Below are 72,089 nucleotides of genomic sequence, written 5' to 3' on the forward strand. Positions count from 1 at the left end.
TGGCAAACTGTCCGGCGCCTCAGGAGAGGAAGGCAGCGACTCGCTCACACTGTTTACAGTGGGGATGGGGAGCTGCTGACGTCAACTGAGGCTATAGTCGGACGGTGGAAGGAATACTTTGAGGAGCTCCTCAATCCCACCAATGCGCATTCCGAGGAGGAACCAGAGCTGGGAGGCCTGGGGATGGACTGTCTGATCTCGGGGGCAGAAGTTGCTGAGGTAGTCAAACAACTACACAGCGGCGGAGCCCCGGGGGCGGATGAGGTTCGTCCTGGGTATCTCAAGGCTATGGATGTTGTAGGGCTGTCATGGTTGACACATCTCTACAACATTGCGTGGTCATCGGGGGCAGTTCCTAGGGAGTGGCAGACCGGGGTGGTGGTCCCCATCTTTAAGAAGGGTGACCTGAGGGTGTGTTCCAACTATAGGGGGATCACACTCCTCAGCCTCCCTGGAAAGGTCTACTCCAAGGTACTGGAGAGGAGGGTCCGATCGATAGTTGAATCTCAGATAGAGGAGGAGCAATGTGGTTTTCGTCCTGGCCGTGGAACTGTGGACCAGCTCTATACCCTTGCAAGGGTGATGGAGGGGGCATGGGAGTTTGCCCAACCAATCCACATGTGTTTTGTGGATTTGGAGAAGGCTTATGACCGTGTCCCCAGGGGCACCCTGTGGGGGACGCTCCAGGAGTATGGGGTGGGTGGCTTTCTGTTAAGGGCCATTCAGTCCCTTTACCAGAGGAGCGTGAGTTTGGTCCGCATAGCTGGTAGTAAGTCGGACCTGTTCCCAGTGAGGGTTGGACTCCGCCAGGGCTGCCCTTTGTCACCGGTTCTGTTCATCACTTTTATGGACAGAATTTCTAGACGCAGCTGTGGTGTGGAGTGTGTCGAATTTGGTGGCAGGAGAATCTCGTCTCTGCTTTTTGCGGATGATGTGGTCCTCCTAGCTTCATCCAGCTCTGACCTTCAGCTCTTGCTGGGTAGGTTCGCGGCCGAGTGTGAAGCGGCTGGGATGAGGATTAGCACCTCCAAATCTGAGACCATGGTTCTCGACCGGGAAAGGGTGGCTTGCCAACTCCGGGTCGGGGGAGAGGTCCTACCTCAAGTGGAGGAGTTTAAGTATCTCGGGGTCTTGTTCACGAGTGAGGGTAGGAGGGATCGGGAGATCGACAGGCGGATTGGTTCGGCGTCTGCAGTGATGCGGACGCTGAGCCGATCTGTCGTGGGGAAGAGGGAGCTGAGCCAGAAAGCCAGGCTCTGGATTTACCGGTCGATCTACGTCCCAATCCTCACCTATGGTCATGAGCTTTGGGTAATGACCGAAAGAACGAGATCGCGGATACAAGCGGCCGAAATGAGTTTCCTCCGTAGGGTGGCCGGGCTCAGCCTTAGAGATAGGGTGAGGAGCTCGGACATTTGGGAGGGACTCGGAGTAGAACCGCTGCTCCTCCGGATCGAAAGGAGCCAGTTGAGGTGGTTTGGGCATCTGGTCAGGATGCCTCCTGGACGCCTCCCCGGGGAGGTGTTTCGGGCATGTCCTGCCGGCAGAAGGCCCCCGGGTCGACCCAGGACACGTTGGAGAGGTTACATCTCCAATCTGGTCCGGGAACGCCTTGGGGTCCTGCCGGAGGAGCTGGTGGACAAGGCCGGGGAGAGGACGGCCTGGAGCTCCCTAGTTGGGATGCTGCCCCCGCGACCCGGACCCGGATAAGCGGAGGAAGACGACGACGACATTATAAACACAAACTTACGTCTTAAGAAACATTTTAATAACGAAACTAATAAATTCTTTCCAACAGTATAGATGTGTACTGTATTTTGTCCGAGTGGGTTTGCCGTACTTTGACGTCATCGGCAGTCGAAGGACCCCGAGCCGATCTTGCACCCGAGCAGATCCTGTACCGACACCGGCTACAGCATTGCACACACACACCATAGCATAGCGGTTTCCTGGTTCCATTGAGAGAGGGGCAGGAGTAGTCGTCTCCGCCCACCTCTAAATGTTTGACCCCGCCCACATTTAGCCCCTTCCCGATCTCCGGGAGGCAGTCAGGTAGAGCCCCGCCCCGATCCCCGGCAGTCAGGGGTAGTTGTCTGCTGCCGGTGTCTGCAGCTCCGCTGTCTCGGACAAACTACACTCCTCTCACTCAGCGCCGAGTTTACTCAGCTATTTTCTGAAGTTGAAGCCCAGAAACGGAGATTCTAGCCGCTCAGTAATGTGTTCATGGCTGAAAGAGAAAGTTTTCCAACTAACGTCCAGACAGAGCTGATATAACTCCAGCGAGCAGCGACACGCTCAAACCAGCACGACTCTGTGGCTGCTGTCGTTGTGTTTCCTCCCTAACACACAACAACGTGGTCAAGCTGCTCAGACATGTTCAGCAGCACAAATCTATGTGAGCACCTGTTGTCATCTAATGTTGTCATTATTATGATGAAGATGAACAAAACAACAGGAGTCTCCTCCTCAGCTCAGATCAACCCCATGATGCAGGTATCTGGCTGGAACAGGTGAGCATCACAGTAAACCAGTGGAACAAACTGAGCTTTAAATATGTAGGTTTTATGCTCTTTTTCTGCTCCAAAACATGAAAGTTAACAGGTGAGATGTTGCATTTTCATTTAAGATAAAATGATATTTTTATTTTGTTGTTGGCCCGTGAGAAAAGATTTAACCTACAGTAAACAGGAAGTGGAAAGGCTGCAGATAGATGAATAGAATAGAAAATCCCTTTATTGTTCCTCAGTGGGGAAAGCTAGACGTCACGTCACAGCAGCGATGACACGTATTACAGGAGAAAAAAAGGAGAATAAAAAATAAGAAAAATGAATAAACAAGAAAACATAAATCCTGAATAGATTTTAGAAATGCTGATTCTACCACAAGTAATGAATACCACTGATGCCTTTTATTTAAAACGGACTTGCTTGTGTGTAATTTGGTTATTCCACATTCAGTGTCAATGCAGAAATAAGTTTGTTTCCAAATTTAAAGGTTCAAAATTGCATATATGTTGATAAAGAAAATGTGCAAATTTGCCGTCACTTTTTCAAAAATATTAAGTTTGGCCCTTGACTCCGTCCCAGAGTTTCATTTCGGCCCCGTGTGAGTTTGAGTTTGACACCCTGATGTAGAGCCTTGATAGAAAACATTATAGGGTGCACATTAAACTCACTGCACACAGCTTTTTGCTCCTGCTGACTTGAGCCAACCATTTTCTTCTTCTCTCTGCATCTTTGGGTAAGCCATAATTCTGATTCCTCCCTCAGACTGATTGCTATATGCAGCGCAGCCAACCAGGGTAAGATAATCAACCTATAAAGGGAATATTAAAATACTATCTTTGTACATATAGAAATATTGAACTAAACCAAAAATATAGAGATGTAAAATTACACTTCAAAATTTTATCCAACCCTAAAATTAGTCATTTCAAATTTTAACCCACGGACACATTTTATTTTGATAATAATCAAAATAAAGTTATTCAAAAGAGTTTCATTAGGTCTTGAGTACATTGCTCAAATTTATCGATTCAGCTTATTTGTGCATTTATAATGACTAAACATTGTTGGTCAAATGCTTTATTAAAAATGCTATTATACATGTTGTACAAGTTCGGTGTTCATTTTTTCACAAATAACACACTTTATTGTGATGAACCATACAGTTTTATTGAAATTTTCATTGTAATTAGTTGCTATAGAAGCCAGATAAACTGGGTTATAGATGCATGTACTGTCTACACATGAAAATATAAAGTAATGACTGTAAAATGTATTCTACTGAACATAATAGATCATCATTCAAAGCATAAACAGCTACATATTTTCTTCAAGGTAAGCTGGAGCAGAATTCTAGCTTTCAATAAACACTTTAAAATGGATATTACAACTCGAGTTTAGGGCTTCTTGTAGGACTTAAAGTTATCAAATATGCTTATATTAGAGCAGTGTGTTGCATTACTACATCAAATTTATTGCTATAATATATTATAGTAATGTATGTGGTCTAAATGTGTTCTACAGTGTGTTAGGACTGTTGTGTTCCTGTAATGTAGATGAATGCCACGGGTGTTTGTCTTCCTACAAATGCTCGGAAAAATATAAATAGGCTACTTTGTGAAGGAGTTAGGACATAATCTATAATATAATATATAATATTATTCAATAATTACCACAAATCGCCAGGGGAAATGTGATTATATTAATTTTTTGTGATTAGTCCCACCATACACCGTTCAAACGGCGCTGTGGGATGTTTGGGAGCTCCGTGAACCACGTGACCGCGATTTCAAAGAGTGTCGTAACAGCTCTGACAGAACCCTGCCCTCCTCTCCCAATGATTGGACAGGAATTCGAGAAATGTGATTGGTAGCTAAGACTCGTGCTCTCATTGGTTCCACCCAAGTTCCTCCCACTGACGCTAGAATCGAGACAAAGAGATTCGTAACACTGTAGATTTGGTTTGTACCTGTAGAATGAAATGTGTGTTTTGAGAGTTTTGATTTCAAACTTGTACCTTGATTTTTTCAATTTGGAAGTCTGCCAGTTACAAAATGAAAGTTTCATGTTTCTGAATGAATGTTTGATGTTACAAAATGACTAGCAAATGTACAAAATAAAAGTTTGATTTTACAAAATAAAAAATACATGTACAAAATACAATGTTCCTGTTACAAAACAAGAAATACAAGTACAAATTGAGAATTACAAGTTAGAAAACTAAAGTTACAAGTTACGAATCCAAAGTTACATGTGATGAAACATGTTCGAAGTTACAAAACTTGGTACAAGTTACGCTGAATATTGTCCCAATCCTAGTTCCATAGACTCTTCTCCCTCCAATATGAGCCCCACCACAGTGGTGTCATCTGCGAATTTCACAATGATGTTGCTGTTATGAATGGGTGCACAGTCGTGGGTGTACAACGTAAGGAGCAGGGGAACCGGAACACAGCCCTGGGGGTAGCCAGCGCTAACGGTGATAGCTGAGGAAATGTGGGGGCCCACCCTGACCCCGTGTTTACGATCTGTCAGGAAGTCCTTTATCCAAAGACAGGTGGGGTATGGGAGTCCCAGGTCTGACAGTTTGCACACCTGTCTGTCAGGGTGATAGTGTTGAAGGCACTACTGAAATCAACAAAGAGGAGGCGTGCGTAGTTCCCATGATACCCCAAGTGGGACAGAATAGCATGAAGAGCAACACCTACAGCATCCCCAGTAGACCTGTTAGCTCGGTATGCAAATTGATGAGTATCAAAGATGGGAGGGATGAAGAACATGATTTGACTCTGGACCAGTCTTTCAAAGCACTTCATCAGGACTGGAGTGAGTGCTACAGGCCGATAGTCATTCAAACAGGTAACAGGTGATTTTTTTTTGGTAAGGGGACTATGGTGGAGGATTTCAGACAGTGTGGGACAGAGGCCAGGGACAATGACAAGTTGAAGATCTTTGTGACAACCCCAGCCAGTTGTTCTGCGCAGTCCCTCAGCACACGTTTCGATATGCCGTCAGGACCAGCTGCCTTTTGTGCTAAGGATCCCAAACATTGCTTTTACTAAAAGAAAAGAAGTTGTGCTTTTAAGTGCACTTTTAAGTCAACTGTTAGGTATTTTATATGGTCTTTACCTGAAATAACACACCTTACACAATTAGAAACAGAGGGGAGAGAGAAGGCCCAAACCCCCTCCGGAGTTTTCCATCGTCTCTCTCCCATATTAACCTCACCTCTTTTACCTTAAAAAAAGTCAAAGCACATACAGTCCCTGGGACGAGTGCTAGATAGTGCTCCATCAGGGGACTCCATTGTCCTGCTGGGGGACTTCAATGCTCACGTGGGCAATGACAGCTTGACCTGGAGGGGTGTGATTGGGAGGAACGGCCCACCTAATCTGAACTCGAGCGGTGTTTTGTTATTGGACTTCTGTGCAAGCCGCAGTTTGGCCATAACGAACACCATGTTCGAACATAAGGATGCCCACCGGTACACTTGGTACCAGGGCAGCCTAGGTCACAGGTCGATGATAGATTTTGTAGTCGTATCATCTGACCTGCGGCCGTATGTTTTGGACACCCGAGTGAAGAGAGGGGCGGAGCTGTCAACTGATCACCACCTGGTGGTGAGTTGGATCAGATGGCAAGGGAACATGCCGCGTAGACCTGGCAGACCCAAACGCATAGTGAGGGTCTGCTGGGAACGCCTGGCAGAAGAACCTGTCAAGACGGTCTTCAACTCCCACCTCCGGCAGAGCTTTTGACTACGTCCCGAGAGCAGTGGGGGACATTGAGTCCGAGTGGGCCTTGTTCCACTCTGCGATTGTCGAGGCGGCTGTTGCTAGCTGTGGTCGTAAGGTGGCCGGTGCCAGTCGTGGTGGCAACCCCCGTACCCGCTGGTGGACACCAGAGGTTCGGGGAGCCGTCAGGCTGAAGAAGGAGGCCTACAGGGCGTGGCTGGTCTGTGGGTCTCCGGAGGCAGCAGACAGGTACCGGATAGCCAAGCGGGGTGCAGCAGTGGCAGTTGCCGAGGCAAAATCTCGGGCGTGGGAGGAGTTTGGTGAGGCCATGGAGAAAGACTATCGATCGGCTCCAAAGAGGTTCTGGCAAACTGTCCGGCGCCTCAGGAGAGGAAGGCAGCAACTCGCTCACACTGTTTACAGTGGGGATGGGGAGCTGCTGACGTCAACTAAGGCTATAGTCGGACGGTGGAAGGAATACTTTGAGGAGCTCCTCAATCCCACCAATGCGCATTCCGAGGAGGAACCAGAGCTGGGAGGCCTGGGGATGGACTGTCCGATCTCGGGGGCAGAAGTTGCTGAGGTAGTCAAACAACTACACAGCGGCGGAGCCCCGGGGGCGGATGAGGTTCGTCCTGGGTATCTCAAGGCTATGGATGTTGTAGGGCTGTCATGGTTGACACGTCTCTACAACATTGCGTGGTCATCGGGGGCAGTTCCTAGGGAGTGGCAGACCGGGGTGGTGGTCCCCATCTTTAAGAAGGGTGACCTGAGGGTGTGTTCCAACTATAGGGGGATCACACTCCTCAGCCTCCCTGGAAAGGTCTACTCCAAGGTACTGGAGAGGAGGGTCCGATCGATAGTTGAATCTCAGATAGAGGAGGAGCAATGTGGTTTTCGTCCTGGCCGTGGAACTGTGGACCAGCTCTATACCCTTGCAAGGGTGATGGAGGGGGCATGGGAGTTTGCCCAACCAATCCACATGTGTTTTGTGGATTTGGAGAAGGCTTATGACCGTGTCCCCAGGGGCACCCTGTGGGGGACGCTCCAGGAGTATGGGGTGGGTGGCTTTCTGTTAAGGGCCATTCAGTCCCTTTACCAGAGGAGCGTGAGTTTGGTCCGCATAGCCGGTAGTAAGTCGGACCTGTTCCCAGTGAGGGTTGGACTCCGCCAGGGCTGCCCTTTGTCACCGGTTCTGTTCATCACTTTTATGGACAGAATTTCTAGACGCAGCCGTGGTGTGGAGTGTGTCGAGTTTGGTGGCAGGAGAATCTCGTCTCTGGTTTTTGCGGATGATGTGGTCCTCCTAGCTTCATCCAGCTCTGACCTTCAGCTCTTGCTGGGTAGGTTCGCGGCCGAGTGTGAAGCGGCTGGGATGAGGATCAGCACCTCCAAATCTGAGACCACTGTTCTCGACCGGGAAAGGGTGGCTTGCCAACTCCGGGTCGGGGGAAAGGTCCTACCTCAAGTGGAGGAGTTTAAGTATCTCGGGGTCTTGTTCACGAGTGAGGGTAGGAGGGATCGGGAGATCGACAGGCGGATTGGTTCGGCGTCTGCAGTGATGCGGACGCTGAGCCGATCTGTCGTGGGGAAGAGGGAGCTGAGCCAGAAAGCCAGGCTCTCGTTTTACCGGTCGATCTACGTCCCAATCCTCACCTATGGTCATGAGCTCTGGGTAATGACCGAAAGAACGAGATCGCGGATACAAGCGGCCGAAATGAGTTTCCTCCGTAGGGTGGCCGGGCTCAGCCTTAGAGATAGGGTGAGGAGCTCGGACATTCGGGAGGGACTCGGAGTAGAACCGCTGCTCCTCCGGATCGAAAGGAGCCAGTTGAGGTGGTTTGGGCATCTGGTCAGGATGCCTCCTGGACGCCTCCCCGGGGAGTTGTTTCGGGCATGTCCTGCCGGCAGAAGGCCCCCGGGTCGACCCAGGACACGTTGGAGAGGTTACATCTCCAATCTGGTCCGGGAACGCCTTGGGGTCCTGCCGGAGGAGCTGGTGGACAAGGCCGGGGAGAGGACGGCCTGGAGCTCCCTAGTTGGGATGCTGCCCCCGCGACCCGGACCTGGATAAGCGGAGGAAGACGAAGACGAAGACATACAGATAATTTGGTAAATTGTAACAAACCTTAAAATACAAAGCTTACAAAGCTTCCTTTGCAACGGGTGAGGGAAAGGCACAGAGACACACTGAAGTCAGAAGCCATTTTTCCTCTCACAAAGAGCCAAAGCTTGTGGAGAGCTTTTATTTGAAAACACACACACCCACAAATTCCACAAACCCTTCTTGGCCTCAGAAAACAAATAGCGTGAAACCCCCCGTCTGACCAGTTTGCTTCAACTAATGGAAAAACACCTCGAGCCGAAAGGAGTTTTCTGAAAACACCCAAACGTTAAACAAGTAACTAGGTCAGGGTTTTTCCTAACACATTTAAGCAGCAAGGGTGAGAGAACTCTGCTTGATAAGTAGGTCAGGGTTTTTCCTAACATCAACTAAATGTTGTATTAAACCCCATTTTGTTGCTGGAAGCCTAGTAAGAAGTCACTCTGTCTGTAACCCCCTCAACCCTGACCCTAACCCTACCACCATAATATTTAACTCATTAACTGCAAATTTTTTTACTGTGTGGGCGTCAGAATGAGCCCCCGCACCGTGAGAACAAACATCCCAGCTCTAAAGCCTATCTTCATCTGCGTACGTCACACATCATGTGATCAGGAAGCAGAAAATCCATGTGTTAGGAGATCATTTTGGGCCGTTGCTGTAAAAAAAGTGAGGCTCGAACCGGAAAAGCTTCTGCCGATCCCAATTCAACAATGGATTATGAAAAAACGGATAACGCTTGAAACACGCAGATTCTTCCTGATTTTAGAGGTGAGTCTACTCTTTGTTTTGTTAGTTTTGGTGTTGGCATCATCCTACCACGCAACATTCTGTGACTCTTAAAGACAGTGAAAATGCTGAAAAATGCTGGCAGCGAAGGGATTTTCTGATCAGGAAACGGCTGGCAGTGAATGAGTTAAAAGCAGTGTAAAAACACAGAAGTCTAAAATACTTGACACAACTGAACGTGGGTCAGTCGGGAGCAAAAACAACCAACCCCCACCCCAGCAGCAGAGATCTGATGAAGTACAAGTTTGAAAAGTGCAGATGTTTTGACCCTAATAGCCATACATTAGTGACGTCTTACTCGAACACAAAAATACTGCTTGCAATCATTTAGATATGTACTGCCCCCTATTGCCAGGGAAAGTACACACTGTCACTTTAAATTTGTCCAAATAGCTCACAAACAGAAAGTTTCTATCCTGTGTGGACACTCATATGCTTGAATAAAGTTTTCTTTTGTCCATATCTTTCTCCACAGAACTCACAAGCAAAAGGTTTATCTCCTGTGTGGACTCTCATGTGATCGTTTAAATTTGACCTTTGGGTAAATCTTTGTCCACAGAGCTCACAGACAAAAGGTTTCTGTCCTGTGTGGATTCTCATGTGAGTGTTTAAAGTCGACTTTTGAGTAAATCTTTTTCCACAGAGCTCACAGACAAAAGGTTTCTGTCCTGTGTGGATTCTCATGTGATCATTTAATGTTGACTTGTGGTTAAATCTTTGTCCACAGAGCTCACAGACAAAAGGTTTATGTCCTGTGTGGATTCTCATGTGATCGTTTAAATGTGACTTTTGGGTAAATCTTTGTCCACAGTGCTCACAGACAAAAGGTTTCTGTCCTGTGTGGACTCTCATGTGATTGTTTAAAGTCGACTTATCGGTAAATCTTTTTCCACAGAGCTCACAGACAAAAGGTTTATGTCCTGAGTGGACTCTTGTGTGATTGTCTAAAGGCGGCTTTTGGGTAAATCTTTTTCCACAGAGCTCACAGACAAAAGGTTTCTGTCCTGTATGGATTCTCATGTGATCGTTTAAATTTGATTTTCTCCCAAATATTTTTCCACAGAGCTCACAGACAAAAGGTTTCTGTCCTGTGTGGACTCTCATGTGATCGTTTAAATTTGATTTTCTCCCAAATATTTTTCCACAGAGCTCACAGACAAAAGGTTTCTGTCCTGTGTGGACTGTCATGTGACTGTTTAAACTTGATTTTTTCCCAAATATTTTTCCACAGTCACCACAACTAAATGATTTTAGTTCTTTCTGGACTTTCCTATATGAGTCTACAGGTTGCTTAAGTCTAACAGATTTCTTATTAACCAAAAAGCTGGAAGACCTTATTGCTGAATGACTGGTTACTCTCACATGATTCTGGAGAGACTGCTTGTCATGAAATCGTTCACTGCACTCAAGACAGCTAAAGGATATGTTGACAGTCTTAACATCTGACTCAGAAGACCTTTTCTCATTCCAGTCATAGTCTTCGTCTCCAGTTTCAGACCCAGAGTCTGACATCCCAGAGTCTAGATTCATATCATCATCTCCATTAACTTCAGTCTCTGAAGAATCAGATGTTTGTTCATGAGGGTTAAGATCTGGGTTCCTGCTAGTTCCTGCTCCTCCACCAGTTTCTGCTGTCATCTGGTCAGCTGAGCTGCTGGTTGGAACATCTCTGTCTTCTATTTGCTGCTGATGAAGCTGTGAAAACAGACGTTTCTCTTCATCACCCTCACGCTTTATAGAAACAGCACTGAATTGAAACCTGGCAGAATCAGTCTCCTCCATCAAATGGAGATGCTCTCCCTTAAGACTGGTCCAGAGCTCCTCCTTTTCCTCCTTTATGTGGAGGTGTTCTGGGTCCTGCTGGTCCACACCAGCACTCTGTTCTTCAGGATCTTCTTTAACCTGCACCATCTGTTGAACATCTGTAGGAAACAGAAACACACAACGTGAATTACCGACTGCTGTAACTTTAAATTCACACATATGAGAGTTGTGTTATTGCAGGGTCTCCAACATGTTAGTCGTGAGCTATCGGTAGCTCTTGAAAGTCGCTGGCCTGGAAGCAGCCAGTGAGCCGCCCAGCCTGACTTGTACTTAACAAGGGACGGATTTCTAATTTGATGGCAAGCCTTCCCCGGTTCTCGTAATATCGAATGTAAAATCAGCATTTTGTGGAAGTAAAATAAAATCTGATTATTGCGCAAATCTTTCGGCAAATGTGTTCTACTGGAAATATGTGGAATGGATTAATTGTTCAGGTTGCAGCGCGGATCCCCGTTTCTGATATCAGCGGCTGCAGCTGCTTCTAAAGACGAGGTGACGTCGGTCATGCAGACCTGGTTTCAGAAAAACATCCTCAACAAAATATTGTGGGGGCAACTGTAAAGTTCTATCTGCGTAAATATGTCATTAAAGCAAATTAAATGCCCTTCGCTTATTAACACGATTAACAGGCTTCCAAAGTCTGGACATCTCCTGTGATTTAGTTTAAACAAATTTCCCTCAACAGTTTCAGCTGATTGTCCCGTTTAGGAATAAAACAGGATTTTTAAATCTCTCTCTCTGCTCTGTGTTGCTCATCCGTCAGACCCGCTGATCCAGAGGCAGAGAAAAAGGTTAAACCTCCAACCCTGCTTTAATGGTGTCAACAATAAATGCAGCAAAGCATTTATTGTTGCCAACAGGTTCATCATTCACAGAAAGTAGATTTGTTATTCATTATCTGAAAGTATCTGATTAGCTAATAAACAAAATATTTTGTTTAGGTTGATTTTCAGAATCTCACTATCTTCCTTGTACTTTTTTATAATATTGGATGTTGTTGGGTATTTTATATGCACCATGGTCCTTTACCTGAAATAACACACCTTACACAATTAGAAACAGAGGAGAGAGAGAAGGCCCAAACCCCCTCCAGAGTTTTCCATCGTCTCTCTCCCATATTACCTCTCCTCTATTACCTTAAAGAAAGTCAAAGCACATACAGATAATTTGGTCAATTGTAACAAACCTTAAAATACAAAGCTTACAAAGCTTCCTTTGCAACGGGTGAGGGAAAGGCACAGAGACACACTGAAGTCAGAAGCCATGTTTCCTCTCACACAGAGCCAAAGCTTGTGAAGAGCTTTTATTTGAACATACACACCCACAAATTCCACAAACACCCTCCTTGGCCTCAGAAAACAAATAGCGTGAAACTCCCCGTCTGACTAGTTTGGCTTCAACTAATGGAACAAAACACCTCGAGCAGAAAGGAGGTTCTGAAAACATTCCAACGTATCTGGGTCAGTACTTTTCCTAAAAACATCTAATGGATGAGGGGAACTCTGCTTGATATTCAGCTTTTATCCAACAGATGTATTGAAATACAGAGAAATCAACTAACATACCGTATTTTCACGACCATAGGGCGCATCATGTTATAGGGCGCAGCTTCAGTTACGGGTGTCTTTTTGGTATTTAACACATAGAAAAGGCGAACCAGGTTATAGGGCGCGGGCACTGTAAAACGTACTGGTAAAACATCTGTGCGGGCTCGGGACTCGGAACATATCAGTGCAAACCAGACATTGTGACAATTATAAACAGCCAAAAGCATGTTTCACTTTACTGGTCTAGTCCTGGTTTAGACCTGGTTTAGAGCGCACGTGCACATCCTCAATGCGTGCGCTGACGGCTCGTGCTCTTCTAATGGGCTCAACACACGGGAGGCAACTTCGCCTCTCCTCCATTCATTTTCAATGAGACATGCGCGACAAAGCGATAATCGCGGGTCTCCCTCCTACTAAAGCCGGGCGTACACCGGGAGTGCTGCAGGAGGACATATAGGGATTTATGGGGGTTGGATGAGGAAAACCAAAAAAAGAAAGTAAATCTGTGTTTTGCGATCAGTTTAATTTGACATGAACACGACAAAAACGCTTTCTTGACAATCTTTGAGTAAAAAAAACGTGTAGAAATAAAAACGAACAGCGTGTGTTATTAGGGAAATAGCGGGCGAGCGGTGTTGATGCATGATTGCGCATGCGCCGTGAGCGGTTCTGGTACTTTTGGGTCGCAGCTGCTCGCAGCGCCGCTTCAGGTGCTGATGCGCTGTGTTGAAGTTCAGAATGTGTTTACCGGTAGTTGGTGGATTTAACCACATAAACTTTCCACATGAACAAAATCATATGTGTGTTATTAATAGGCCTAAGAAAATAGTGTGATTTGAATTGTGTTTTATTAACCCTCTGGGGTCCATGGACGCGTATCCACATCTTTTGAACAGGTCTGATTTGGGAGGCTGTAGCAGCAAGACTCCGCCTCCCTGAGTTTCGGTTTCAATTCAGCTTTAAAAAGGAAATTATAAACTACATCCCAGTTTTTAAATTTTGTTAATAGGCAATGTAAAAGCGGAGTTGTACTAAACTAAAAAACGACCTATTTTTAGACAATCTGATAAGTTGTCAAAACAGCAGTTTAGTAATCCGTGAGAGGGAATGTGCTTGCGGACATAAACCCCCCCCCACAAAAACATGAGATCCTTTTGCTGTTGGTGGAAGTTGTTGGGTAATTTCTACTATTGTTCTTAAATTACCTCAAAGAAAGTCAGAACAAACACAGAGGGATTAGATTCATAATTTGGTAAATTGTAAACAACCTTTAAACAGACAAACAGACACATACTTTGCAAAGGGTGAGAATCAAACACACCAGACAAGGGCCACTTTCCTCTCACAATGAGTTAAAAACTGCAGTGAGTATTTATTGGCACAAACACACCCATCCACAAAAACTCCCTTGGTCTTAGAATGCACAGGAAACAAAAGAAATTCTTCAGATACTAGATCAACGAGTCTCTGGGTCTGGAAGGATGGAAAGTGTTCCTGCCTACGCTCCAAGCCAGGGCAGAACCCCCTGGTTTGGCTGGTTTGGCTCTATATAGTAGAACACAAAAACATTCAAATGTAACTGAGCACCTCAAGCAAAAAGGAGTAGACAGAAATTCCTGCAACCATTTGGAGTGCGGTGAACTCTGCTTGATAGTAAGCTTTTATCCAACAGAAGTCTCACTTATTCAATTGATAAAAAGTAACATTATGTAGCTGAGAGAGAGAGGAAGGCTGCACGAGTAACGAGATGTGCGCAAAAAGGAGCCGCTTCGCGGGGAAAGGAGTGGCGCGAACGGAGTAACAACAAACAATTAGACAGATATTGACGGTAAACTTCATATTTTGGAGCGATCCGGACAGATATTGTCTCTGCAGTTTAGTAGGCTTTTATTAGGCTTATATAAAGGATGATGAGAAGGATTAATGTCCACCAGGCAGTTCAGATAGTACGGCTGTTTTCTGAACTGGAAGCAGAGGAAGTGGACGGAGACTCACAGCCGGAGTCTGAGGCAAATAGCGAGGATGTTGATGACGATGTGGCAGATCCACAGGTCTGTCTTCGCTCACGTCCGCACGTTCACGCCACGCCCCTTGTCTTCTATTACGTTCGCGTCTCACAACACAATAGGCGCACCGCACCATAGGGCGCGGCGTACATTTTGGAGAAAACTTAAGACTTTTAGGTGTGCCTTATGGTTGTGAAAATACGGTAAGCATATTCACACATGGACTTGAACACATCGTATGGCGGCAGCTCTTCTGTACTTTCATTAAGTAGCTCACGAGCCCAAATTACAGGAAATCTCTTGAATTGAGAGACTTTTTCTTGGGAGGTGAATAAAAAATGTAGGCTTACTAGTTCCAGACCAACAAAAGCCTGTGTTACTCTGAGGTTCAGGTTATGTTATTGACAAAAATAGACAGACATAGACTTACAAATATATACAAAAATAAAAAAATACAGTTTGAAGATTAAGAGGAATTCTCAGCGTAGCACAAACACAAAGTGTAGATTGGAAATTTAACTCAAAAAAATTAAATGAAAACAAAATTAGACTTTCTGATACCCATCACTGTGCACAACACATTCATGCTGTTATTTTAGCACTTTTATTTGTATTTGTTCCTTTACTTTACTGTTATAAACACTCAATGGTTTACTTTGTGGATCGACCAAGCCCCCATAATACTGGAATGAAATTGAGTCCAATGCGGAAGTGAAATAAATTGCAGTTCCACCCTCATCCACTGGGGGCTGGTGTCAGGAGCGAGCAAATCCTCATTGACTCCCATGTTAAAAATACCAATTTCACAGCAGAAATGTTTTTTGTTTAAATGATCTAGTTTACACTCATGACAACTCTGAGGGGGGTGAATGTTTTGTCATTCTTCTGTTTAAGTGTATTAAAAGCCTAAAATTCTGAATAATTAATGAGCATCAATCAGACCAACTTGACCACAGAGCTAGCTCCGGGGAAAGGCCTCAGCCTGAGCCTCAGCCTCGCCTGAAAACTGTTCCGCCATTTTCAGTCTCTCAACTTAGACCATTAGTTGTAGCGTTTGTGCGTTCTTTTTGGATATTTTTTGTGCAATTGTTGGACAAAATGACTTGCTGTGGCATTAATTGCAATAATAGAGCATCCAAGGAGTCTCCACTTCATTTTTTTCGGTAAGTAAAATTATATTTATGTATTTTAGGTCACTGCCGAGCTGAGCTTAGATTTGAACATGTACTGTTTAACCATGAAATTTAACTGTAATAGGGTAAAACCCAGTGCATTTAACATAGGGCTGCTCAATTAATCGAATTTTAATCACAATTACGATCTGAGTTTTGAACGATTATAAAAACAAAACAAGCCGATTATTTGCTCCTCCCACTTGCGCTGCCCTGAGTTGCAAATGAAGCGCTCCTCCCACAGTGTTGCCAACTTAGCGACTTTGATGCTATTTCTAGCAGCTTTTCAGACCCCCTTCTTGACTTTTTAAATCTTAAAAATACCTAGCGAACACCCCAGAAACATCTCTGGTAACCCTTAGCTACTTTCTGGACAACTGTCGTTGACATTTCCTGCAGGTTAGCTAAACACTCCGCCTGCGCTCCGGACCGTTCTTCAGGACATTAGGAAAGGGAATGATGCAGTCCGGTCGCTAAAGAAACGGCTCTCAGAATCAGCTCTGTTGGATTAACCAGAGTGAGTGACACACACACTGCACCTGCGGACTCCTGAGCCACTAAAAACAGCTAAATGTGCGCGTGCGGCGTGCTAAACACACGTGCAGCTTGCCCCTGTGAGACCGGGTTGGGGGGTGGGGGATGCAGCTGTGGTTGGGACAATTATTACATTAACTGATGGATTTGTAAATAAATAGTTTATAAATAAGGTAGAAATAAGTTCCTCACGCTGATAAATAATAACTAATCTCTCTGACTTCATGGTGCTAGTGCACTCTCCTACAGCACCTTGACACGACTCAATAAATGTTATGCAACATTTTGTGAACATGAATTTATTTGCATTTATTTGTTATAAATGCCACTGTATAATTCTTGTTGTCAGTATTTGCAAGATATTGGTATTTGGGTCTGTACTGGTTAGACTTAAATGAGTTAAACCAAGGTCTATAGCCCTTGGGTCATAGACTATGAGCTATAAGTATATTGGTCTTTTTATACTGGGAATCAGGAGTTATTTTAGTGATCATCTTGTTTCTTATTTTTGTCCTGATTGTGCCCTGAGCAATTTTATGACTGAATAAAAACAAATAAAATCAACATAAATTGAAAAATCGTCCTAAATAATCGAGATCTCAATTTCAGTCACCATAATCGTGATTATTATTTTTGACATAATCGAGCAGCCCTAATTTAACATAATGCTGCACTTTAGAAAATGGGTTGAAATATAACATGTTGGTGGAACTGGGTTCCGACTATCGGTATGGTCCCCTCCCCGCAGCAGTCAGCTCGGCGTATCTCTGACTCAGAAGCTCCGGTGTTGTGCACAGGTAACTCCAGTTGTAGCTAGGTAGCTACCTCTGTTAGCTTAGCTCCCACCTCCACGTTACCTTTGGGTTAGTTTGAAGCTACATTTAGATCTCTGGCTGGCGGCGCGTGCACACACAGCGGCTTCCCTCTCTCTCTCCCAAAATTTTTTTTCCTTTTCCTCTTTTTTTTTCCCGGTATGTCCATGTCACGCCTATCTTTCTGCAAGTGTGTATACGACCGAACATCTTTGCTCGACATCAGCAGGAACAATGTTTTTAAGTTAAACTCTGCGGACGCCGTAGAGCTGAGAAATCTGGGTCTGCTCCGGAGGACTATTCAATCACCGACTGCCACTCCTGCTCCTCACCCACAAAGGAGGTGCCTCAAGCGACGTGAGAGGAAGCAGAAGAGGGAAAAGCGCGGCGGCATCCGAGCTAGGCTAGTAGCTAGCCCACATAAACCTGCTATCCCCTCCATCGTCCTGGCCAACGTACGCTCGCTAGGAAATAAACTGGACAACATTCGATTACTACGTTCATCTCAGAGGAATGTAAAGGACTGTTGTTTTTATATTGACGGAAACATGGCTCAGTGACAGTGTCCCAGACCGTGCCATTCAGCTCGACCAGCTAACCTGCTACCGTGCTGACCGAGATATTGTCGGGGGAGGTAAGGCCCGCGGGGGTGGACTCTGTGTTTACATCAATGACGCCTGGTGTCACGATGCTGTTGCGGTCTGCAAACACTGCTCGCCTGCACTGGAGCTTATGGTTATTAAGTGTCGGCCATTCTATCTACCGAGGGAATATTCAGCCATACTACTGTGTGTGCTGTGTACATCCCTCCCTCCTCCAATGACAACAAGAGTGAGGCACTGAATGAACTGTACCAGCGCATCAGCGAGCAGCAGACAGCCCATCCTGATGCCTTTCTCATCTTGGCTGGGGATTTCAACCATGCAGACCTAAAGTGCATGTTTCCAAAAATACAGCAACACATTGACTTTCCAACAAGAGGAAATAACACACTGGACTGTGTTTACACCACCCAGAGAGGAGCTTACAAAGCTTTCCCCCCTCCCCCACCTTGGTGCCTCAGACCACATTACTGTCATGCTAATGCCTGCTTACAGACCGCTCGTTAAAGTCGCCAAACCGGTTTGTAAGCAAATACAAGTGTGGCCAGAAGGGTCTTCGGAGGCTTTACAGGACTGTTTTAGCGCCACGGACTGGAACATGTTTAAGCAGGCTGCCAGCTACAATAACACCACTGATCTCCAGGAGTATGCAGAGACCGTTACAGCCTACATCAAGAAATGCATTGAGGATGTAACAATAACTAAAACCATAACTGTACGTGCAAATCAAAAACCATGGATGACAGGAAAGGTCCACAGGCTGCTGAAGGAGCGAGATATTGCGTTCAGGAAAAGAGACGAAATGAGCCTGAGGACAGCTAGGGCCAACCTTTCCCGTGGTATCAGAGAGGCTAAGAGACAGTACTCCAGGAAAATATCCCGACACTTCAAAGACAGCAGAGACACACGAAGCTTGTGGCAGGGCATTCAGACCATCATAGATTACAAGCCCCCTCCACGGACCTGTGATAGCACCATCTCCCTGCTGAACGAGCTGAACACCTTTTTTGCTCGCTTTGAAGTGCAAAACGGTACCACAGCACAGAAGATTCCACCTCCTCCTGGTGACCAGTTGATGACTCTGTCCCCAGACAGCGTAAGGAGATCCCTTAGCAGGATCAATGCACGTAAAGCTCCGGGTCCTGATAATATTCCTGGCCGGGCACTGAGAGACTGTGCAGTGGAACTAACTGATGTCTTCACAGACATCTTCAACACATCACTTATCAAGGCTGTCGTCCCCACGTGCTTTAAAGCCACATCAATTATTCCGGTCCCAAAAACATCATCTCCCTCCTGCTTTAATGACTACCGTCCTGTTGTACTTATTCCCATCCTAATGAAGTGCTTCGAACGGTTAGTCATGCAACACATCAAGTCTGTTCTGCCCCCCTGCCTGGACCCCTTCCAGTTTGCATACCGGCCCAACCGCTCGACCGATGACGCCATCTCCACTGCACTCCACTCAGCACTCACACATCTGGACAAAAAAGACTCATATGTCCGAATGCTGTTCATAGACTTTAGTTCAGCATTCAACACCATCATCCCCCAACAGCTTACTCAAAAACTGGTTCAGCTGGGTCTCAACACCTCACTGTGTAACTGGCTGTTGGACTTCCTCACTGGAAGACCACAAGCAGTACGGGTCGGCAGAAACACATCCAGCACCATCATTTCAAACACGGGGGCCCCCCACGGATGTGTGCTGAGCCCCCTCCTCTTCACTCTGCTGACCCACGACTGTACACCATTACACAGCTCTAACCTCTTCATCAAGTTTGCGGATGACACAACAGTGGTGGGTCTCATAAACCACGGGATTTAGACCGACTACAGGAACGAGGTGAGCCGCCTTACCACATGGTGTGCTGACAACAACTTCTCTCTAAATGTGGAGAAAACCAAGGAGATTGCTGTGGACCTCAGGAGAGCACACACTCAGCATGCTACTCTGACCATCAACGGTGTGTCTGTGGAGAGAGTCAGCAGCACCAAGTTCCTTGGTGTGCACATTACAGAGGACCTCTCCTGGACGAACAACACCATAGCATTGGCGAGGAAATCACAGCAGCGTCTCTTCTTCCTCCGCAAACTAAGAAGAGCAAGAGCACCAGCCCCCATCCTGTACACTTTCTACAGAGGCACCATCGAGAACATCCTGTCGTGCGGCATCACTGTGTGGTTCGGAGCCTGCAACGTATCCTGCCTTAAAACCCTCCAACGTAAAGTGAGAGCAGCAGAGAAGATCATCGGGGTCTCTCTCCCCTCCCTACTAGACATTTACAACACCCGCCTCACAAAAAAGGCCCTTCGCATTGCAGCTGATCCCACTCACCCAATGCGAAGCCTCTTCGAGCTGCTGCCGTCAGGGAGGAGACTGCGGAGTCTCAAGGCCAGGACCAACAGACTGAAGGACAGCTTTATCCATCAGGCAGTTAGGAAGCTAAACTCCCTCCCGGCTCTCCCACCTCTCCTCTCTCTTCCCTAGGGATGGGTACCTTTGACATTTGAAACGATCCGGTACTAATTCCCGGTACCTACGAGTCGATACCGGTACTTAACGGTACCAATTTTCGATACTTTTGAGTGTTTATTATTTTAATTCTCTTTTATAATTAAATATATATTTTTCTCAATATATAACCATATTTGATAAATATCACGATAAATAGTGTAATAAAAGTAGCCGTGGGCAGCACGGGCAGAATATCTTGCCCTCCAGTCAGAACCTGAACACACCACCAGTAGGCACTGATTTATAAAAGGATATACTTTATTATACAATCTGCTAAAACACACAAATCAACCCCAATCATAAAACCTATACTAAAATACTGTGGCCAAAGTCTCCCCTCCTAAAATCACAGTCTGGCATGAGTCACACAAGCAGCGGTACTTAGCTGTCTCAGATGTGGTGACCCCCCTTCCCGGGGTCTGAGCTTCCAGCACCGTCCAACGCCCCGGGATGTAGCTTGCGAGGACGGCGGGTAAATCCACAAGTAAATCCACTGCCAGAGTCCGTAGCGGCAGATGTCGGCGTGGTCTTGGCACCACCTAAGCCCAGCCCTATAGCTGCCTAAAGAAGGCGACCAGCCTTCCCTCCTGACGCTGGAACTCTAAACACCTGCTTAGCTATCTTCGTCGCCAGCAGCCCTAACGACTACGAACGACCCCACCCCCCAAAGTCCAATGCCACAATGACAGGTCGACCACGCACACCTCTCAGTAGGTCTGTCACCCTTTTATCCTCCCTGGCCTCGTTATCCATAACGAGGACCAGCTGGTGTCCAATCACCACACCCTCGGAGCTCGGCAGCTTCCGTCTTCTGTCCATCACAATAACATACAAGTTTGTATTTTAACATCGTCCTTGTAGTTTTATAAGCTGATAATTAAACTGAAGCAAACATCTTTACTGTAAACTAAATTTACTGTGTATCTTCATTCCTTTTGCCGTCCTTTTTCATTTGATTTTTCCTACTGGGAAGTTAGAATTTCCGAGGAGAAAGCGAACGCACCATTAGCTGATAACAACGGTGGCAATGGAAGCTAACATATCAAGCTAACGTTATCTTTAACAGTTTATTTAGCTGCTGGAGCAGATTAAAACGATGATGCCTCAAACTTAGATCGTTGTCACTGGTTTTACCTTCATCCAATCACCCTTCGCATTTAGTAAAGTAAAGCCAAACTTTAGAGCGCGTTCATGTTCTTCTAGTCGGACATTCGGAGTTCCGAGGAGAAAGCGAACGCACCATTAGCGAAACGGAAGCTAACAAATCAAGGTAACGTTATCTTAAACATTTTATTTACCTACTGGAGCAGATTAAGGTGAGGATGTCTCACTTAGATCGTTGTCTGCCGCTAGTTTCATCACCCAGTTACCCATCACATTTAGTGAAGTGGACCCAAGCTTTAGCGTGCGTTCTTTCTACCATGCTTGCTCTGTTTACAACGGGCTCGCAGGGACCGGCGACATAACGCTCTTGCGCATGCGCAGCTGTGGTTGGGACAATTATTACATTAACTGATGGATTTGTAAATAAATAGTTTATAAATAAGGTAGAAATAAGTTCCTCACGCTGATAAATAATAACTAATCTCTCTGACTTCATGGTGCTAGTGCACTCTCCTACAGCACCTTGACACGACTCAATAAATGTTATGCAACATTTTGTGAACATGAATTTATTTGCATTTATTTGTTATAAATGCCACTGTATAATTCTTGTTGTCAGTATTTGCAAGATATTGGTATTTGGGTCTGTACTGGTTAGACTTAAATGAGTTAAACCAAGGTCTATAGCCCTTGGGTCATAGACTATGAGCTATAAGTATATTGGTCTTTTTATACTGGGAATCAGGAGTTATTTTAGTGATCATCTTGTTTCTTATTTTTGTCCTGATTGTGCCCTGAGCAATTTTATGACTGAATAAAAACAAATAAAATCAACATAAATTGAAAAATCGTCCTAAATAATCGAGATCTCAATTTCAGTCACCATAATCGTGATTATTATTTTTGACATAATCGAGCAGCCCTAATTTAACATAATGCTGCACTTTAGAAAATGGGTTGAAATATAACATGTTGGTGGAACTGGGTTCCGACTATCGGTATGGTCCCCTCCCCGCAGCAGTCAGCTCGGCGTATCTCTGACTCAGAAGCTCCGGTGTTGTGCACAGGTAACTCCAGTTGTAGCTAGGTAGCTACCTCTGTTAGCTTAGCTCCCACCTCCACGTTACCTTTGGGTTAGTTTGAAGCTACATTTAGATCTCTGGCTGGCGGCGCGTGCACACACAGCGGCTTCCCTCTCTCTCTCCCAAAATTTTTTTTCCTTTTCCTCTTTTTTTTTCCCGGTATGTCCATGTCACGCCTATCTTTCTGCAAGTGTGTATACGACCGAACATCTTTGCTCGACATCAGCAGGAACAATGTTTTTAAGTTAAACTCTGCGGACGCCGTAGAGCTGAGAAATCTGGGTCTGCTCCGGAGGACTATTCAATCACCGACTGCCACTCCTGCTCCTCACCCACAAAGGAGGTGCCTCAAGCGACGTGAGAGGAAGCAGAAGAGGGAAAAGCGCGGCGGCATCCGAGCTAGGCTAGTAGCTAGCCCACATAAACCTGCTATCCCCTCCATCGTCCTGGCCAACGTACGCTCGCTAGGAAATAAACTGGACAACATTCGATTACTACGTTCATCTCAGAGGAATGTAAAGGACTGTTGTTTTTATATTGACGGAAACATGGCTCAGTGACAGTGTCCCAGACCGTGCCATTCAGCTCGACCAGCTAACCTGCTACCGTGCTGACCGAGATATTGTCGGGGGAGGTAAGGCCCGCGGGGGTGGACTCTGTGTTTACATCAATGACGCCTGGTGTCACGATGCTGTTGCGGTCTGCAAACACTGCTCGCCTGCACTGGAGCTTATGGTTATTAAGTGTCGGCCATTCTATCTACCGAGGGAATATTCAGCCATACTACTGTGTGTGCTGTGTACATCCCTCCCTCCTCCAATGACAACAAGAGTGAGGCACTGAATGAACTGTACCAGCGCATCAGCGAGCAGCAGACAGCCCATCCTGATGCCTTTCTCATCTTGGCTGGGGATTTCAACCATGCAGACCTAAAGTGCATGTTTCCAAAAATACAGCAACACATTGACTTTCCAACAAGAGGAAATAACACACTGGACTGTGTTTACACCACCCAGAGAGGAGCTTACAAAGCTTTCCCCCCTCCCCCACCTTGGTGCCTCAGACCACATTACTGTCATGCTAATGCCTGCTTACAGACCGCTCGTTAAAGTCGCCAAACTGGTTTGTAAGCAAATACAAGTGTGGCCAGAAGGGTCTTCGGAGGCTTTACAGGACTGTTTTAGCGCCACGGACTGGAACATGTTTAAGCAGGCTGCCAGCTACAATAACACCACTGATCTCCAGGAGTATGCAGAGACCGTTACAGCCTACATCAAGAAATGCATTGAGGATGTAACAATAACTAAAACCATAACTGTACGTGCAAATCAAAAACCATGGATGACAGGAAAGGTCCACAGGCTGCTGAAGGAGCGAGATATTGCGTTCAGGAAAAGAGACGAAATGAGCCTGAGGACAGCTAGGGCCAACCTTTCCCGTGGTATCAGAGAGGCTAAGAGACAGTACTCCAGGAAAATATCCCGACACTTCAAAGACAGCAGAGACACACGAAGCTTGTGGCAGGGCATTCAGACCATCATAGATTACAAGCCCCCTCCACGGACCTGTGATAGCACCATCTCCCTGCTGAACGAGCTGAACACCTTTTTTGCTCGCTTTGAAGTGCAAAACGGTACCACAGCACAGAAGATTCCACCTCCTCCTGGTGACCAGTTGATGACTCTGTCCCCAGACAGCGTAAGGAGATCCCTTAGCAGGATCAATGCACGTAAAGCTCCGGGTCCTGATAATATTCCTGGCCGGGCACTGAGAGACTGTGCAGTGGAACTAACTGATGTCTTCACAGACATCTTCAACACATCACTTATCAAGGCTGTCGTCCCCACGTGCTTTAAAGCCACATCAATTATTCCGGTCCCAAAAACATCATCTCCCTCCTGCTTTAATGACTACCGTCCTGTTGTACTTATTCCCATCCTAATGAAGTGCTTCGAACGGTTAGTCATGCAACACATCAAGTCTGTTCTGCCCCCCTGCCTGGACCCCTTCCAGTTTGCATACCGGCCCAACCGCTCGACCGATGACGCCATCTCCACTGCACTCCACTCAGCACTCACACATCTGGACAAAAAAGACTCATATGTCCGAATGCTGTTCATAGACTTTAGTTCAGCATTCAACACCATCATCCCCCAACAGCTTACTCAAAAACTGGTTCAGCTGGGTCTCAACACCTCACTGTGTAACTGGCTGTTGGACTTCCTCACTGGAAGACCACAAGCAGTACGGGTCGGCAGAAACACATCCAGCACCATCATTTCAAACACGGGGGCCCCCCACGGATGTGTGCTGAGCCCCCTCCTCTTCACTCTGCTGACCCACGACTGTACACCATTACACAGCTCTAACCTCTTCATCAAGTTTGCGGATGACACAACAGTGGTGGGTCTCATAAACCACGGGATTTAGACCGACTACAGGAACGAGGTGAGCCGCCTTACCACATGGTGTGCTGACAACAACTTCTCTCTAAATGTGGAGAAAACCAAGGAGATTGCTGTGGACCTCAGGAGAGCACACACTCAGCATGCTACTCTGACCATCAACGGTGTGTCTGTGGAGAGAGTCAGCAGCACCAAGTTCCTTGGTGTGCACATTACAGAGGACCTCTCCTGGACGAACAACACCATAGCATTGGCGAGGAAATCACAGCAGCGTCTCTTCTTCCTCCGCAAACTAAGAAGAGCAAGAGCACCAGCCCCCATCCTGTACACTTTCTACAGAGGCACCATCGAGAACATCCTGTCGTGCGGCATCACTGTGTGGTTCGGAGCCTGCAACGTATCCTGCCTTAAAACCCTCCAACGTAAAGTGAGAGCAGCAGAGAAGATCATCGGGGTCTCTCTCCCCTCCCTACTAGACATTTACAACACCCGCCTCACAAAAAAGGCCCTTCGCATTGCAGCTGATCCCACTCACCCAATGCGAAGCCTCTTCGAGCTGCTGCCGTCAGGGAGGAGACTGCGGAGTCTCAAGGCCAGGACCAACAGACTGAAGGACAGCTTTATCCATCAGGCAGTTAGGAAGCTAAACTCCCTCCCGGCTCTCCCACCTCTCCTCTCTCTTCCCTAGGGATGGGTACCTTTGACATTTGAAACGATCCGGTACTAATTCCCGGTACCTACGAGTCGATACCGGTACTTAACGGTACCAATTTTCGATACTTTTGAGTGTTTATTATTTTAATTCTCTTTTATAATTAAATATATATTTTTCTCAATATATAACCATATTTGATAAATATCACGATAAATAGTGTAATAAAAGTAGCCGTGGGCAGCACGGGCAGAATATCTTGCCCTCCAGTCAGAACCTGAACACACCACCAGTAGGCACTGATTTATAAAAGGATATACTTTATTATACAATCTGCTAAAACACACAAATCAACCCCAATCATAAAACCTATACTAAAATACTGTGGCCAAAGTCTCCCCTCCTAAAATCACAGTCTGGCATGAGTCACACAAGCAGCGGTACTTAGCTGTCTCAGATGTGGTGACCCCCCTTCCCGGGGTCTGAGCTTCCAGCACCGTCCAACGCCCCGGGATGTAGCTTGCGAGGACGGCGGGTAAATCCACAAGTAAATCCACTGCCAGAGTCCGTAGCGGCAGATGTCGGCGTGGTCTTGGCACCACCTAAGCCCAGCCCTATAGCTGCCTAAAGAAGGCGACCAGCCTTCCCTCCTGACGCTGGAACTCTAAACACCTGCTTAGCTATCTTCGTCGCCAGCAGCCCTAACGACTACGAACGACCCCACCCCCCAAAGTCCAATGCCACAATGACAGGTCGACCACGCACACCTCTCAGTAGGTCTGTCACCCTTTTATCCTCCCTGGCCTCGTTATCCATAACGAGGACCAGCTGGTGTCCAATCACCACACCCTCGGAGCTCGGCAGCTTCCGTCTTCTGTCCATCACAATAACATACAAGTTTGTATTTTAACATCGTCCTTGTAGTTTTATAAGCTGATAATTAAACTGAAGCAAACATCTTTACTGTAAACTAAATTTACTGTGTATCTTCATTCCTTTTGCCGTCCTTTTTCATTTGATTTTTCCTACTGGGAAGTTAGAATTTCCGAGGAGAAAGCGAACGCACCATTAGCTGATAACAACGGTGGCAATGGAAGCTAACATATCAAGCTAACGTTATCTTTAACAGTTTATTTAGCTGCTGGAGCAGATTAAAACGATGATGCCTCAAACTTAGATCGTTGTCACTGGTTTTACCTTCATCCAATCACCCTTCGCATTTAGTAAAGTAAAGCCAAACTTTAGAGCGCGTTCATGTTCTTCTAGTCGGACATTCGGAGTTCCGAGGAGAAAGCGAACGCACCATTAGCGAAACGGAAGCTAACAAATCAAGGTAACGTTATCTTAAACATTTTATTTACCTACTGGAGCAGATTAAGGTGAGGATGTCTCACTTAGATCGTTGTCTGCCGCTAGTTTCATCACCCAGTTACCCATCACATTTAGTGAAGTGGACCCAAGCTTTAGCGTGCGTTCTTTCTACCATGCTTGCTCTGTTTACAACGGGCTCGCAGGGACCGGCGACATAACGCTCTTGCGCATGCGCAGCTGTGGTTGGGACAATTATTACATTAACTGATGGATTTGTAAATAAATAGTTTATAAATAAGGTAGAAATAAGTTCCTCACGCTGATAAATAATAACTAATCTCTCTGACTTCATGGTGCTAGTGCACTCTCCTACAGCACCTTGACACGACTCAATAAATGTTATGCAACATTTTGTGAACATGAATTTATTTGCATTTATTTGTTATAAATGCCACTGTATAATTCTTGTTGTCAGTATTTGCAAGATATTGGTATTTGGGTCTGTACTGGTTAGACTTAAATGAGTTAAACCAAGGTCTATAGCCCTTGGGTCATAGACTATGAGCTATAAGTATATTGGTCTTTTTATACTGGGAATCAGGAGTTATTTTAGTGATCATCTTGTTTCTTATTTTTGTCCTGATTGTGCCCTGAGCAATTTTATGACTGAATAAAAACAAATAAAATCAACATAAATTGAAAAATCGTCCTAAATAATCGAGATCTCAATTTCAGTCACCATAATCGTGATTATTATTTTTGACATAATCGAGCAGCCCTAATTTAACATAATGCTGCACTTTAGAAAATGGGTTGAAATATAACATGTTGGTGGAACTGGGTTCCGACTATCGGTATGGTCCCCTCCCCGCAGCAGTCAGCTCGGCGTATCTCTGACTCAGAAGCTCCGGTGTTGTGCACAGGTAACTCCAGTTGTAGCTAGGTAGCTACCTCTGTTAGCTTAGCTCCCACCTCCACGTTACCTTTGGGTTAGTTTGAAGCTACATTTAGATCTCTGGCTGGCGGCGCGTGCACACACAGCGGCTTCCCTCTCTCTCTCCCAAAATTTTTTTTCCTTTTCCTCTTTTTTTTTCCCGGTATGTCCATGTCACGCCTATCTTTCTGCAAGTGTGTATACGACCGAACATCTTTGCTCGACATCAGCAGGAACAATGTTTTTAAGTTAAACTCTGCGGACGCCGTAGAGCTGAGAAATCTGGGTCTGCTCCGGAGGACTATTCAATCACCGACTGCCACTCCTGCTCCTCACCCACAAAGGAGGTGCCTCAAGCGACGTGAGAGGAAGCAGAAGAGGGAAAAGCGCGGCGGCATCCGAGCTAGGCTAGTAGCTAGCCCACATAAACCTGCTATCCCCTCCATCGTCCTGGCCAACGTACGCTCGCTAGGAAATAAACTGGACAACATTCGATTACTACGTTCATCTCAGAGGAATGTAAAGGACTGTTGTTTTTATATTGACGGAAACATGGCTCAGTGACAGTGTCCCAGACCGTGCCATTCAGCTCGACCAGCTAACCTGCTACTGTGCTGACCGAGATATTGTCGGGGGAGGTAAGGCCCGCGGGGGTGGACTCTGTGTTTACATCAATGACGCCTGGTGTCACGATGCTGTTGCGGTCTGCAAACACTGCTCGCCTGCACTGGAGCTTATGGTTATTAAGTGTCGGCCATTCTATCTACCGAGGGAATATTCAGCCATACTACTGTGTGTGCTGTGTACATCCCTCCCTCCTCCAATGACAACAAGAGTGAGGCACTGAATGAACTGTACCAGCGCATCAGCGAGCAGCAGACAGCCCATCCTGATGCCTTTCTCATCTTGGCTGGGGATTTCAACCATGCAGACCTAAAGTGCATGTTTCCAAAAATACAGCAACACATTGACTTTCCAACAAGAGGAAATAACACACTGGACTGTGTTTACACCACCCAGAGAGGAGCTTACAAAGCTTTCCCCCCTCCCCCACCTTGGTGCCTCAGACCACATTACTGTCATGCTAATGCCTGCTTACAGACCGCTCGTTAAAGTCGCCAAACTGGTTTGTAAGCAAATACAAGTGTGGCCAGAAGGGTCTTCGGAGGCTTTACAGGACTGTTTTAGCGCCACGGACTGGAACATGTTTAAGCAGGCTGCCAGCTACAATAACACCACTGATCTCCAGGAGTATGCAGAGACCGTTACAGCCTACATCAAGAAATGCATTGAGGATGTAACAATAACTAAAACCATAACTGTACGTGCAAATCAAAAACCATGGATGACAGGAAAGGTCCACAGGCTGCTGAAGGAGCGAGATATTGCGTTCAGGAAAAGAGACGAAATGAGCCTGAGGACAGCTAGGGCCAACCTTTCCCGTGGTATCAGAGAGGCTAAGAGACAGTACTCCAGGAAAATATCCCGACACTTCAAAGACAGCAGAGACACACGAAGCTTGTGGCAGGGCATTCAGACCATCATAGATTACAAGCCCCCTCCACGGACCTGTGATAGCACCATCTCCCTGCTGAACGAGCTGAACACCTTTTTTGCTCGCTTTGAAGTGCAAAACGGTACCACAGCACAGAAGATTCCACCTCCTCCTGGTGACCAGTTGATGACTCTGTCCCCAGACAGCGTAAGGAGATCCCTTAGCAGGATCAATGCACGTAAAGCTCCGGGTCCTGATAATATTCCTGGCCGGGCACTGAGAGACTGTGCAGTGGAACTAACTGATGTCTTCACAGACATCTTCAACACATCACTTATCAAGGCTGTCGTCCCCACGTGCTTTAAAGCCACATCAATTATTCCGGTCCCAAAAACATCATCTCCCTCCTGCTTTAATGACTACCGTCCTGTTGTACTTATTCCCATCCTAATGAAGTGCTTCGAACGGTTAGTCATGCAACACATCAAGTCTGTTCTGCCCCCCTGCCTGGACCCCTTCCAGTTTGCATACCGGCCCAACCGCTCGACCGATGACGCCATCTCCACTGCACTCCACTCAGCACTCACACATCTGGACAAAAAAGACTCATATGTCCGAATGCTGTTCATAGACTTTAGTTCAGCATTCAACACCATCATCCCCCAACAGCTTACTCAAAAACTGGTTCAGCTGGGTCTCAACACCTCACTGTGTAACTGGCTGTTGGACTTCCTCACTGGAAGACCACAAGCAGTACGGGTCGGCAGAAACACATCCAGCACCATCATTTCAAACACGGGGGCCCCCCACGGATGTGTGCTGAGCCCCCTCCTCTTCACTCTGCTGACCCACGACTGTACACCATTACACAGCTCTAACCTCTTCATCAAGTTTGCGGATGACACAACAGTGGTGGGTCTCATAAACCACGGGATTTAGACCGACTACAGGAACGAGGTGAGCCGCCTTACCACATGGTGTGCTGACAACAACTTCTCTCTAAATGTGGAGAAAACCAAGGAGATTGCTGTGGACCTCAGGAGAGCACACACTCAGCATGCTACTCTGACCATCAACGGTGTGTCTGTGGAGAGAGTCAGCAGCACCAAGTTCCTTGGTGTGCACATTACAGAGGACCTCTCCTGGACGAACAACACCATAGCATTGGCGAGGAAATCACAGCAGCGTCTCTTCTTCCTCCGCAAACTAAGAAGAGCAAGAGCACCAGCCCCCATCCTGTACACTTTCTACAGAGGCACCATCGAGAACATCCTGTCGTGCGGCATCACTGTGTGGTTCGGAGCCTGCAACGTATCCTGCCTTAAAACCCTCCAACGTAAAGTGAGAGCAGCAGAGAAGATCATCGGGGTCTCTCTCCCCTCCCTACTAGACATTTACAACACCCGCCTCACAAAAAAGGCCCTTCGCATTGCAGCTGATCCCACTCACCCAATGCGAAGCCTCTTCGAGCTGCTGCCGTCAGGGAGGAGACTGCGGAGTCTCAAGGCCAGGACCAACAGACTGAAGGACAGCTTTATCCATCAGGCAGTTAGGAAGCTAAACTCCCTCCCGGCTCTCCCACCTCTCCTCTCTCTTCCCTAGGGATGGGTACCTTTGACATTTGAAACGATCCGGTACTAATTCCCGGTACCTACGAGTCGATACCGGTACTTAACGGTACCAATTTTCGATACTTTTGAGTGTTTATTATTTTAATTCTCTTTTATAATTAAATATATATTTTTCTCAATATATAACCATATTTGATAAATATCACGATAAATAGTGTAATAAAAGTAGCCGTGGGCAGCACGGGCAGAATATCTTGCCCTCCAGTCAGAACCTGAACACACCACCAGTAGGCACTGATTTATAAAAGGATATACTTTATTATACAATCTGCTAAAACACACAAATCAACCCCAATCATAAAACCTATACTAAAATACTGTGGCCAAAGTCTCCCCTCCTAAAATCACAGTCTGGCATGAGTCACACAAGCAGCGGTACTTAGCTGTCTCAGATGTGGTGACCCCCCTTCCCGGGGTCTGAGCTTCCAGCACCGTCCAACGCCCCGGGATGTAGCTTGCGAGGACGGCGGGTAAATCCACAAGTAAATCCACTGCCAGAGTCCGTAGCGGCAGATGTCGGCGTGGTCTTGGCACCACCTAAGCCCAGCCCTATAGCTGCCTAAAGAAGGCGACCAGCCTTCCCTCCTGACGCTGGAACTCTAAACACCTGCTTAGCTATCTTCGTCGCCAGCAGCCCTAACGACTACGAACGACCCCACCCCCCAAAGTCCAATGCCACAATGACAGGTCGACCACGCACACCTCTCAGTAGGTCTGTCACCCTTTTATCCTCCCTGGCCTCGTTATCCATAACGAGGACCAGCTGGTGTCCAATCACCACACCCTCGGAGCTCGGCAGCTTCCGTCTTCTGTCCATCACAATAACATACAAGTTTGTATTTTAACATCGTCCTTGTAGTTTTATAAGCTGATAATTAAACTGAAGCAAACATCTTTACTGTAAACTAAATTTACTGTGTATCTTCATTCCTTTTGCCGTCCTTTTTCATTTGATTTTTCCTACTGGGAAGTTAGAATTTCCGAGGAGAAAGCGAACGCACCATTAGCTGATAACAACGGTGGCAATGGAAGCTAACATATCAAGCTAACGTTATCTTTAACAGTTTATTTAGCTGCTGGAGCAGATTAAAACGATGATGCCTCAAACTTAGATCGTTGTCACTGGTTTTACCTTCATCCAATCACCCTTCGCATTTAGTAAAGTAAAGCCAAACTTTAGAGCGCGTTCATGTTCTTCTAGTCGGACATTCGGAGTTCCGAGGAGAAAGCGAACGCACCATTAGCGAAACGGAAGCTAACAAATCAAGGTAACGTTATCTTAAACATTTTATTTACCTACTGGAGCAGATTAAGGTGAGGATGTCTCACTTAGATCGTTGTCTGCCGCTAGTTTCATCACCCAGTTACCCATCACATTTAGTGAAGTGGACCCAAGCTTTAGCGTGCGTTCTTTCTACCATGCTTGCTCTGTTTACAACGGGCTCGCAGGGACCGGCGACATAACGCTCTTGCGCATGCGCAGCTGTGGTTGGGACAATTATTACATTAACTGATGGATTTGTAAATAAATAGTTTATAAATAAGGTAGAAATAAGTTCCTCACGCTGATAAATAATAACTAATCTCTCTGACTTCATGGTGCTAGTGCACTCTCCTACAGCACCTTGACACGACTCAATAAATGTTATGCAACATTTTGTGAACATGAATTTATTTGCATTTATTTGTTATAAATGCCACTGTATAATTCTTGTTGTCAGTATTTGCAAGATATTGGTATTTGGGTCTGTACTGGTTAGACTTAAATGAGTTAAACCAAGGTCTATAGCCCTTGGGTCATAGACTATGAGCTATAAGTATATTGGTCTTTTTATACTGGGAATCAGGAGTTATTTTAGTGATCATCTTGTTTCTTATTTTTGTCCTGATTGTGCCCTGAGCAATTTTATGACTGAATAAAAACAAATAAAATCAACATAAATTGAAAAATCGTCCTAAATAATCGAGATCTCAATTTCAGTCACCATAATCGTGATTATTATTTTTGACATAATCGAGCAGCCCTAATTTAACATAATGCTGCACTTTAGAAAATGGGTTGAAATATAACATGTTGGTGGAACTGGGTTCCGACTATCGGTATGGTCCCCTCCCCGCAGCAGTCAGCTCGGCGTATCTCTGACTCAGAAGCTCCGGTGTTGTGCACAGGTAACTCCAGTTGTAGCTAGGTAGCTACCTCTGTTAGCTTAGCTCCCACCTCCACGTTACCTTTGGGTTAGTTTGAAGCTACATTTAGATCTCTGGCTGGCGGCGCGTGCACACACAGCGGCTTCCCTCTCTCTCTCCCAAAATTTTTTTTCCTTTTCCTCTTTTTTTTTCCCGGTATGTCCATGTCACGCCTATCTTTCTGCAAGTGTGTATACGACCGAACATCTTTGCTCGACATCAGCAGGAACAATGTTTTTAAGTTAAACTCTGCGGACGCCGTAGAGCTGAGAAATCTGGGTCTGCTCCGGAGGACTATTCAATCACCGACTGCCACTCCTGCTCCTCACCCACAAAGGAGGTGCCTCAAGCGACGTGAGAGGAAGCAGAAGAGGGAAAAGCGCGGCGGCATCCGAGCTAGGCTAGTAGCTAGCCCACATAAACCTGCTATCCCCTCCATCGTCCTGGCCAACGTACGCTCGCTAGGAAATAAACTGGACAACATTCGATTACTACGTTCATCTCAGAGGAATGTAAAGGACTGTTGTTTTTATATTGACGGAAACATGGCTCAGTGACAGTGTCCCAGACCGTGCCATTCAGCTCGACCAGCTAACCTGCTACCGTGCTGACCGAGATATTGTCGGGGGAGGTAAGGCCCGCGGGGGTGGACTCTGTGTTTACATCAATGACGCCTGGTGTCACGATGCTGTTGCGGTCTGCAAACACTGCTCGCCTGCACTGGAGCTTATGGTTATTAAGTGTCGGCCATTCTATCTACCGAGGGAATATTCAGCCATACTACTGTGTGTGCTGTGTACATCCCTCCCTCCTCCAATGACAACAAGAGTGAGGCACTGAATGAACTGTACCAGCGCATCAGCGAGCAGCAGACAGCCCATCCTGATGCCTTTCTCATCTTGGCTGGGGATTTCAACCATGCAGACCTAAAGTGCATGTTTCCAAAAATACAGCAACACATTGACTTTCCAACAAGAGGAAATAACACACTGGACTGTGTTTACACCACCCAGAGAGGAGCTTACAAAGCTTTCCCCCCTCCCCCACCTTGGTGCCTCAGACCACATTACTGTCATGCTAATGCCTGCTTACAGACCGCTCGTTAAAGTCGCCAAACCGGTTTGTAAGCAAATACAAGTGTGGCCAGAAGGGTCTTCGGAGGCTTTACAGGACTGTTTTAGCGCCACGGACTGGAACATGTTTAAGCAGGCTGCCAGCTACAATAACACCACTGATCTCCAGGAGTATGCAGAGACCGTTACAGCCTACATCAAGAAATGCATTGAGGATGTAACAATAACTAAAACCATAACTGTACGTGCAAATCAAAAACCATGGATGACAGGAAAGGTCCACAGGCTGCTGAAGGAGCGAGATATTGCGTTCAGGAAAAGAGACGAAATGAGCCTGAGGACAGCTAGGGCCAACCTTTCCCGTGGTATCAGAGAGGCTAAGAGACAGTACTCCAGGAAAATATCCCGACACTTCAAAGACAGCAGAGACACACGAAGCTTGTGGCAGGGCATTCAGACCATCATAGATTACAAGCCCCCTCCACGGACCTGTGATAGCACCATCTCCCTGCTGAACGAGCTGAACACCTTTTTTGCTCGCTTTGAAGTGCAAAACGGTACCACAGCACAGAAGATTCCACCTCCTCCTGGTGACCAGTTGATGACTCTGTCCCCAGACAGCGTAAGGAGATCCCTTAGCAGGATCAATGCACGTAAAGCTCCGGGTCCTGATAATATTCCTGGCCGGGCACTGAGAGACTGTGCAGTGGAACTAACTGATGTCTTCACAGACATCTTCAACACATCACTTATCAAGGCTGTCGTCCCCACGTGCTTTAAAGCCACATCAATTATTCCGGTCCCAAAAACATCATCTCCCTCCTGCTTTAATGACTACCGTCCTGTTGTACTTATTCCCATCCTAATGAAGTGCTTCGAACGGTTAGTCATGCAACACATCAAGTCTGTTCTGCCCCCCTGCCTGGACCCCTTCCAGTTTGCATACCGGCCCAACCGCTCGACCGATGACGCCATCTCCACTGCACTCCACTCAGCACTCACACATCTGGACAAAAAAGACTCATATGTCCGAATGCTGTTCATAGACTTTAGTTCAGCATTCAACACCATCATCCCCCAACAGCTTACTCAAAAACTGGTTCAGCTGGGTCTCAACACCTCACTGTGTAACTGGCTGTTGGACTTCCTCACTGGAAGACCACAAGCAGTACGGGTCGGCAGAAACACATCCAGCACCATCATTTCAAACACGGGGGCCCCCCACGGATGTGTGCTGAGCCCCCTCCTCTTCACTCTGCTGACCCACGACTGTACACCATTACACAGCTCTAACCTCTTCATCAAGTTTGCGGATGACACAACAGTGGTGGGTCTCATAAACCACGGGATTTAGACCGACTACAGGAACGAGGTGAGCCGCCTTACCACATGGTGTGCTGACAACAACTTCTCTCTAAATGTGGAGAAAACCAAGGAGATTGCTGTGGACCTCAGGAGAGCACACACTCAGCATGCTACTCTGACCATCAACGGTGTGTCTGTGGAGAGAGTCAGCAGCACCAAGTTCCTTGGTGTGCACATTACAGAGGACCTCTCCTGGACGAACAACACCATAGCATTGGCGAGGAAATCACAGCAGCGTCTCTTCTTCCTCCGCAAACTAAGAAGAGCAAGAGCACCAGCCCCCATCCTGTACACTTTCTACAGAGGCACCATCGAGAACATCCTGTCGTGCGGCATCACTGTGTGGTTCGGAGCCTGCAACGTATCCTGCCTTAAAACCCTCCAACGTAAAGTGAGAGCAGCAGAGAAGATCATCGGGGTCTCTCTCCCCTCCCTACTAGACATTTACAACACCCGCCTCACAAAAAAGGCCCTTCGCATTGCAGCTGATCCCACTCACCCAATGCGAAGCCTCTTCGAGCTGCTGCCGTCAGGGAGGAGACTGCGGAGTCTCAAGGCCAGGACCAACAGACTGAAGGACAGCTTTATCCATCAGGCAGTTAGGAAGCTAAACTCCCTCCCGGCTCTCCCACCTCTCCTCTCTCTTCCCTAGGGATGGGTACCTTTGACATTTGAAACGATCCGGTACTAATTCCCGGTACCTACGAGTCGATACCGGTACTTAACGGTACCAATTTTCGATACTTTTGAGTGTTTATTATTTTAATTCTCTTTTATAATTAAATATATATTTTTCTCAATATATAACCATATTTGATAAATATCACGATAAATAGTGTAATAAAAGTAGCCGTGGGCAGCACGGGCAGAATATCTTGCCCTCCAGTCAGAACCTGAACACACCACCAGTAGGCACTGATTTATAAAAGGATATACTTTATTATACAATCTGCTAAAACACACAAATCAACCCCAATCATAAAACCTATACTAAAATACTGTGGCCAAAGTCTCCCCTCCTAAAATCACAGTCTGGCATGAGTCACACAAGCAGCGGTACTTAGCTGTCTCAGATGTGGTGACCCCCCTTCCCGGGGTCTGAGCTTCCAGCACCGTCCAACGCCCCGGGATGTAGCTTGCGAGGACGGCGGGTAAATCCACAAGTAAATCCACTGCCAGAGTCCGTAGCGGCAGATGTCGGCGTGGTCTTGGCACCACCTAAGCCCAGCCCTATAGCTGCCTAAAGAAGGCGACCAGCCTTCCCTCCTGACGCTGGAACTCTAAACACCTGCTTAGCTATCTTCGTCGCCAGCAGCCCTAACGACTACGAACGACCCCACCCCCCAAAGTCCAATGCCACAATGACAGGTCGACCACGCACACCTCTCAGTAGGTCTGTCACCCTTTTATCCTCCCTGGCCTCGTTATCCATAACGAGGACCAGCTGGTGTCCAATCACCACACCCTCGGAGCTCGGCAGCTTCCGTCTTCTGTCCATCACAATAACATACAAGTTTGTATTTTAACATCGTCCTTGTAGTTTTATAAGCTGATAATTAAACTGAAGCAAACATCTTTACTGTAAACTAAATTTACTGTGTATCTTCATTCCTTTTGCCGTCCTTTTTCATTTGATTTTTCCTACTGGGAAGTTAGAATTTCCGAGGAGAAAGCGAACGCACCATTAGCTGATAACAACGGTGGCAATGGAAGCTAACATATCAAGCTAACGTTATCTTTAACAGTTTATTTAGCTGCTGGAGCAGATTAAAACGATGATGCCTCAAACTTAGATCGTTGTCACTGGTTTTACCTTCATCCAATCACCCTTCGCATTTAGTAAAGTAAAGCCAAACTTTAGAGCGCGTTCATGTTCTTCTAGTCGGACATTCGGAGTTCCGAGGAGAAAGCGAACGCACCATTAGCGAAACGGAAGCTAACAAATCAAGGTAACGTTATCTTAAACATTTTATTTACCTACTGGAGCAGATTAAGGTGAGGATGTCTCACTTAGATCGTTGTCTGCCGCTAGTTTCATCACCCAGTTACCCATCACATTTAGTGAAGTGGACCCAAGCTTTAGCGTGCGTTCTTTCTACCATGCTTGCTCTGTTTACAACGGGCTCGCAGGGACCGGCGACATAACGCTCTTGCGCATGCGCAACTGTCTTGGCAGTACCGAAACGAGGCACCGTTTGAAATGACGTGAATCGGTGTTCGGTCGGTACTATGGAATTCGGTCGGTACCTTAAAAAGTACCGAATTCGGTACTCATCCCTACTCTTCCCCCACAGTCTCTCTGAACTTGGTTACTGTTTTTATACTAAATGTTTATTTTCTATCTAGCGAGAGTTTGAGAGTAACGTAATTTCATTTCTCTGTATGTCCTGTGCATGTGGCAGAAGTGACAATTAAACTGACTTTGACTACATCGCTTAAGTTCAACGGGTGTCGTCATTTGATCCCAGCCTCTTACAGCCCCACCTTCAGCTCCACCTCTTTTCCCTTTTTTGGAATTGTCTGGGCTTGACGGAACCTGTGACACGGTCAAAATGGCGGTGGTGGCCACCTCCCATTTTGGCACAAAAACTTATAATTGGAGCCTACGGACACAAATTGTCCAGTATATATGTTGATGGGATCAACCTGTTCAGGCCCAGGGTTCCTCATTAAAATATGGAATATCAATCCATCTGTCCATTTTCAGCCGCTTATCCGGGTCGGGCCGCGGGGGCAGCAGCCTAAAGCCGGGCGTACACTGTGCGACTTTTTCACTCGCAGCGCTCAGCTTCAGCTCAAACTGTACGACTTCCTCGCAGGGCAGATCTCGAGAGTCATGTGCTCACACTGCACGACCCAGTTCTCGGATGCGACCTGACTGCTCACACTGTACGTCTGGTAGCAACATGTCGGACCTAAAAATATGCTAAAAATAGCAGTTTTTACTCAACACGTCAGACTTTTTTGTCTTGTTTTGCCTGTTGTCCTTCGGGAGTGCTGCAGGAGGACACACAGGGATTTATGGGGGTTGGATGAGGAAAACAAAATAAAGAAAGTAAATCTGTGTTTTGTGATCTGTTTAATTTGACATGAACACGACAAACACACTTTCTTGACAATCTTTGTGTAAAAATACGTGTAGAAACAAAAACGAACAGCGTGTGTTATTAGGGAAATAGCGGGCGAGCGGCGTTGATGCAGGATTGCGCATGCGCCATGAGCGGTTCTGATACTTTTTGGGTCGCAGCTGCTCGCAGCGCCGCTTCAACAGTGCGATACGCTCACGGGGGACGAGTGAAATTTTAAACACGCCAGAAGTCCGTGCGACCTCACGACTGCTGATCGGCAGCTGGTCACGTGGTGTTAATCGCCTCTCGTAACCCCCTGTACACTACACGACCGCTCGGCGCAAAACTCGCCCCGATGTCGTGGATTGTCGCACGAGTGGAAAATCGGCTCAAAAAAGTGAAAAAGTCGCTCAGTGTACGCCCGGCTTAAGCAGGAAGGCCTAGACGTACCCCTCCCCACCTACTTGGGCCAGCTCCAACAGGGGGGTCTCCCAAAGCGTTCCTTGGCCAGCCGAGAGAAAGTCTCTCCAGCGTGTCGAGTCTTCCTTTGGGCATCATATTCAGATGCCTGAGCCACCTCAACGGCTCCTCTCGATGTGGAGGAGCAGCAGATCTACTACAAGCCCCTCCTAGATGATGGATTTTCTCACCCTATCTCTAAGGGAGAGCCCAGACACCCTGCGGAGAAAACTAATTTTGGACATTGTTTCCACGATCTAGTTCTTTCAGACACTACCCAAGCTCGTGACCATAGACGAGGGTGGGAACATCAAACTGGTAAATCAAGAGCTTCGCCTTCCGACTCAGCTCTCTTTTCACCACGTTGTGAGGACAAACCTGCTGACATGTCAGCTACCGAGTCTGGTAGAGACAACCCATTTAGTATAAGGACCCGAAACACAGTTCATCTCATTGTGGACGTCAAACTAGCAGCCAGGGTGATTTCAACCACTCACAAACTAGATCCATCTTTCCAAGAGAAAAACTTAATGACATACTAACCAAGGTGTTTTAATTGTTTTGCACATTTATTTTTTTTAATTCAGGTTTTTAATTCTATTTAGGTTTAATTGAGCTGTCTTTTACCATTTGTATGATCATTTTAGTAAACAAAAGGTAAAATTTAATCACTGCCTCCTCGTCTTGAAGTCCTGCTGTGTTAAAATCAAAGTTAGTTCAATAGTTCAAAAGCTCTGGAGCTTCTCTCCTCTGTGAAGAAAGAACCAGAGAGGTTCGGACGGAGCTGCTGCAGCAGACTGAAAACCACCATGGACATTTTTTTAATGATAACACCTCATGGGAGAGGTACTGTAATGTCCCACCATGCAATGATAATACATTCATGCATCCACCAGTACCTGTGTCCATGCTGTCCGGGTCCAGGTGGTGAAGAACACACGATGAATCAGTCCCAGCTGATGGATGATGCTGAAGTGGTAGCAGGTTTTCTTTAGCCGTGTTTAGTTAACAGCTGCAATAGAAACAAAGCAGGAGAGCTGATTAAGATGCTGCTTCAGAACAACGTAGGAGATTAAAGATCCAACGCTTTGGTTCTGATCAGCTGGGGACAGATCCAGTCTGGAAAAGAGGACCTTTGCTCACCAGAGTTCACGGAGTAGAGCTAACCGCTTTTTCCTCCAGAGTTACATTCAGATTCGGGGCTTTTCCGGAGAGTGTGAGCAGGATGGATCAGAGAGCGAGCAGCGATCCTGCATCATGACCAACTCAGATGAGCGAGTCTGATAGAGGGAACCTCTTCAATCTGATGAAAGCAGCAAAACGAGCGCGTTTCTCAGAGCGGCCAACGGAACAGCAGCAGATCCAGAGGACAGGAAGTCTATAGAGAAAAGCTTTTCACACCCACAGCCTGATTCTGGAGCTCCGATTGTCACGAAGACCGCAGAATATCTTCTCTGGTTCCGGAAAGAACTCCACCAAGTCGTTGAGGAGGAGAAGAAAGTTTCCACAGCCTGGTGAGAAGATTTCTGCAGCACTAGCAGTTAATCGCTTTAGCTGATCAACTCTCCCAGAGACTGAAGTGAAGACATTTTTTACTGCAGAGCCTCAAATATTCTCTCCACACTCCAGAACAACAACTAGCAGCTTCCTGTTTCTGCTTCTTCCGGTGGTCGGTGACTACCGTAAAGGTGTACTGGCACCACCTGGTGGAGGCGCAGAATAAAACACCTGTGTGTTCAGAATGGGACTAATAAACACATAACATGTGATATCTTCCTCAAACAATTAGTTAAAGTAAAGACAAGTTAGTTTTACACCTGTTATAATAATTTTGTTATTTCCTTTAGTTTTATTTTAATCTTGTTCGTTTTAATCTAATCTGTTTTTCTTTGATTTAAAGCTAATTATGTGTCTGTTGCTGCTGCCTCTTCGCCAGATCATTGTTGTAAACGAGAATGAGTTCTCTATCGACTCATCTGGTTAAATAAATAACATTTTAAGTTGTTTCTTCAAATGCACTGACAAACAAGTAAAATGAATTTCCTTTTTGACGTTTCATTATCCAAATACATTTTATTTACTTATTTTCATATTCTTTATTTAACCAGGAAGGTTCCATTGAGATTAAAGTTCTCATTTTTGAGGGAGCCCTGGCCAAGAGGCAGTAAAAGATACAATCACAACATTTCTGTTACAGTTATGTACAAAATTATAGAAGGCAGGTACAACCAGGGCGTGGGACAAGAAGTAAGCCACAAGTTGCCTTATGTTGCAATCATCACACTTTATTTTCCACATGCATTAGGAGAGATTCTGCCACCCCAGCCCCTGTGACAAATCTGAAGATTTTACAAGATGTACTCCTTTTGATTCTTCGTCTCATGCTGCAAAGTTTCATGCTGACCCCTCCCTAACTTTATTGAAGGCCATCACCTGTTGCCTTGGTAACAGACATCCCTCTCTGCTTTCACTCCCTCCTCCAGATAAGATGGGAGACACATTGCCCCATCTGCTTCCTACCCTATCTTCCTTTGCTAAGGCTGTGATGACCTACGCCCTGGCTTTTTCCCTTTGAACAGCTTTTAGATGGTCTAGTCTGCACCTGGCCTTCGCCTGTTGAGAATCTCCTTCAGCACAAGCTGAAACTTCTAGCAGTATCAGCCTGCATAAATCAGATATAGGTCTAACTCAGTGCTAGGCTGCACCAGTCACAGGTGAGTCATCCATTTGGTATATGCATCATTCAGTTCAAAGGGACGTGAGTAACACCCGAACATTGAAATGATAAATATGGGGAATAACATACAGGTGATTAATTCTAAGCATATAAATACATGTGTGATCAAACCTTATTTTCACAAAGCATACTGATGATTAACCATAAAAATGAATATATGATTGTCACATAGGTGATTAAACATTATTTTCCTTACACAGGCCATCATACAATGAAATGAAACAGAAGTAAATTTAAAATTTAAATTAACAGTATTTCTGATACACACACACATATATAAATATATGCATATATATATATAAAAGCTAGAGCTTCATCATCGTTCTGATCGCAGGGTTAAGAACACGTCATGATAAGCTTCTTTCCATTACTTTTTTTTTTTAAATAATAATAATTAACATTCAACACCATTACATTTCTGTTTTAATTTAACTGTCATGGATATTTAAAGTGCTCCGGTAAACAATGCAATGTAATGCTTCCACTTGAGACCAGAACGCTCTCTCACCATCCTTCTGATCCAGGAAAACCTGAACTGGTCATCTGCTTGTGCGTAATCATATGTCTCCAGAAAAACTGAAACATCTACAGCCGTGAGGTTCACTTTGCCTCAGACAGACATTTTGCTGTTTTATGTTCTGGCTGAATCCGCAATCCGCTGCCACAGGGACTGGAATAACAAATGCTTCTGCATTAACATGAGTTGTGGTGAGCTGATGAAGAGGCTGCTGCAGAGCAGACTTTCATACGTTAACCCAAAATAGAAGCTAATGTTTCAATTTGATGTTGAAGGATGTCAGTCATCCAGGTCATGTTACTCCAAAGGGGTTCAAATGAAGGCAACTAGACTTCTTTGGTTCCTTGAAGAAGTTTGGCTTTTAATCTGAAGAGCTTTGTCAGCTCTAACTGGAATATGGGAGAGTCAAGTTTATAAGCTGTAGCTGTCTGTTGTTGTTTAACGAGCAGAAACTGTGGTGAAAGAAGTAGGTTAACTTTTAGAGAGGTTATTAATCTCCTGTCATGTTCACGAGCCGATGTGAGTGCTCCTCTCCCACTAACCACCTTCGAGTCAATTTCCCAGAGGTGAGGAGCATAGAGGGCAGCAGCTGCACTGAATCTCCAATCAGGAAGTCGGGAATAAAGGGAGGATGGAGACACCACTCTACGCCGGATGATTGCTCCAGTTTAGGTAGCCCCAGCCACTCGTGTTTGTTTGCTCGTTTGCTCGCTTGACTTGTTTTTGGATTAATTGGATTTAGAACTTCGGACTGTCTTGGATTACATTTTTGGATTATCCTTTGAACCCCTGTTATTTACTCTGTTCAGGACAACTCCACTTCATTTATTATCCTCATCGCGCAAACCCCGGATCACCTGAACCACGTCCCATCCTCCTCCACTGTCCCTGCCTGGATTCTCTCCATTGCTTCACCCACCTCAGCCAGCCCATCCTCCACCGGTGCTCACCTTGGTTCCCCACCTTCCTCACACATCACGGATTGCTATATGGATAAACACCATACGGCACACCCTCCACTGGACTTCCCAGTGCAACTTTTGTTCTCGTTTTAAAATAAAGAACTTTTCTTTAATTTAACCAGAGGTGTCGAGTCGATTCTGCATGTCTTGGGTTAAACACCTTCTTCGAGTCATGACAGAATCATCCGGCTATCACTATAACCCCGCGAAATCAGTACTCGCCGATCTGGCTACCAGGATGTCCCAGCAGGAGCAGACTCTTCCCGTGCTCATGGAGCAGCTTGCCGTCGCTAACCAGCGCTACTAGCATTTGGAAGCTATGATCCAACAGCTTCACGAACAAATTCCAGCTCCATCTTCAGCTCCAGCCCCAGCTCCAGCTTCAACCGCAACTTCCGCTTCAGGTCCAGAACCAACGCTACGAGCCCCAGGAGCAGTGGGATTTCGGCTGAGCTTCTTCCCGAGCCAGTATCTGTTTCCTCACTGGATGGAAGAGTCGTGTCAACCATCACACACAGGACCCTGCCACTCCAGCTCCAGGTCTCAGGTAACCACACAGAGACGCTCTCACTATTTTTGTTCCCATCCCCGTAGAATCCATTGGTGCTAGGTCATTCTTGACTGAAGTTACACAATCCGCTTTTGGACTGGCGAGCCAGCAGAATTGAGACCTGGAGTCCAGAGTGTCACCTGACTTGCCTCAACTCTGCACCTTCCGGGTATAAGGACTCCGGCGTGACGCAAACTGAGCCTCCCGATCTCTCCCAGGTACCCCCTGCATATCATGACCTCCAACATGTGTTCAGCAGGGATCGAGCTGCCACGCTGCCTCCTCATCGCCCCTTTGATTGTGGCATCAACCTGCTACTGGGTGCCCTTCTTCCGTCCAGCCGCCTTTGCAGCCTCTCAAAACCTGAGCAAGATAGCATGTGGACCTACATTACGGAGGCTTTGGCGAACTGCACCATCAGACCATCGACCTCGCCCCTGGGGGCTGGGTTTTTCTTCATCGCCAAGAAAGATGGGTCTCTTCGCCCTTACATTGACTATCGGGGTCTCAATCAGATTAATGTCAAGGACAAGTACCCCCTACCACTACTCTCTTCCACTTTCGAGCCCGTCCAAGATGCCACCATCTTCACCCGGTTGGATCTGTCGCGATATAGGTGGTGTGGACCCAAAATACAGTACCCAGGATGACACGGAGGCAGGGATGAAGATTTTAAATAAAAAGTCTTTATTTTGTGGGTGAGCCAAAAACCAAGGTAATCCAAACTGGGAGTCAAAATCATAAAAGCCAAAAATCCAAAAGGTCAAAAAGCAGATTATTATCTGGGGATCAAGAAACTCTGGTTAAACACAGAGGGACTAAACTGACAGAATCAACAAACATTAATGGACCGACACAAGACAGAGACAATACCGGGCTTAAATAGACTGGGAGACAAATTAAGGAAACAGGAAGCAGGTGTGTGGAGTGAGGGCTGGAGGGAAGGCAGGTGACACTAATCAACTCAATGGGGAAAACAGAAACAGAGGAGGGCAAATACCTAAACACAAAACTAAACAACAATTACCTAAAGACAGAGGGAAGGACTCACACAAACTAGCTGGAGGAGGACATAGCACATACACCCACACACACTGAGCTGGGGACAACGAGGCTGGAGCTGACCTGGGAGGAAAGAGTAGAAAATATAACATAAGACACTAAACTGACACGCAGAAAAAGGACACACGAGGGCGCCAAAGAGCTACAACATAAGACACATAACAGGGATGCAGACAAGGACACATGAGGGCGCTAAGAGAGCACAAGGGGGGAACCTGGAGTGGAGCACAAGAGGAGTTGGGGAACAAAGGGACACAAGAGGGAATCTAGAGAGGGAAGGAGGACACCAGGAGGCACAAAAAAGGAAGGGGCTGACGCAGACCATGACAGTACCCCCCGCCCAAGGGGCGGATACCAGATGCCCAAAACAAGAACAACAAACAACAAGCACAAAACAAAACACAGGACACGAGAAAACCAGAGGGAGGGAGAGGAGGGAACCAACAAAACACCACCCAAAAAGGGTGGGCGAGGAGGGGACAGAAAACCCTGGGAGACCGGTGACAGGGTACCAGGAGGCGGGACCGGAGAAGCCTAGGGGGCCGGCAACGGGGAGCCAGGAGGTGGGACCAAAGAAGCCTAGGAGGCCGGCGACAGGGAACAGGGGGTCTTAGAGGAGGAGGACGAGGAAGGAACTCCGGAGACTGGGGTGACAGGAAGGCTAGAGACTGGGGAACTTGTGGTGACTGGAAGGCTAGAGACTGGGGAACTTGTGGTGACTGGAACGCTAGAGACTGGGGAACTTGTGGTAACTGGAACGCTAGAGACTGGGGAACTTGTGGTGACTGGAACGCTAGAAACTGGGGAACTTGTGGTGACTGGAACGCTAGAGACTGGGGAACTTGTGGTGACTGGAACTCTAGAGACTGGGGAACTTGTGGTGACTGGAACTCTTGAGACTGGGGAGCTTGTGGTGACTGGAACTCTTGAGACTGGGGAACTTGTGGTGACTGGAACTCTTGAGACTGAAAGACTAGAGGGAAGACTTGCGATGGGGAAACTTGAGACGGGGACGTCAGAGCTTCGTCTTCGGGGCCCGAGGCGGGAGCGTCGTCTTCGGGGCCCGAGGCGGGAGCGTCTGCTTCGGGGCTCGAGCCGGGTACGTCTGCTTCGGAGCCGGGTACATCTCCTTCGGAGCTCGAGACGGGAGGCGTCGACTTCTGACCCGGGGGCCCATGGATGGGCTGGACCGGAGCCCGTGCATCCTCCTCTGCCGAGCCAGGATGCGATGCGTCCTCCTGGACCATCACGGAGGTATGGTGCGATGCGTCCACCTGGACCACCACGGAGGTATGTTGCGATGCGTCCACCTGGACCACCGCTGAGACGAGGTGCGATGCGTCCCCTTGGACCACCGCTGAGGCGAGGTGCGATGCGTCCCCTTGGACCACCGCTGAGGAGAGGTGCGATGCGTCCCCTTGGACCACCGCTGAGGAGAGGTGCGATGCGTCCCCTTGGACCACCGCTGAGGAGAGGTGCGATGCGTCCACCGGGACCACCACTGAGGCGAGGTGCGATGCGTCCACCGGGATCACCACTGAGGTGAGGTGCGATGCGTCCACCGGGACCACCACTAGAGCACGATGGTTGCGGCGGCGTCGGCGTGGGACTTTCTTGCTCTGAGGCATGGAGATGACGCTGGCAGGAACCGAGGAGGAATGACAGCCCACCGGAGAGTAAGTGGTGGCGCTGTCAGGATCTGGTGAGGGTGTGGCGGTGTGAGTCATCTGAGAAGCCGAGGAGGCTTCAACATGCATAGGGGAAAATGAAATGAATCCGGTTCTGAGGGTCTGAGACGGGGAGGTGACGTCAACAGGTACAGAGGAGATGACACAGCCCACCGGAGCGGAAGTGGTGGCGCTGTCAGAACCTGGTGAGGGTGTGGTAGTGGACCCCTTTGAAGAAAAAGCCGAGTAAGCAGCTCTCAAAACAGCGCTTGCTGATGTCTTATAATCCACAGATAAGGAGAGAAACTGTGGGCTGCTACAGGCGTCCTGCAGATCTTCAGCGAAGTCCCAAAAAACTAATTGTTCAATAGGGTTTCTTTGAAAATATAGGCTGGCCCACTGCAGGGCTCTTCCCCTTAGGAGAAACACCATATTGATCACTAGATCGATGTCCGGCATATCCGTGTCATGGAACATAACAAAATCCATAAAAAAAGTCTTACATGAGTCCGGGTCGCCATGAAAAGGGTACATCCGGGTCCGCTGGGTCCTGGTTGGTCGGTCCATTCTGTCGCGATACGGGTGGTGTGGACCCAAAATGCAGTACCCAGGATGACACGGAGGCAGGGATGAAGATTTTAAATAAAAAGTCTTTATTTTGTGGGTGAGCCAAAAACCAAGGTAATCCAAACTGGGAGTCAAAATCCAAAAAGCCAAAAATCCAAAAGGTCAAAAAGCAGATTATTATCTGGGGATCAAGAAACTCTGGTTAAACACAGAGGGACTAAACTGACAGAATCAACAAACATTAATGGACCGACACAAGACAGAGACAATACCGGGCTTAAATAGACTGGGAGACAAATTAAGGAAACAGGAAGCAGGTGTGTGGAGTGAGGGCTGGAGGGAAGGCAGGTGACACTAATCAACTCAATGGGGAAAACAGAAACAGAGGAGGGCAAATACCTAAACACAAAACTAAACAACAATTACCTAAAGACAGAGGGAAGGACTCACACAAACTAGCTGGAGGAGGACATAGCACATACACCCACACACACTGAGCTGGGGACAACGAGGCTGGAGCTGACCTGGGAGGAAAGAGTAGAAAAGATAACATAAGACACTAAACTGACACGCAGAAAAAGGACACATGAGGGCGCCAAAGAGCTACAACATAAGACACATAACAGGGATGCAGACAAGGACACATGAGGGCGCTAAGAGAGCACAAGGGGGGAACCTGGAGTGGAGCACAAGAGGAGTTGGGGAACAAAGGGACACAAGAGGGAATCTAGAGAGGGAAGGAGGACACCAGGAGGCACAAAAAAGGAAGGGGCTGACGCAGACCATGACAGGATCTTCGAAACGCTTATCACTTGGTAAGGATTCGCCAACGGGACGAGTGGAAGGCGGCTTTCAAGACACCCCTGGGGCACTACGAATACCTTGTGATGCCTTTTGGGCTCACCAATGCCCCGGTGGAGTTCTAGAGACTGGTGAACTCGGTACTGGGTGACTATATAAACGACTTTGTAACTGTCTACCTGGATGACATTTTAATTTTTTACAGGTCTGTCACCCAGTACCAAAAGCATGTCTGAGCCGTGCTCCAACAGCTTTTGGAGAACAGACTGTTTGTAAAAGCAGAGAAATGTGAATTTCATGTGTCGGTTGTGAAATTTTTGGGGTTTCTGTTAGAGAGCGGATGATTGAAGGCAGATCCTGACAAGGTACAAGCGGTGACGGAGTGTCCCACACCTACTACCAGAAAACAGCTGCAGCGGTTTCTAGGCTTCACCAACTTTTATAGACGGTTCATCTGCAACTATAGCCAAACTGCAGCTCCACTAACGGCCCTCACTTCGATCACTAAACCTTTCTTTTGGTCCTCAGAAGCTGAGGCAGCGTTCCGGGCGCTCAAGACAAGGTTCACTGAGGCCCCGGTACTCTCCAGGCCTGACCCCAAGCAGCAGTTCACCATGGAGGTGGATGCCTCGGATATGGGGGTAGGAGCAGTTCTCTCTCAGGTATCCCCTGCAGACCACAAGCTCCACCCTCGTGCCTTCGTCTCACGGTGATTGACACCCACCGAGAGCAGGTATGACGTGGGAGACCCGGAGTTACTGACCGTTAAACTGGCTCTAGAAGAGTGGAGGCACTGGTTGGAGGGGGCTGAACACCCGTTTATTATTTGGACTGACCACAAGAACCTGATTTACCTCAAGGAGGCTAAGAGACTTAATCCTCGGCAATACCGTTGGTCTCTGTTTTTCTCATGTTTTAACTTTGTATTGTCTTACCGGCCAGGGTCAAAGAACACAAAGCCCGACGCTCTTTCCTGCCAGTATGCTTCGGAGGATGAATCCGCGCCTGGTACCATCCTACCTCCTTCCTGCATTGTGGCAGGGGTGACTTGGGCGATCAGGGACCAGGTTCTGGAGGCCATCAAGGATGACCCTGGTCCAGGTAATGGATCACCCAATAAACTGTTTGTTCCCCAGGGTCTACGAGGGAAAATTATCCACTGGGCTCACGCTGGGAAATTCTCCATTCACCCTGGGGTGGGACGAAACTTGGCCCTAATCAAGCGCTCCTTCTGGTGGCCCTCCATCTACAAAGATGTCAAGAAGTACGTGTCTGCATGCCACGTGTGTGCCCAACAAAAAGGTACCAACCAATCACCAGCTGGATTGCTTTGTTCCCTACCTGTACCGTCTCGTCCTTGGTCACACATCGCTATAGACTTTGTTTGTGGCTTACCTCCCTCCCATGGATTTAACACTGTACTAACCGTTGTAGACAGGTTCTCCAAGACCTGTCACCTTGTTCCTTTAAAGGCACTACCTACCTCCGTTGTGACCGCCCAGCTCCTGATCAAGTATGTGTTCCGGCTCTATGGTATCCCGACGGAGATCCTCTCGGATCGCGGCCCCCAGTTTGTGTCCAAGGTCTGGAAGGAGTTCGCCACCGCCCTGGGGGCCCGGGTCGCCTTAACCTTGGGATTCCACCCCCAAACCAATGGCCAATGCGAGCGCATGAATCAGGAGCTGGGCACCATGCTACGCTGTGTGTGTGTGTGCTACCAACCCCTCTGCCTGGAGTGACGATCTCGCCTGGGTGGAGTACGCCCACAATAGCCACATCTCCTCCGCCACAGGTCAGTCCCCGTTTGAGGCCTCTCTTGGGTGTCAGACTTCCTTGTTCCTGCTCCAAACAGGTCCCACTACCACCACGCCTCAGTTTCTTTGTCGGGCCCGCCGTGCATGGGCGGCCACGAGATCCGCTCTCCAGCGTACCGCCGAAAGGAACCAGCTACTGGCGGATCTGCATCGTCGTCCAGCGCCGACCTACTCCCCAGGGTAAATGGTCTGGCTGTCGTCCAAGGATATACCTCTCAAGGCAAACTCGAAGAAACTCGCTCCTAGGTACCTTGGTCCATTCAGGGTGGTGGCTGTTCCGAGTCCCGCGACCGTACGCCTCGCCCTCCCACGATCTCTTCGGATCCACCCCGTGTTCCATGTATCTCTGGTCAAGCCCGTGGTCTCCAGCCCCCTGTGTCCGGTACCGGCTCTGCCTCCTCCTGCCCAGCTCTACAAGGGGGGGCTGGTCTAAAAGGTTCGGCGGATCCTCGACTCGTGCCCCCGAGGACGGTGGGTGCAGTGCCTGGTTGATTGGGAGGGGTATGGCCCGGAGGAGCGGTCATGGATACCTCGGTCCTTTATTGAAGACCCCTCCCTCATCACTGACTTTGAGGCTTCCAGACCCATTGCTGGGATGCCAGGGGGCGTCCGTTGAGGGGGGCGGTGTCATGTTCACAAGCCGAGGTGAGTGCTCCTCTCCCACTAACCACCTTCGAGTCAATTTCCCACAGGTGAGGAGCATAGGGGACAGCAGCTGCACTGAATCTCCAATCAGGAAGTCCGGTATAAAGGCAGGATGGAGACACCACTCTACGCCGGATGATTGCTCCAGTTTAGGTAGCCCCAGCCACTCGTGTTTGTTTGCTCATTTGACTTGTTTTTGTATTAATTGGATTTAGAACTTCGGATTGTCTTGGATTATGTTTTTGGATTATCCTTTGAACCGCTGTTTGTTTGCTCTGTTCAGGACAACTCCACTTCATTCATTATCCTCGCCGCTCGAACCCTGGATCACCTGAACCACGTCCCATCCTCCTCGACTGTCCCTGCCTGGATTCTCTCCACTGCCTCACCCACCTCGGCCAGCCCATCCTCCACCGGTGCTCACCTTGGCTCCCCACCTTCCTCGCACATCACGGATTACTATATGGACAAACACCGTACAGCACACCCTCCACTGGACTTCCCAGTGCAACTTTTGTTGCCATTTTAAAATAAAGAACTTTAACTTAACCAGAGGTGTCGAGTCGATTCTGCATGTCATGGGTTAAACACCTTCCTCAGGTCATGACATCTCCCTCTATGATTAAAGGTTTCTCTTCTAAAGCTTCACCTCTGCCTTTCTACTTTGCTTGCTTATTCCATTTCCGTCAGATCCTCTTTATAATTTTAACTGGAAAGTCAGAGCAACGATCGGCGCATCGCATTTAATGCATTTATTTGTGATCCAACAGGTGGCAACCCCTTGACTAAATACATTTAATCAAGCAAAGCTTCAGCTTGCAAGTCTTTTGCAACTGCGCAAGCAACAATGCCAGACTTTATAGCTGAAAGTGGGCACTGCCCTCTGGACTTACCTCTCGGATATGAGTCCAGGGAAAGGTGTTGGCCAAGGAAAAATCTTCTCCACACTCTCCTGGTCCTGGACTCCACTCGTCTGTGGCCGAGGCGAGGGTAACCTGGGATACGGATGCAAAGCCCTGTAGACGGGTCACACCAGCTCCAGGCGATGCTGCTTTCACTCGTAACTCGTCCAGGGTCGGGGTCTCTAGAAGGGGGGAAGTTTTGTTATCCTAGACCAAAACTCCCTTTATGAGAACGGAGTTTGGTTTATGAGTAGATCTAGTGACTTATCTAGGTTAAAAGTAAAGAACCAGAGATGATGTTCTCTTTTTTGGGTTCAAATATAGGAAACCCTGTTAATGAATGGAAAGTTAAAAATATAGTAAATTCACTCCAAGCACATAAGAGATGAGTAAAAGTTTGATAAGTGTAACGTGATGAAGGAGCCATTTCTACCCTAACAGCCGTTTCCATTTGACACAGTTTCAGTGCGCATGAAACAGCCTCAAGGTCATACATTCGTTTCTAAACTGTTTACATTCCAGCATGAAGACAGAAGAAAGAAGAAAGAACTATTTTCTTTTAATTAATCAAAGAACTCTTAATGAAGCTAATCCATCAAAGTGTTAGTCACTATAATAAGATGTCACCGACCTGTGAAATTAAAATATTAATTATTTTATTATGATCTTAGAAATGAAGTAATGTAACTTTAAAATGTTCCAACAGGACTCATTTCACGTAGTGTTAAAAGACATAACAAATTATTTCACTGATCCAATCAGAATTCTACAGGTCTGACGGAGGCATGCTTCTGACGGTGTTTGGTAATTTTCATTCGACAATAAACCATAACATCCGAGGTATAAAACAGATGTCACGTCAGCTCTAACGCAGTTCAAAGCGTTCCAGAGCAAGCGTCGTAGTGGCCAATCCGACCTTTAACTCTCCAACCAAAAGAACCACGACAAGCTGAGAAAATCCAGTTGCTCTAACAACAAGCAACGATAACAGCTCCTTTCAGAATAAAAGCTCCACTGACCCAGGCTGGGTCTGAACAGACGCCAAGAAAAGAGTTGTGTGCCGGAGGTAACTCGAGATGGGTCTGGTCGGAACCACGGTGCTTCTACCAGCTCGGTGTCTAGAAAGGGTTCGGTTGGACCTCGGCATTCCTGATCTCACAGGGGACTTCCACCAGACAGGTAGGCATGACTTGATGGTGTCTCATGCGGTTCTGAAACTACCCAAGCTTATTCCAAACCAACATCTTCAGTTCCCGTCAGAACCAATCGCTTCTTCGGATTTGCGGGTTCTGATTTACATGACACGTCATCCATTCACCGTCTCATCCATAGAGAGACATAATAAGATACCTTTCGTCAAACATTTTGACAGGTCTATTGTTCTTTGACCTTTTTGACCTTTCAGTCCTATTGTTCATTTTGACCCTTGACCTTGCCCCCCTTTCCTGTCATTAATCAAATGGACAGGTGTATTGTTCAATCCATGTCCCCCCTTCCGTATCATTAATCAAATGGACATGTGTATTGTTGATCGTCCAGATGGCCTAGACCCCCCACGCCGCATCATCAATGGCGTATTGTTGAGCGTCCAGATGTCCATGATCCCCCACGTCATAGGCTAATGTGTGTAATGGCGCGTGAAGTTTCTTATTGTGTTACCCCAGTGGTTCTCACAGCCCCCTCCCTTCTGAGTGTAATCCTATAGTGGATAACTCTTTAAAAGCTCAGATCGTGTCCAAATGCTGAAAAGCCGAGCTCTAAGAAAAAATGATGAACCACGAGGAGATGCATGAAGCACCAAGCCACGAGGAAGAGGTGTCTACATCCGACGCTTCAACTTCAACTCAAAAAGTGAAAGAAGAGAGCGTGGATACGCTGCTGTCACAAACCATGCTTTGTGAAAAATCCATCGCTATACATCAGATGCCGGCTGGAATTGGAGCTCCCCGCAAATCTACATTCTACATTTGCAGAGTGCAGGTTCCTCCTTTCGGCGGTAAAGAGATCTTGGAGCAAATATGGCAGTTGGAGCCTTACGGCTATACCGGTAGTTTTGGGTACCGGTTCAGCTACGACACTAAGGAACTGTGTTTAATCCAAGATGTGGCTGAGGGGGAACCTCTTAAATCCTATTTATCAAACTCACCAGCGGTTCTCTCCTACAACGACTGGGCTGTGCTCAGGCTGGCTGTTCCACGCAAGGTGCACAGAGATGATGATGAGAGACCTCGTCCGCCAGTCAATCGCAGCGGGCCGCAAGCTCTTCCAACGTTGGATGAAATCCAGAACGCTGTGACAGCATTCAGCGCTTCATGGGAGGGGGAAGAGGATGCTGATGGAGAGTGGATGTTCAAGGCCTCGGTCCGTGCGAGAGGATTTGAGCTCTTTTTTGTGCTGGAGAATGTGCATTCTCTATGCAGAATTTACCGCCTTCTACAGGTTGTACCTTTCGAAGCCTGGTGTGAAAAAATAAATGAAGTGGAGGATCGTATTACTTCACTTTTTCGTACCAGCCGCTGTTGGAACGACATTCTGACAGTGCGAAAAAAGCTGGAGTTCTAAGACCTGCCTTAGGAGGAGGAGGATGTCGCATCATACCACGCCCCCCCACCCAGCACTAGTTATAAAGAGCTTACAGTTAGAAACCATTTCATCCAGACGATCTAAGGCATCAGCATGACGGGGTTCTACAATCAGACGACCCTTAAAGACCTTTGGAGCCCACCACCGAGCTGGGTACTAACGGATTCATCACCACCGAGATACAACACCAGTCCGAGGTCCAGATCGCTACCATCACCACCACCGCCGAGATACAACGGCAGTCCGAGGCCCGCATCGGCGCCACCGTGTTTTCCAGAGGATAACCTATCACGACTCCCCACCATCATGGAGGTTCCGGAGAACGTACCATTCAGGCCCTGGGTCGACGGGGCTGATCCACCTTTGGTGACATCAAACCCTGAGCCACCGCCAGGTCATGAGGAGGAGGAGGATGTGCAACCCCTCGACATCCAGAGCACCGATGAGGAGCCTCACCGTCTGCCTGACTGGGTGTTTTCAGAAGACAAAGTAGACCGTGTGAAAATGGGTCTTCTTCACTTGGTCAACATGGCGATCAAAGCTCACTTACCAACCATCTGCCACGGATGCAAGATCGATCACCCCAGTCAACGGCAACACGAATGTCTTTACGTAGCTGAAAATGAATTATTTTACGATTTTCACTTTACGGACATTATTCGCAGGGTTTTAACACCTAAACTGATTCCGGCTCTTCAAAGTTTTCTCAGTCTGCACGGCTTCCAGCCTCTGGACACTGAGATTCTGTTCACCATGGCTGTGACGCAGCTGCACGGATTCAGGGCTGTGATGCCCATTCACAAAGACATTTTTCCGGTGTACGATCGCCTGTCCAAAGCTGACCTGGACGCGCTGTCCGGGGTGGTGATGGAGTGAGCAAGCTGCGGAGGGTCTCTTCTACAACTTTATTATTATATTTGACGACAGTGTGATTAGTTTTTAGTTCTGACTAGTGTTTAGATTATATTTGACGACAGTATGATTAGACTGTGTGATTTTATTCATTATATTTGACGACTGCTGTTTTTTACAGTATGATTAGACTGTGTGATTATATTCATTATATTTGATGACTGCTGTTTTTTACAGTATGATTAGATTTTATTTCTGACGGTAGCGTCATTAGATTTTAGTTCTGATTAGATTGTGTGATTTTATGAAATAAAAAGAACTAATGAAAACAAATATGCATCATTTTTGCCAAACATTCATCAGAGATGGAGGAGGTAATGAAAAAGGTTTATTTTACACCAGAACATCAGGGTAGTTACGGTGGTGTGGAAAGGTTTAGAACCGGTTTACAACAAGATATTGGGGAGAAAGTTTCATCGGATAAGGCTCGCGATTTTCTCTCAGAACAAGACGCCTATACACTGTTGGTCTTTCTTCTGTTAGACCAAGCACGGGTACGGAGAAGATGGAGTTAAACACCTTTTGAGTTGGCAGAATGTGGAGACAAATGATCAGAAGTCCAGTCACTGTTTTCACCGCTCATGAGGGGGAGAGCCTTTGCAACATACAGCAGGTCCCGCGACCTGCTCCCGTCAGTTGCTTCGGACAGACTCTCGCCGTTCTGCTGAAACGGCTGATTTTTATTGAAAAGCACAGGAATGTAACATACGCAGTTTGCCATACACACACGTAATTCTGCCATCTGCACCTGTAGACGCACGTCAGCTAATAGCCTTGTTAATGAAAGACCAATTCATCCCAAGGACATGCAACCTTGAGATGACCAGGACACATCCTGCAACATCCTTTGCTAACAAAGACAGTTGTTCTTGTATTGAGGAAATGAAGGAAGGAACACTTTCACTCCCTTTTGGAGTTCCTGCAGCTGTTTAGAGCTCATGCAGGAGAGAAGCACAGAGAGGCCTTTGATATTATAACATGATTCCATAATGAAAAAAGTATCATATAACCATGAATAATAAAAGAGCTTATATGAGAGTTACATATATTTTCAACACTTCACAAACCTGCAAGAGTTCATTTTCCGAGAAATAAGGTTTTTGTCTCAGGGCCGCTAAAACAGTTTCAAGCTGACTTATGCGACATGCAGGCCTTGTCAAAATCAAACGACGGCTTTAATTACCTATTAACCGTCATAGATGTATTTTCAAAGAAAGCCTATGTACGAGCCCTGAAAAACAAATCGGGAAAAGATGTTACAGAAGCTTTTGCTTAAGTTATGAAAGACAGCGGTGTCCCTAAAAAATTGCAAACGGATTCCGGTAAAGAATTTTTTAATAAGAAATTTGAAGCCCTCATGAAGAAACACGAAATTGTGCATTTTGCCACAGCCAGCAGCGTAAAGGCCAGCGTTGTGGAGAGATTTAACAGGACTCTAAAAGGTAGAATGTGGAGATATTTCACAGCCAAAAACACCCATCGCTACATAGATGTGATTCAAGATTTGGTGAAAGGTTATAATCATAGCTACCACACTTCTATCAAAATGGCCCCCTTTGAAGTTAACACGGAAAATCAATGGCAAGTGTTTCGCAACCTTTACGTGACCACCGCACCGAAGCCTGCAAAGAAAATGAAGTTTAACAGGGGTGACGTTGTGAGAATTTCCAAACTCAGAGGTGTTTTTGATAAAAAATATGAGCAGAGTTTCACGCACGAGCTGTTCACAGTGGACGAGTGTCTTCATCGAGCACCGCCGGTTTATAAACTCAAAGATTTTGATGGGGAAAAAATTGAAGGGTCATTTTATGAACCCGAATTGCAGAAAGTAAACTTATCGACCGAACGATCCTTCCACGTTGAAAAAATTTTAAAGCGCAGAACTTACAGAGGCCAGAAGCAAGTTTTTGTTAAATGGCTTGGCTGGCCTCAAAAATTTTCCAGTTGGATTAAAGCCTCAGACATGCACGACGTTTAAAAAACAGATACAATAAAAAAAATGGATCTGAGACAAGAGGAGGGTTTTTATATCACATTACCCTCTAATTCCAGTAACGAAGTGTTTAAAAATAACACGATTGCCAGTTACAGAACCGATCTAGCCCGTCACATCAATCTCAATGGCAGGTGGCAAGTGGGACTGTCTGAAATCACTTACGTGCACTCGTGGTTTAATTTACCGAACGATCGTGCGTTTGTTGAATGGCGACGAGTGAAAGAACCTAAGAAAATCAACAGAGCTCCGATTACTCCCGGATATTATAAAGCTATCCAAACACTTAGAATGGAATGTGAGACTGCTATGAGAAAGATTGATCCTGATTTCTATCTCATTCACAGATTCCCCGACCCCATTCTCAAATATCAGATCGGTGATGAAATAGAATTTAGATTTTTAGCGCCTCTGGCCTATCTGTTAGGTTTCAACGCGGGTGAGTGGTTGACGCCTGAAGGTACTTCAGGCCTCGATGAACCGATCAAATCGGCACCTCACCCACCCGATTTAACAGGCGGTCTATATCAATTTTACTGCTACACGGATGTCGTGACCGAGCAGTTGGTCGGCGACGTCTTTGCGCCTTTATTACGTACGGTGAAAGTTGAAGGGACCTTCGGTCACACGGTCACTCATGTGTTTAATCCTGTGGATTACATCAGCGTTTCTACGAATCATATAGAAAGCATTCATATCGAAATAAAATCTGATCAGAATGAGCCGATTCACTTCTTATACGGAAAAACAACGGTGAGGCTTCATTTCAGGCCCGCACATCAGAGAAATACAATAATATAACGCTTGTGAAACAGGGTGAGAGAGTCAGTTACGCTCGTACGTCTTGCAGACATGATTTATCACCTGCAGAGAAACGATCCCAACCGTTTTATCAATTATTACGTCACTCAGGCCGGTCATGGTTTACCAGGTTTTAGCGGTGTTCCTTATATGTACGGACGTGGCTTTGGATCGATATTTTCAAGACTGTTTCGATTCATATCACCTTTTGTTGAAAAAGGATTTGCTCTGGCTAAACCGCATCTCAAAAAGGCCGCTACAGGAATCGTGTCAGATGTGTTGACGAGAGCCGTCGGTAAAATCAATGACCCTAATGCCCAAGAGGGGTCAGGCCTCATGGTTCTGTCGAGGCGTGTTCGCAAAAGACCCCCCGGCAGGCGTTTAAAGACATCTACATCACGAAGCGACCGACGCATCAAAGCTCCAGTTACAAAACGCAAGCAAAAGAGGAAGAAGTCTCGTCAGACGGGCTCTGATATTTTTTAATCATGTCACTGCTCCACAGCAAATCGTCAGAATGTACGCTGAGTGAATTGGACCTCTTCACCGTACCCATGACGCAGTTGTCTATCGAAGATAAGATCTACAGCGAAATTTTACCCATAGCGGCCCTGACGGACGGCGGGCCTGTAGAATTTTATGTCCCCGGAGATGGAGAAAAATATTTGGATTTAAACGACACTCTTCTATTTTTGCGGGTGAAAATTACAAACGATGACGGGAGCCCGCTAGATGATGGTGCTGCCACCGGTCTGATTAATTACCCGATAAACACGATTTTCTCACAATGTGACGTGGTTCTCGGCGATCGTCTGATTTCACAGTCCAGCGCCACGCACCCCTACAGAGCGATCATCGAAACCTTGCTGAACTTTTCTGAAGCGAGTTTGAATTCTCAATTCAGCGCGGGATTGTTCTTCAAAGACACCGCAGGTGCGCACGATTCCACCGTTGTAATTAACGGACGCAATTTAGGCCTTAATCAACGAGCAACTTTTACAGAAAACTCCAGAGAAGTGGATCTGATAGGACCCCTGCATTCTGATATATTTTTCTGTGAAAGACTTCTTTTAAATTCTGTCAATCTCAGAATTAAACTGACACGCGCGTGTGATGCTTTTTGCCTGATGGGGGCGCGTGATTCCACCTACAAGCTGAAACTGCTGGGTGCATCGCTTTTTGTGAAGAAAGTTAATATTTCACCCGCTGTACGTTTGGGTCACGAGTCTGCTTTACTAAAAGCAAACGCCATGTACCCGCTCTCACGCGTGACCGTCAAAACTTATTCCATTCCACAAAATCCGAGGATATGTAATCTGGAGAACCTCTTTCTCGGCGCCATTCCTAAATATATCGTCTTGGGATTAGTGGATCACGAAGCTTACACAGGACGTAGAGACCTTTCGCCTTTTAATTTTCGCCACATGAATGTGGAATATCTGGCGTTGTCCAGAGACGGAAAACAGATTCCATCGAAAGCCTTTCAACCTACTTTTTACCAGGGAACATCGGTCAGAGAATTTTATAATCTGTTTACAGCCACTTCAAGACAATTGAAAGATTTGCCTCTATCGATTAATAGGTTGGAATATCAACAGGGGTATACACTCTTTGCCTTTAATCTGAACACAGCGGATGACTCGGAGGCGCTTTCAACCGTTTCCACCTGCAACCTGAGGATGGAGATGCGCTTTGGGGAACCTCTGAGAGCCACGGCTACACTCATTGTGTATGCGTGTTACGACTCCATTCTGGAGATAAACTCAAAGAGAGAGGTATTGGTGGATTATTATTAATGGATAATCACGAATTGGACGGCATATTATCGAACCTGCTGGGAGATTATTTTGGTGGCGTGTACGCGTCTGATCAGCTGTCTACCGTCCCAAAAAAACATTCGACTACCGGCCTACTTTGTGGTAAACACTCATCCTGTCCATTTACCCGGTGAACACTGGTTGGCGCTAGCTGTGGAACAAAATGGCCTCGGGACATTTTTTGACATTGAAAATATATGTAACTCTCATATAAGCTCTTTTATTATTCATTGTTATATGATACTTTTTTCATTATGGAATCATGTTATAATATCAAAGGCCTCTCTGTGCTTCTCTCCTGCATGAGCTCTAAACAGCTGCAGGAACTCCAAAAGGGAGTGAAAGTGTTCCTTCCTTCAGTTCCTCAATACAAGAACAACTGTCTTTGTTAGCAAAGGATGTTGCAGGATGTGTCCTGGTCATCTCAAGGTTGCATGTCCTTGGGATGAATTGGTCTTTCATTAACAAGGCTATTAGCTGACGTGCGTCTACAGGTGCAGATGGCAGAATTACGTGTGTGTATGGCAAACTGCGTATGTTACATTCCTGTGCTTTTCAATAAAAATCAGCCGTTTCAGCAGAACGGCGAGAGTCTGTCCGAAGCAACTGACGGGAGCAGGTCGCGGGACCTGCTGTATGTTGCAAAGGCTCTCCCCCTCATGAGCGGTGAAAACAGTGACTGGACTTCTGATCATTTGTCTCCACATTCTGCCAACTCAAAAGGTGTTTAACTCCATCTTCTCCGTACCCGTGCTTGGTCTAACAGAAGAAAGACCAACAAATTTGGCGTCACGAACAGGATTTTTTCTTTTTGAAGAAAAAGGAGTTTTTGGAGGACAATTTGACCAACCGACCCAGTGAACGATCTTGGCACAGAACACCGCGGTGGAAAACAAGGTGAGCAGAACCTTATTTCTAAAAACTGCTCATTGGATTTATCCAAAGCCTTTGTGTCCAGAATCATAGTAGCTGTGGTCCTAAAATAATAGTTGGAGAAGAAAGTGGAGACAAGTGCAGAAAAATAAGAGATTTTTTTTGTAATGGTTTAATGGTGAAATAAGATAAGGATTTTACAATGGTTTAATGATAAATGAGATAAGGAAATAGTACAGAAGAAGGGTTGGAGGCCCAGGGTTATTAGAGAAGCCCTAAATTCCATTTTCCAGGTCGTGGCTGACCACACTATTTGCTGACGAGTGAATAGAAATATAACGAGGTTATATAAGAGCTTGGCGAAGAGTCCATAGGTGTGGGAACCCTAAAAGTCCACAGGTCGAGGACCTGGTTTGTGTTGAGGCCCTGGGAGGCTTAAGAGAGCTCCCTAAAGCACAGGTCGAGGACCTGGTTCGGGTTAAGGGCAGGGGAGGCTAAAGAGAGCTCCCTAGATTTTAAAGGTCGAGGACCTTTTGTATGAGATGAGAAAAATGTTCTAAGGTAACTGTTTTTGCATAAAATAAGCAATGTTTTAAATATGACAAGCAGCCCAGTTGAAGCCACGAGAAATAAGGTTTTATTGAGAAAGTCAGCAGAAAAGGCGATGAAGGAAAAAGGGGTAGATGTTAACAGTAGAGGTAACTGGAGCAAGACTTGGGAAGTGAAGGCTGCAGAATCGAGAGAAAAAGGCACAGCTGTAGACAAGCTTCACTGTGTGTGTAAGCTGAGTTCAGCCTGTGTGTGTGAGGCGCAGCAAGAGGCTGCTTACGGCTCTGGATTGAAAGTGCAGCACTAGGAGAGTGCAGAATGCAGAGCAGAGTTTTGGGAGCTCCGTGTGTGTGTGTGTGTGTGTACAGCGCTGGATGGTGTGTGTGAAGGCCTGATGCGGTACCAGAAAATAAATAAATAAGATAAATAAGAGCTTTAAAAAGTTGCAACTCGTATATGTAAATTACACTGCAGTGCTAAAATTAATGTTTGGAGCTACGCAAAATTCAAATTCTGCAACCCTGTTCTGATCAGTCTTTGAACAGAACACCATAAGTTAATAAATAAAAGGTTTTTAAAGTAACATATGTGTATGTATGTGTGTATGTATGTATATGTGTATACATATATATACATATGTAGTGTACAAGCGTGATAATCATTTGTGTGCGGAGCAGCATGTGAGGGACCCCGATCTGGGGGTTAAGTGGCCTGGAGATAAAAAAGAAAAAAAAAAAAAAAAAAAAGACTGTGACAAACAAAGAATGTCTCTGTGCCTTGTGAATGAGTGGATGCGTGTCTTCTTGCATGAGAAGTAAATGCTGCTTTCGCTGGATCTTCTCCTGAAATGACTCAGTTTTTAATAGAGGGAGCAGCTGCTTGAGAAACGGTGCGGTCCATGTTTTTGCTAGACGGTTATTTAGTTCAAGAGACTGTGGAAACAATAGAAAAAGAATTTATCGTTAGTGTGATGACAAGTAAATCCTTTAAAATACAAAAGTTGCATGGTTGTGGTTATAAAGGAAGTATTTTGTCTGATTATGGGCCGTGGAGTCAGCTGGACTCCCTCGCTCTCTCTGTTTTTCTGTGTAACATGCAGTTTTAAGCAATTTGTGACTTTAGAAAGGATATTTTTCGGTGTTTTGGACGTACCTTAAGGCTCCTGGTTAGGGTATTCAGGAGATCCTTCCTCTCGGACAGATCTAGTGAGAATGACTGGAGTTTCAGCCTGGGGACCTGACTCCACCCACTTTTACACAAAAGAATCCCATAGTCTAAAAATAGCACAGGGTGCTGCGAAAAGCAGCTCTGAACTTCTCAGGATCATCTTTATGAAAACCATAAAATTAACAAATAATCAGTCAAGAAACAAAATATTTGTTAAATCTTGCTATAAAACAAAATCCAATAATTGTCTTGCCTCAACTTTAAGGACCATTAACGTTAATGGCTGGATTTTGGGACGCTGAATAATGAAAAAACAGATAAACTAAGTATTATTTCCTGTAACCTGGCTAGAAACTGTACCAGGCTGTTTTGAGTTAAAAACTGGTAGTTATTTTCCTAAAATAAAAATAGATAAATAAAAAATGAAAGGAGGGATCTTGCATTTGGGATAGATTGTGCTTAATGTTTAAAACCTGTGTAGAACTGATTTGATGATTCAGAATAAATTGTGCATAGGAAGTAGTTCAGATTTATTTTTGAGTCAATAAAGTCGACTAATTATTAGAAACCATCGTTGATTTTGATTTGTAAAAGAGAAAGTTCTGTCATTTCAACCCAATCAACATATTTAAGGAAAACGTTTGCTGTGCATTGTGGTGGGCATGAACTTTACTGGGTGGGCCTGTCACAACCAGCTGCAAAGAATGTTTGGCTCTGACTTCTATACAAAGAGAACCTGGAAGCCCTCACCAAAAGCTGTGACTTATAACATCAAGACGGGGAGCACTACAAGATGGACAAAGAGGCAGAAACTTATTTGCCCTGCTGCTGATGAAACAAAGTACAAAAGGGGGAGCACGTGTGCTAACATGTGAACTTTAATCAATGACGGTGGTCATCCTGGACTTACAAAGAGAGGCTCAAAAGAGATTGTTTCCTATGGTTACACCCAGTAAAAGAGTGCTTGCTGCAGTCAGGTAATGAACAAGGCTTTTTGGCAACAACCAGTTGAATTGATGAAATGTCAGAACTGTGGAAAATTTACTAAACTACTGTAGAACATAGTTAACTGAGAAAGTTAGCCTAAAAAAAAAAAGATAATAATAATAACAACAATAAATAAATAAATAATAGGATTAGTAACCTGGATTTCAGCCCAACTCACCATTGGACGTCAATATAATCTTTATTGTTTTAGGATTCTCAGCTGCAGCGGACATGCAGTAAAGCCTTATTTTCTTTTCAAAACGGAATACATCAGCGTTATCACTTATTTTCATTGGTTAAGGAAACGGTGTCTATTTATAAGTCTAGGAGAACGCTTTAGGCTTCAACAGTTTTCTCCTTCGAGCAAACATGTGCAAATTTCCGGACAGTTTATAGTAACGTTCCATCCCATTCCATTCATTGCATAAAAATAAACATTAAATGAATAATTTGGCATTCAGCTGACTAAATGATTCATGGAACATCTCATCCAAGACAACAGTGTTGTTTCAGCTCCGTTGAGTTTCCCAACAGATCTAGCCAAACCTAGCTGATCCTATATTTTTCTATCAGCTGTAAGTTCTAACGCAGAAAATAATGTTACAAAAATATTGAATAATGGTACCCCTCATTCGATAAAAATTATGTTCACATTTTTATCTTGTGAAATCTTTAACATAATATTTTTAATTGGCCTTTTTGACGACAATTGGCTAAAAAGTCTTTAAGATTATCATCACAGGATGGCATGATAAATAAGTAAATAACATAAATAAATAAATAGATAAAAATAAGAGAGAAAAAGCAAAATTAATTAAATGAAACGTAATAGTAATAAAACGTTAAATTGATCTAAAATCTGTCATTCAGTGCCACTGGAAAAAGGAAGAGGATAGGGGAGTATTTCTTAGCAAAAATCACGTTATTGATTTAGCAATGCAGCTTAATTTCAGATGCTTTAAGGATGATACTAACTTGTGTTATAGATGGAGGAGTAGCACAGAAACACACTTCTAGATGAGGAGATAAGGAAAAAAACTGCTGATTACCAATACTATGCACAAACAAACCTGTAACTGCAGTTTCGTTATTTATGAATTAACCTTAAGTAGTGAATTAATTCTTAGGATTTCTTGTGCGAGTAGTGTTCTTAAAAAAGAAAGAAAGAAAGAAAGAAGGTAAGAAAGACAGGTAGTTTAGGTAAGGGACAACCTGAAACTATTTGGTTGAATTGATAGTAAAGTGGTTGTCCTAATTTCTAATTGGAGAGATCACACCGCAACATGAGTTTAGAACGGCAGTTATGGGAAGTTTTGTTGGATTAATTTGATTACACGCTTTAGGTCTTATTTTTTTCTTTCCACTGATTTAGCGTTAGGTTAAGTGTTTTCACACTTTCGCTTCAGTCTGACATTTGCTTGGTGTGTGAGGGCACAGAGACGTGTATGGACCGTGTGTTTGACTGTGTTTGTCTTGTTTGTTTGTTTATTTATCTATATGGGCATGGCCGAGCCTTGAGAAACATCAACAAAGCCATTGGACTATTCTAAGTAAATTGACCAATTTAACTTCAGGATCCTGAAACAATTTGGCTATAACCTCTAATTGATGAAGGACATCTTAAGAATTCATTGTACAAGGCTTCCTCTCCAGTGTTGCCGGAACTGTTATAAAACCCATGCATGGTTGTATATTTTAGTTTGATCATTTATACTCATTGAATTATTGTTGTTTGCTTTATGTTTTAATTTCTTTGTAATTTTTTCTCTGTGACACAGGTGGAGATGCTGGTGGCAAAGTGGATCCCACTCATTTCTTTCTCCCACACACATTCTTACTCTCTCCCTCTCTCTCTGTGTATGTGCATGTGTATGTGTTTGTGTGTCTGTGTGTGTCCATGTCGTGATGTCACTGTACCTTTAATTGCGCTTGCTGTTCGTAACTGTATGTGTCTGATGTTGAAGGTATCAGAGGATAGGGTCAGTAAGAGCTAGGACATTTTTGTGCATAACCTTTAATCCCTAGGCGATCGGTTCGGGGAACTTCTGGTCCGGCCGGAGTGTGAATCTTCCTACCAACTATCTGCCAAGATCAATTGGACTGCACAAGCCGAGAAAGCCTTCATTGGACCAAAACCACACATGAAGATACTTCGCCTTCGGTGCCAGGCGTCGTCTGGGTCCTGCTGAAGGTCACCAAAAGAAAGTGGACGGAACCAAGGTGGACCGGGCCATACAGGATCACGGAGAGGACGTCACACGCTGTCCGGCTGGACGGGAGGAGCCTAACCTGGAAGAGAAGCAGCCGACATCTGCCTGACCAGAAAAAGTACCCAAGGACCAGGACGAGAAGCAGCTGACATCTGCCTAACTAAAAAAAAAAAAGGATCACAGACTAAAACCAGGAAGAGAAGTAGCTGACTGCAATAGCGTGCAAAGCTACCAATTCTGCGGGACGAGGTAGCGTGCCAAGCTACCACCACATCCTGCAGGACGAGAATCGTGACATCATCACCCCCTGCAGCTGCCTGGAGCCAGTGGAGGGACCTCAACAGGGGGAAGAAGTAACCACCATACGAACATTCTACAAGGGTTATATTTTACACCCTCATTTATTTTACAAGGATTGATCACCACTGCCATCTCTCCTCCACCTGCTGACCCAATTATCCAGATGCCCTTGTTACTAGCCAATCCTAACATCTATTTGGGAGGGGAACCCTCTGATGACAGTGATGACTCTCATGATGAAGAAGATGATGTTAGAGTGTGAGAATGCTCAGTGATTTATGTAACAATCCCTTCACCTGTTCATTTCTATGAGTTTTTTGATTGTGTTGTTTTTATTTTTTTGATCATTGATGTCCTAGGCATGCCCACTCTGTGCCAAAAGGCGTTCGCCCCAAAATGGGGGGACATGGGGGAATTTTCCCTATTAACATACGACAATTAGGGTTTTTCGCCCTCATACGGTGAGCATGCGATCCATTCATGTTGTAACATGTTCAGTTAAAAATATGATCATGTTTTTTGTATTACTTTACTGCTGGAAATATGAGAAGCTGTAATCTGATTGATTGTTTGTATTTGTATTTTAAAACTTTGCTTATTGGATTCTTTTTGATGGAATTTGGTGTTATTGTTTTGCTTTCTTATATCTTTATTGAACTGTTAAAAGAGTTCAAAAGGGGGATTGAAAATATATGTAACTCTCATATAAGCTCTTTTATTATTCATTGTTATATGATACTTTTTTCATTATGGAATCATGTTATAATATCAAAGGCCTCTCTGTGCTTCTCTCCTGCATGAGCTCTAAACAGCTGCAGGAACTCCAAAAGGGAGTGAAAGTGTTCCTTCCTTCAGTTCCTCAATACAAGAACAACTGTCTTTGTTAGCAAAGGATGTTGCAGGATGTGTCCTGGTCATCTCAAGGTTGCATGTCCTTGGGATGAATTGGTCTTTCATTAACAAGGCTATTAGCTGACGTGCGTCTACAGGTGCAGATGGCAGAATTACGTGTGTGTATGGCAAACTGCGTATGTTACATTCCTGTGCTTTTCAATAAAAATCAGCCGTTTCAGCAGAACGGCGAGAGTCTGTCCGAAGCAACTGACGGGAGCAGGTCGCGGGACCTGCTGTATGTTGCAAAGGCTCTCCCCCTCATGAGCGGTGAAAACAGTGACTGGACTTCTGATCATTTGTCTCCACATTCTGCCAACTCAAAAGGTGTTTAACTCCATCTTCTCCGTACCCGTGCTTGGTCTAACAGAAGAAAGACCAACAACTCTTACGGTCTATCGCCTGAATTTAAATATTACCCTGAAAACATCCTGAATTTTCTAACAGAACGTTGTTCAAGAATACAATATCAGGATCGTCAGCTACAGAGTTTTGCATCCGACCGTTGTGGCCAGCATTGTGTTTTTTTCCTGTGTCATAAGGCTTGTGGACTTTCTCTGAAACAAATTCTGTCTAAATATCATAAAAATGTAGATAAGAATGATGCTATGGTTTATCATTTTGTTAAAAAATTTTCAAATTGCATCAAACGTCATGATGTATACTTCACACAGGTGAATTGTACTCTTGAAATGTTTAAAGAATGTCACGGACTGTGAAATTTGTTTTGAATAAAGTTTTATTGAACAAACAAGAGAGTTAAGGTGTAAAGCTGATCCATTTCTTCAAAGTGGGGACATCGCTCCAGCTTGGTGATAAAATGATATTTCTCCTCGGTTTTTTCTTTTTTTTCTTCAAAACACCGTCTTCAGAATCCGGAAGCACAACCCCTCCGTTCCTGAGTTGCGTAATCTGACGTTTCGCTAGCGGATTGGACACGATAGATAAGGGTACATTTTTTTTCTACTAGAGTTTTTAGGAAAGGAGTCCAACCCGTCGGTTCTGATTGTGGATGTTTATTTAACGGGTTGCTGATGCTTTTAATCAAGTCAAGGATGTGTGATCCTTTCTGCACATCGCCTTTATATTTAAATTCCCCCGTCGGAGTCCAGTTTAATCGTGTCATTTTCAGCAAGTACTCGGCGTTTTTTCTTCCGCGTACAGGAAGATTCTGTAGCGTTTCATTAATGAGTGTGTCAGCTGCTGTTTCTACAGCTGACGTAGGCTCAGCCGTCACAGTGGGCGGTTCAGTGGGAGGTGCGCTTTCGTGTAATCCGCTTCTCATCAACTTTAAATAACGCTGTAGCAGCGCATTGTATTTTTTAATTTTCTCATACGGCGTTAATCCCGTCTCCTGCATAATTAATTTCATTTCAGAGTCAAGATTCTCTTCAGCCACGTCCCGTATCGTAGGTTTAACAAGCTGACGTAATTGTTGGGGGGTCACCATAAACATTTTTTGAGAAGCCATCGTTTATTTCCTTATTAACCCACCTATCAGTTCCCCGATCAGAGGCGCTGCGGCAGCAAGTAGTATGGGTAGAAATCCGCCTTTCTGGACGACTAAAAGCTTCTTTTTTTTTAAAAGGCTAGTTTTGTTATGAGTCAACTGTCTGGGCAATTCTTTGCTTCTAGACAACTTTTGAAATTGATGCGGCGACAGACGTATATTTCCTTTGATCACGTTTAAAGCTATCTCGCACAAAGCCTTGAGAACGTCCTCGGAGCACCCTTTTAAAAACTCCTGACGTTGGCGAGGCTTCATACGTGACAAAGCACGTAGAATCTTGGCGTTGCGTTTTATCCGGGCTGACATGGCTCTGTTTTAGACAAATACACCGCAGTGAGCTGATCCGGAAGTAAACCCGTACGAAGACGGAAAGATTCTGGCGTTTCCGCTTTTAAATCCACAATTAAATAACCGTACGGTTCTGACGTAGCGTCTTGAAAACTCTCCATGAAATATTTTTTTTGGGTAGGATATATTTGATTTGCTAAAACATTGATTTGCAATTTATCTCGAGGGTTTTTAAACAAAATCAAATAATTGGTGTTTAAGCTGATGGAACGACTATGTTTTCCTTGATGAAAAACATTTTGAGTGATTAAAATGACGCTCATATTTCTGTGATGTCTCAGCTGCGTAAATAATTTTAACACTCCAGTATGGCTGGACGTTTGAGACATCATGTCATCCAAGATCACCAAGTGGTTTTGACCCGACGGAAATAAATCATCATCCTCGAATGAAAGCGGGAGACCTTGAATGAATCTAATACTTTTATTACAAAGATCATCATACATAGGTTGATAAGATGTAAAAAACCACACGATGTTTTTTGGCATTTCAGTTAAACATTGCATACAATTTTCCAAAATACTTTTTACAAAAAAGGTTTTTCCACTGCCTGACGGACCAGCAATTTGTGCACTGAATGGAAATTTCAGTCTAGCGTCAAAATCAGTTTCCATTTTTAATACCCAAATGGTTCTGTACTGCCGTCAGCAAATAACCTCCGCTTATCAAAAATCACACGAAACCTTTTCACAAATGAAACATTCGAGGGAGTGAGGCCTTTTTTATCCCTCTTGACGATCTCCTGCCGAGTTTGCAAAAATCTTCCCCTTTCTCCAGCGACGTACCCCTCAACCAGCAGCGCCAAGCTGTCAAAATTGATGTGATCAGATGAAATGAATGACTGTGTGATACCCTTAGCCTTTATCACCACCTGCTGGCGGTCCCGGGTTTTTTAAGCATACGTTTTAGGACCGGCTGAAACAAATTCCGTAATGGAATCGCCGTGCAGTTCATCGGTTAAATCCCCCAGCAGCGGTCCTGTTTGTAAAACACACTCATTCTCTTTGACAGAATAAATTATAGAATCTGTATCGTAATAAATGACGCGATTTCCCAGTTTGTTCAACGCATTTAATAATTTCAATCTGGCATAAGTTGTGGTGAAAGCGGCTATAAATATGTTGTTGCTTCTGCCAGGAGTCGTTAGGCATTTTTCTGTCAAACTGTGCTGCACCAGAACGGCTCCTGAAGTGACAAAGCTGAAGAATTTAACTTTGTATTTCCCTGAAAACAGAATGTCAAAAAATTCATCAGGTTTTTGAACAAATGTGGTTTGTACAAGATCATTTCTTTGGCCAAACTTTCCCCAGAGTGAATTGAGACATAATTTTGAAATGGCACGCTTAGCAGGATTGTGTTGAATCTTAGACTCATCTAATTGTATCCCCTGATGGAGCTCGTAGTCCTGAATGTATTTTCTTTTCGACTCATCGTCAATCAATCCTTCAGGAAAACCAGACGCTTGTTGTTTTTGCTTCAAAAACGTGTTAATGTAACCTGCAAACACATCTTCACTGCTTTTCTCAAAATTCCAGACTTCAATCATTTTCACCAGACGGTAACCTGACTCCAAAGCGTAATTGAACTCTACACTCACCCAAACGCCCGTCAAAGCACGTTGAGATGCGCTGTGTGAACAAGAATCAGATTGATTATTCATTTCAGCACATGTACGACATAGTGTAAAAACAAGTTTACCTTTGGATGTTTTAAAAGGCAGAACAGGGAAAAAAAGTTTTCTGGGTGGCAAAACGACAGCTTTAATCAAGCCAAAATAGTGACTTGGATCTCTGAAATTTTTAACATGAATTTTGGGATGGCCTATGGGATAAGTCTGTGTGGCGTTTACATAAGGGTACAGACTCGTAAAATCCACATAGTGGATTTTTTCACCGCTCTGAGCCGAATGCCTCAGCCGAACCGGACAAGTTCTGCCTCCATACAGGGCTTCACGAGGTGAGAGAGGAGCTGGCGGGGGGTCAAATCTTGAGACAAACTGTTTCACGTCCGGATCAGTTTTTACCATCTCCTGCCAATCATGTTCCCAAATGACATTCATTTTTAATCGATGCACAGTTTCCAACGACTGAAGCTTTTCGACGGTTTTGTCATAAATTTCACCAAAAGTGATTTTTCTCAGAGGACATATGGATGACTGTAGGAAACATTTTGGACAGCCGTGGAAAAAACAACCCATAAATTCAAACCCTTGTTCAACGCCTGAAATCACAGCATATCCGTCGAGATAAAAATCTCCCACTTTATACTCCCCCAAAGGCGTTAAAGCATGTTGAATGTCTACATTTTGACTGCGTGAAACCCATTCCAGCCACACGATGCTTGAACTTGAAAATGGTTTTTGTTGCGCTCGATTCCCGAGCGGACAAGGGATGGCCAATGTGTCTGGTTTTAGGAATTTTGATCTAAACACGCGCATGCAAGCTGAAGCGATCGTGACAGATTTCAGCGGGTCGATACCTGTTTCATTAAAAAACTCCTCTCTGAAAATACCGCATGCTTTACGCAGAATTTCCACATCGTTTCTACAATAAAACACGGCCTCCTTTCTGAAATCAAACAGCTGCTGTTTAGACACATCGGTGTACCATTCTAAAAATATTTTTTTATGCTCCGGAGACATTTGTTCAAACCCATAATGGCTGACATCTGGATAAGGCCCTTTATAATTCAGATGTTCAAGCGATGAAAATCTGTGAGGAAAATAACCTTTAGTTTTATCTGTAAAGCCCATAGCAGCTGGAAGGTTGGCTAATTTCATCATGAGAAAACTTAAGGAATCTATGAATCTCAACCCGAAATCTGGATCGTGAAAACTCAGGATTTTACAGCCTTGCATGAGTATATTTTTGGGAACAATTTTTAATTGACACATAGCTCTCAAAATTATATAAGCATCAAATCCGCGCGCATTGTGTGCAACAAATGTATAATTGCTGAATTTAGGACGACGCATCTGCATAATAAAATCTTTAATGCAATCTAAACCAAATTTCTCCCAAACGTCGCCTGAATCGGATTTTGCACAGATTAAAAAAGGTGTATGCACACCGTTCTGATCCGTAAACGTTTCAGTGTCGTAATAAATAACCTTTTCCGTTAAACCGTCATCTTTTTTTTCAAGCTGAATAAAACAGCGATGGTCATCCGTGACCACCGACTGTTTGCAAACGATGCATTTGGTCGCTGAGCAAACGTGCTGTGAGCCATTTCCACCCATGGCGATGTAATAAGTTTGTTTACAAATGGTGCATTTTTTAAACATTTCGCAAGGAGAAACTAACCTGTTTGCTTGAGGCCTGAAAACAGGTGTTTTGTGAGTTTGAAAACATATTACATTTTGGCATATTCGATTACAATCAGAACATGTGATGAGAGACATTTCTGTCCGTTTGCATAAATCGGTATTACACACGCGACAGAACCATTTACAATGATGTCCGTTCATGTTATTATAAGTGGAAAAGCACCATGAACAAAAATATTTGGCTCCTAAGAAACCTTTAATATTTTTTATGCCGTAATAACAACGGATTTGACCGATCGCTAAAATCTGTTTCAAATTTAGAAATGATTCTGTCGGATCTGTAAAAAATGATTATTTTTCTTTGAACAATATTTTCAAATCGAATCACTTCGCTAAATGAAACGGTTGATTGCTCCTGAAGCCCTGCCTGTTGATGAATATTTTTAGCCACATTCAATAATTCTGTATCTCTCGCTGAGGGATTTAACAGTCCGGCTATGCTTAGCGCAAAACACAACGGCTGATTGGCCTCTGGAGGGCAAATGAGATGGTTTCGTTTTTTATTGACTAATTCGTGATCCAGAATGGTTTCGATTTTTCGTTTCCCGCCGCCAGAAGGGTTATTTATCACCTGCAGTCTGAAATTAAATTCGTTGTCGGCCTCTAATGCTTCATTTGATTGGACTAATAGATCCAGTAAATACTGAAGCTGATTTAACATATTTGATCCGTCATAATTAAAATTAA

At 45.6% G+C, this 72,089-nt stretch overlaps 2 protein-coding genes across 2 annotated transcripts; one reads left to right on the forward strand and one right to left on the reverse strand.

Moving 5' to 3' along the window:
• Positions 1 to 7,947: 7,947 nt before the first annotated feature.
• LOC129157028 (gastrula zinc finger protein XlCGF26.1-like) lies at positions 7,948 to 41,139 on the reverse strand. Its single transcript, XM_054736119.2, has 3 exons — positions 40,056 to 41,139; positions 39,812 to 39,924; positions 7,948 to 11,053 (listed from the first exon to the last, which is right to left on the reverse strand). Exons 2-3 carry the CDS (start codon positions 39,819 to 39,821, stop codon positions 9,543 to 9,545), a joined length of 1,521 nt encoding a protein of 506 aa, XP_054592094.1. The 5' UTR covers positions 39,822 to 39,924; positions 40,056 to 41,139; the 3' UTR covers positions 7,948 to 9,542.
• Positions 41,140 to 47,758: 6,619 nt separating this feature from the next.
• LOC129157027 (uncharacterized) lies at positions 47,759 to 50,779 on the forward strand. Its single transcript, XM_054736113.2, has 7 exons — positions 47,759 to 47,906; positions 47,981 to 48,043; positions 48,130 to 48,416; positions 48,504 to 48,666; positions 48,718 to 49,039; positions 49,210 to 50,387; positions 50,518 to 50,779. Exons 1-7 carry the CDS (start codon positions 47,759 to 47,761, stop codon positions 50,766 to 50,768), a joined length of 2,412 nt encoding a protein of 803 aa, XP_054592088.2. The 3' UTR covers positions 50,769 to 50,779.
• The last annotated feature ends 21,310 nt before the right edge of the window (positions 50,780 to 72,089 follow it).

The sequence above is a fragment of the Nothobranchius furzeri genome, chromosome 2, assembly GCF_043380555.1.
Source record: "Nothobranchius furzeri strain GRZ-AD chromosome 2, NfurGRZ-RIMD1, whole genome shotgun sequence".
Taxonomy (NCBI): Eukaryota; Metazoa; Chordata; class Actinopteri; order Cyprinodontiformes; family Nothobranchiidae; genus Nothobranchius; species Nothobranchius furzeri.

Bases quoted from the DNA above. Each gene is read 5' to 3' on its own strand.
- LOC129157027 (XM_054736113.2), top strand. From the start codon at position 47,759: ATGACAGGATCTTCGAAACGCTTATCACTTGGTAAGGATTCGCCAACG. The intron at 48,044-48,129 runs GTTTGTAAAAGC...GATTGAAGGCAG, and splicing joins CAGCTTTTGGAGAACAGACT to ATCCTGACAAGGTACAAGCG. The intron at 48,417-48,503 runs GTAGGAGCAGTT...ACACCCACCGAG, and splicing joins TGGATGCCTCGGATATGGGG to AGCAGGTATGACGTGGGAGA.